Source organism: Hemiscyllium ocellatum (assembly GCF_020745735.1).
Source record: "Hemiscyllium ocellatum isolate sHemOce1 chromosome 27 unlocalized genomic scaffold, sHemOce1.pat.X.cur. SUPER_27_unloc_5, whole genome shotgun sequence".
NCBI classification, from domain to species: Eukaryota; Metazoa; Chordata; class Chondrichthyes; order Orectolobiformes; family Hemiscylliidae; genus Hemiscyllium; species Hemiscyllium ocellatum.
This window is the reverse complement of record NW_026867514.1, coordinates 401,073-473,161: the sequence shown is the minus strand read 5'-3', so window position 1 is coordinate 473,161 and position 72,089 is coordinate 401,073. Positions and strand designations below refer to the sequence as shown.

General features: G+C 45.7%; 9 non-coding genes across 9 annotated transcripts; 2 read left to right on the top strand and 7 right to left on the bottom strand.

Annotated features, from left to right (window-relative positions):
• Nucleotides 1-6,221: 6,221 nt before the first annotated feature.
• On the bottom strand, nt 6,222-6,293 carry trnae-cuc (transfer RNA glutamic acid (anticodon CUC)). The gene has a single exon. It is a non-coding gene; the product is annotated as a tRNA-Glu (tRNA).
• A 14,612-nt stretch (nt 6,294-20,905) lies between these two features.
• Nucleotides 20,906-20,979, top strand: trnan-guu (transfer RNA asparagine (anticodon GUU)). The gene has a single exon. It is a non-coding gene; the product is annotated as a tRNA-Asn (tRNA).
• Nucleotides 20,980-30,445: 9,466 nt separating this feature from the next.
• Nucleotides 30,446-30,519, bottom strand: trnan-auu (transfer RNA asparagine (anticodon AUU)). The gene has a single exon. It is a non-coding gene; the product is annotated as a tRNA-Asn (tRNA).
• Nucleotides 30,520-33,797: 3,278 nt separating this feature from the next.
• Nucleotides 33,798-33,872, bottom strand: trnan-guu (transfer RNA asparagine (anticodon GUU)). Its single transcript has one exon. It is a non-coding gene; the product is annotated as a tRNA-Asn (tRNA).
• A 7,853-nt stretch (nt 33,873-41,725) lies between these two features.
• On the bottom strand, nt 41,726-41,797 carry trnak-cuu (transfer RNA lysine (anticodon CUU)). Its single transcript has one exon. It is a non-coding gene; the product is annotated as a tRNA-Lys (tRNA).
• A 9,040-nt stretch (nt 41,798-50,837) lies between these two features.
• trnae-uuc (transfer RNA glutamic acid (anticodon UUC)) lies at nt 50,838-50,909 on the bottom strand. Its single transcript has one exon. It is a non-coding gene; the product is annotated as a tRNA-Glu (tRNA).
• Nucleotides 50,910-55,924: 5,015 nt separating this feature from the next.
• Nucleotides 55,925-55,999, top strand: trnan-guu (transfer RNA asparagine (anticodon GUU)). The gene has a single exon. It is a non-coding gene; the product is annotated as a tRNA-Asn (tRNA).
• An 11,860-nt stretch (nt 56,000-67,859) lies between these two features.
• On the bottom strand, nt 67,860-67,931 carry trnaw-cca (transfer RNA tryptophan (anticodon CCA)). Its single transcript has one exon. It is a non-coding gene; the product is annotated as a tRNA-Trp (tRNA).
• A 2,384-nt stretch (nt 67,932-70,315) lies between these two features.
• On the bottom strand, nt 70,316-70,387 carry trnae-cuc (transfer RNA glutamic acid (anticodon CUC)). The gene has a single exon. It is a non-coding gene; the product is annotated as a tRNA-Glu (tRNA).
• Nucleotides 70,388-72,089: the final 1,702 nt, after the last annotated feature.

Genomic DNA, 72,089 nt, shown 5'->3' with positions numbered 1-72,089 from the left:
CGTGAGCTTGTGGCGCAACTGTAGCGCGTCTGACTCTAAGTCAGTCGGTTGCGTGCTGAAATCGCGTCCGGCTCACTGAAAGTCTGCTTCTTACATTTCAAATCAAGCAAGGATTACGTTCACTCCCGATATCTGTTGAGCCAAATCTTCGTTGCAGAAACTTTCGATCACACGTGAAGCTTTGCTGTCAGCTTGATTTGTGAACGCTGTGTCAGGGAGGTGGTGTGCTCAGTGTTTGGGTAAATGCTCAGCTACCCCAATATGAGAATGAAAACACAAGCTGTTCATCCAGCGATTTAAACACACAGCCGCTTCGTTCAGTTGGTGACAGCGCGGTGTGAATAACATTATACCGATATTTTTACAACATAATCTAGAGATTACCAGTTGTGTGTTTCAATCTATCAGGAGGTCCCAGCTCATCCTGTCATAGCAGAGTGACAGCGAGTTCAGATAGAAATGTTTACCACCAACAACAAATCCTTTCCTCTCACTGGACACTGTTAAAATTATCTTTATTCAACAGAAGGAGCGGAAACTACAGTCTGACGGCCCCTCTCCACATTAACGGTGAGCCTGCATTGTATAAACAGTGTCAGTAAAATCCAGTGGCGGACACTGATTTGGTTTAATAGGTTTTTTTTGCCAAGTGTAATTCACCGAGAGGATGCTGCTGTGTGAGACAGCGTGGGGAATTACTGCAGGGCCTCCTGCACATGGAACACACCGAAACTGATGTGTTTCACCTTCACCAGTTTATTCCTACTCTCGGAGAAGAGAGGTTTGATGACTCGGATCATAGCAGGCCGACAAAGAACAGGAGAAGAGCCCTCAGACCTTCACAAGCTTGTCACCACAGCTGGGTCATCGTGGCCCGTGTATCAGTATGGGACAGCAATCTGCATCTACTGACTTGAAGCACAGCAAATTGGAGTGCTGGTGGGACTATCACACAGGAGAAAACGGCTTCGACCTATCAACTGGAGTGGTGCCCAATGCGCAACTCCGCTCACCTCAACTGAATAACTGTAAACACATTACTCAGTGATTCAAATGAATACTCGGTTTTGAATCTGCATTGTGTCATGTACCTTCGAGGATGATGTCAAAACACCTTCATTGCTGTGATGGAGTATCCTGTTGGGCAGAATATATCCGTTGTCAAATTTTCCACGTTCTGTTGGTCTAACTCCGATTTCACTCAGAATCACAAAATGTGTGACAGTGCAGACTGAGGCCATGCAGCCCACCTTAGCTCTGCTGGTTCAACACAATATGTAAATACGTGTCTCATTCTGTCGCCTTCTCCCTGTAAATCTGCACATTGTTACATTGAACATGCCCACCGAATTCCCTTTTGTGCCCATTGAATCTGCCTCTTTGTCACTGTCAGACAGCGACTTACTGGCCCCACTCCCTGTGCATAAAGAGTCTTCATAATGTCACTTTTACTTATTTTCCTGATGACTTTAAATCTCTGCCAAATCGTTCTCGATCTTTTCAGGCCTGGGAGCATTTTCACTGTATTATTTCCTCTGTCTAAAACCCTCATGACGTGGAAAACTTCAATCAGACCAGCTTTCAGCCCTCTGTTCTCCAAAGAGAACTGCCCCAAACTTTCCAATCTCCCTTCATTGCTGACATTCCTCAGGACGGCGCCATTCACTTCAACCTGTTCAGTGCTGTCTGCAATCACTTCACTTCCCCGCTTCCTGAAGTATCACCCTCAGAATTGAGCGTAATGCAGGTGGAAGATTCATTCAGACTCGGATTGCGTGGGCGAAAAATCTGGATTACTTGTTTTCACTTTGAGCAAGTGTTTCCCTTCGCCGTGTTCACCGCAATGGCAGCTCCGCACCGTCCCTAATTCAGGCAGTCCGATCTTATTTAACAAAGCGGCTTTTTGAGAAAATTGATCAGGTATTTTTGCTCTGGTCAATTTAAGAAATGATGGTTCGCCTGGGATTGGAATCCGGGAACTCTCACACGTCTGCATTCGCGAGAAGACCCAAAGCTAGAATCATATCCCAGACTAACGAGCCACCAGCCATGTGTGCAGCTACCTCCTGAAGCAGCTGAGACTTGCTCAGTACGAAATACATTGTACATTGCTCCCAGAATTGCAAGCAGGGAAAGTTTCAAGAACACCTGCTTCTCAATCTGTCTCCCTGCTCCCAGGACGCTGCTGTTTGTCCCGTCCCCAGGCGCCGGGCTCTCTCCACTGGTGGATAATTGAACCATTTTATTTCTCCTTGCAAGCTGTCCTGGTGGAAGAAGGAGCCCACACGCTCTTCTGCTCTCTCTCTCTCACTAGTTGTTGAGGCAGGATAAGTCAGTTACAGAAATGCGTAGGAAATTGGCAACTTTGAGCTTGTTCCAAAGGTCCTGTTAACGGAGAGACTGAAAGATGCTGTGTTGTCGGGACCGAGAGAAATGGAAACCCTTCCCTCAGGTAAATTGGTATGAGTGCATTTTTGTGCAGCCTGCTTGGTGTTCAGAATTTGTCTTGACACAGCAATCCTACAGAGAGTCTTTTATTACACGGGCGTCGGTTTCTTTACCGCAGGAAATGGACAAAAACAGCAAGTCATGTATTTCAACTTCACCGGTTCATTGCCATCTGAGAGAAGAGGTTTAACACTTGAGATCAGAACACACCGACAGAAAACTGGACAACACGACTCAGAGCTCCACAAGCGTGCCAGAATAACTGTGTAAATTTGACTTGTGTATCGATGTGACACATTGAGCTCAGATACACGAAGTTTTGGGAAGCAGATGACAAGGTAAAGGAGAGAGCAGAGTGTCGTTATAGGGGAAAGCTGCTGAAGACGACATTGAGTAAAGAAGTGAAAATGGTTTCCCTTCTGGGTTGTGATCCTAACATGCACCCGCTGTGCCATTCTCCTGCATTGCACGGCAGCTTTCCCGAGTACTCAGTGAAAAGTATTCAGCTTTTCAGTTGGCGTGTGTCTTGCACGTTCGAGAATGAAATCAAAAGATCTTCACTGCTGTAGTGTCATGTGCTGTTGTGCAGACATATCACCGATGTGCAAATATAAACTCAAGGAGTAATGTACACTGGAGACTCCGAGCCAGTTGAAACTTGCTCAGTGTGAAGTACTCGGGGCGCTGATGTTTGTCTCATCCCCAGGAACTGGACTCTGTACTGGCGGATAATTAAACCATTTTGTTTCTACTTGCAAGCTGTTCTGGGGTGAGGGAAGAGTCCATTCGCTCTTCTGCTGTCTCTCTCAATCACTTGAGGTGAGAGAAATCACTTACACTAATGCATGGGAAGTGAGTAACTTTGAATATGAATTTCCTGCAAAGGTCTATTATCGGAGAGATAGAAAAATGCTGTGCTGGCGAGACATAGAGAAATGGACACCAAGCACTCTTCCTCAAGTAAATTCATATGCGTACATTGTTGTACAGCCTGCTTGATGTTCAGAATTCGTCTTCATGCAGCAAAATGCAGAAAGTCTATTGCAAAGTGGGCACCGCTTTCTTTGCTGCGATCGCGCAGCAGTTAACATCTGAGCCTCAAGTGTCCCAGATGAAGAGAATCCGAGTGAAACCTTCACTCACCGAGAGTCATCCCCGGCTCTGAGCTGAGGGACTGCAGGCAGTCCAACACGGAAGGGACGGTTAAAAATGAACCAGTTTTGCTCCCTCAGCCTCTCTGTCACAGAGTCAGGCAGTGGGACGGCATAAACACGTTGCACCATTCTCGCGCAGACACAAGCCCTTCAGCCCATCGAGTCCACGGCGACTCTCTGCCACTTGCCTCTCTCTGAGGTGATTCACAATCAGTAATATCTGTCCTCATAGGAAGGAACTGTATCTGAGTGGTGATACGGTTTCTAACATACTGATCGTCTTGTCACTCACGTCCGACCTGGCGTGGCGATTAATGCAGGGAATGGATGGAAGTACAAGGCATGTGTTTCAACTTTATCAGTTCATTGGCATTGAGAAGAAGTGGTTTTGCGAATCAGTTCATAGGAAACCGACGAAGAACAGGAGAAGACCACTCAGACCTCCAAAAAGCATGTTACTTGAACCGTGTGAGTTCCCCGAGAGTATCGGTATGACACAGGGTATTCAGACACTCAGGCAGTAGGTGCAAAGGCAAGGTATAGAATATAGCACAGCCCCAGTTCAAAAGGAAGCCGCTCAAGGAGACATTGCACTACAGCGGAGGATGACTTCAATCCATCGACCTCGGGGCTATGAGCCCAGCACACAACCACTACGCCACTCTGCTCCTACATGCCGAGAGTTTTCCACAGGTCACTTCGAGACTGATGTCAAAGATCTCCACTGCTGTCGTATCATATGCTGTTGCGCAGATGTATGGAAGCTGTGTAAATATAAACTTTTTCCTAACTTCCCACATTCTGTTGGTCGAATTGTGATTCCATTCTGAATCACAGCATGTGTCACAGCACAGACGGAGGCCATGCGGCCCACCTTCGCTCTGCTCGTTCGACACAGTAAGTAAACGTGGGTCTCTACTCGTATCATTCTCTTTCCTTCTCCATGTAATTTTGCACAGTGTTACTTTAAACATGACCACCGAATTCCCGTTTGCGTCTATTCAATCTGTCTCTTTGTCAGTATCAGTTAGGGATTTACTGAACGCAACCACTCCCTGTACGAAAGCGTTCTTCCCAATGTCACTTTTAGTTCTTTTCCTCATGACTTTAAAACTCTGCCGAATTGTTGCCGATCCTTTCAGGCGTGGGAGCATTTTGACTACATCACTTTCTCTGTCTAAACTTTGCATGACTTGGAAAGCTTCAACCAGGCCAGATTTCAAACTTCTCTTCTCCGAGGAGAGCTGTCCCAAATTTCCAATCTTGCTTCAGTGCTGACATTCCTTAAACACGGCACCACTGACGTCAACACAATATTCCATCATTTCACTTCCTTGCCTTCTGCCCAATTTGTACTCCAAGCGGGAAAAATAATGACTGCAGATGTTGGAAACCAGATTCTGGATTAGTGGTGCTGGAAAAGCACAGCAGTTCAGGCAGCATCCGAGGAGCAGTAAAATCGACGTTTCAGTCAAAAGCCCGCACTTTAGCGAAGGTACTTTTTGAGAAAGTTAACCGGGCACTCTTGCACAAATCAGGAAACGTGGGCTCGTCCCGGATTTCGCGCAAGTCTTCGTAGTAGAAGACCCAAAGTGAGAATCATACCCCGAGACCAACGAGCCACACTGAGAGCACACAAGCACCCCCGCTCCACCTCTTTAACCAGCTGACTCTTGCTCAGTGTGAAATACATTTGACATTGCTCTGAGAATTGCAAGCGGGAAAGAGTTTCTGGAACAGCTGCTTCTCATTCTGTCTCCCTACTGTTGTTTGTCCCGGACCCAGAAACCGGGCTCCCTCCACAGGCAGAAAATTAAACCGTTTTGTTTCGCAACTTTTCTCTGACACCGGAGTGAACCTTGATAAGCATTGCCCTCCGCAACATAGGGTACAGAGAACAACAGAAGACCACTCAGACCTCCACCAGTGTGTCATCTCAGTTGTGCACATTGGGCCAGTGTACCAATGTGAAATATTTATGTCAAAGTTTTTTGGGAAAGAAAAGAAAAGGCGAGGTGCTGAACAGTGCGCCGTTCTACGGAAAAGCTGCTAAAGACGACACTGAGTGAATAGGAGAGATGGTTTCCCTTTTGGGTGATGCTCCCATCATGCACCCGCAGACAGATCGCCGTCCTGCAAGTATAAACTCTGTCTAAGTTGCGCCATTCTGTTTTCTTCGAACTGTGATTTCGCGCCAAAGTACAAAAAGTCAACACTCACAATGTTCAAACTTTACAAAGTTCTCAGAGATATATTTAGCGAACACCTGGAAGAAATTGTCCCACAAGTACCTGGGGAATTTCGGTTTGAGGTCTCTTGAACTTTAAGTGGAATGAAGGGAGACAAGAAAAATTAAATTTAAACTGTAAAACACACGTAACCGCGTCTACAAACAGACACTGCCAAGCAGCCCCGACCTGCTCCGCCGAGAGAGTGAAGACTGTTCACTCGTTTGTAGCTGCAGAAGCAATCATCCCAACACATGCAAACAAATACGCATCAGGATGCGATTTCAACGAGCTACATCACACTGCAGCACCCAGGTACGGTGAAGATCAATAAACAACTGTAAAGCGCACTGCAGAAGAATGGACAGCCGGTGGGCCAGCTGAAAACGCCTTCCCTGACCGGGGATCGAACCCGGGCCGCGGCGGTGAGAGCACCAAAGCCCAACCACTAGACCACCAGGGAGACGCAAAACCGCCCGTGTAGCTCTGCTGAAAATTGCCTCGCTGCCCGGGAATCGAACCTGGGCTGCGGCAGAAAGAAGACTTTCACCGGTACATCCATCAATGTAATTTTTTTGGATCCCTTGCTCCCGATGCGATCTCTATAACATTGGGGAGACTGGAGAGTCATGTCACATCTCCGGGACTCACCTGCGTGCCTTTATTGGAAAAAAGCGCGGAGCGGACCCGGAAGCTGGTGTAGCGCATGCTTACCTGGGTAGGTTTTTTTTTCCCAATAAAGGCGAGCAGGAGAGTCCCAGAGATGTGACTTGACTCTCCAGTCTCCCCAATGTTATAGAGATCGCATCGGGAGCAATGGATACAAAAAAAATTTAAATTTAAACTGTTAAACAAACGTAACCGCGTCTACAAACAGACACTGCCAAACAGCCCTGACCTGCTTCGCTGAGAGAGTGAGGATTGCTCACTCGTTTGCAGCTGCAGAAGCAGTCATCCCAACGCATGCAAGCAAATCTGCATCAGGATGCAATTTCAACGAGCTATTTTACACTGCAGCACCCAGGAATGACGAAGATCAATAAACAACTGTGCAGGGCGTTTAAGAAGAGTAGAGAGCCCTCTGACCTGCTGAAAACTGCTTCCCTGACCGGGAATCGAACCCGGGTCGCGGCGGTGAAAGCGCCAAATCCCAACCACTAGACCACCAGGTAGACATGCCCGTTGCCTGGTAGCTCTGCTAAAAATTGCCTCGCTGCCCGGGAATCGAACCTGGGCTGCGGCAGAAAGAAGACTTTCACCGGTACATCCATCAATGTAATTTTTTTGTATCCCTTGCTCCCAATGCGATCTCTATAACATTGGGGAGACTGGAGAGTCATGTCACATCTCCGGGACTCACCTGCGTGCCTTTATTGGAAAAAAGCGCGGAGCGGACCCAGAAGCTGGTGTAGCGCATGCTTACCTGGGTAGGTTTTTTTTCCGATAAAGGCGCGCAGGAGAGGAACCCGAGGCACGACAGGAGTAGTGCCTCCCACCCGCCCTCCTCCTCTAACCTAATTATAAGACCCGTTGTGGTAAGCAGGTCAGTGCTGCATTTTGCTTTTTCTGTTCTTCAGACCTAGTTTTTTTTTAAGTTTACCTTAGGAGGGATTGCAGTGAGGACAGTGTAATGTTCCTCTTGCGACATGGTTGAGGCGAGGGACGCCATGGTCGTCCCTGCTGATTACACTTGCAGGAAGTGCACCCATCTCCAGCTCCTCCAAGACCGTGTTCAGGAACTGGAGCTGGAGTTGGATGGACTTAGAATCATTTGGTAGGCAGAGGGGGCTCATCAATTGGTGCTTTAGGAAAATTGCAACTCCAAAGATTGCAGGCAGACGGGTGACAGTGAGGAGGATTTGGAGAAAGCAGCCAATGCAGAGACCCCCTGCGGTCGTTCCCCTCAAGAACTAGTATACCATTTTGAATACTTGTTGGCGGGACGACTTACCTGGGGTAAGCAGTGGGGTTCAGGCCTCTGGCACAGAGCCTGTTCCTGTTGCTGAGAAGGGAAGGTTGGAGAAGAACAGATCAATAGTTATTGGATACTCGATATTTTGGGGCACAGATAGGCGGTTTTGTGGTGGTGAGAGAGTCTCACGATTGGTATGTTGCCTCCCAGGTGCAAGGGTAAGTGACGTCTCTGATCGTGTTTTCCGCGTCCTTAAGGGGTGGGGGAGCAGCCCGAAGTGGTCCACATTGGCACCAACGACATAGGTAGGAAGAAGGATGAGAATGTTAGGCAGGCTTTCAGGGAGCCAGGTTGGAAGTGCTGAGTTAGAACTAACAGAGTTGTTGTCTCTGGTTTGTTACCCGTGCCACTTGATAGCGAGTCAAGGAATAGTGAGAGAGAACAGTTAAAAGCGTGGCTACAGGGATGGTGCAGGAGGGAGGGATTCCGGTATCTGGATAACTGGGGTTCTTCCTGGGGAAGGTGGGACCTCTATAAACAGGATGGTCTACACCTGAAACTGAGGGGCACCAGTATCCTTGGGGGGACGTTTGCTCGTGCTCGTTTAGGTGGGGTTTAAACTAACTCTGCAGGGACATGGGAACCTAGACTGTAGCTTTAGGGTGTAGGGAGGTTAGGAACATGGCATCAATCTCGTAGGAGGTTGCCTCTAAACAGGAATGTGACATGAAGTGTATATACTTCAATGTGAGAAGTATACGAAATAACGTAGGTGAACTTGCAGCGTTGGTTGGTACCTGGGAGTTCGATGTTGTGGCTATTACGGAGACATGGGTAGAACAGGGAAAGAATTGGTTGTTGCAGGTTCCAGTGTTTAAATGTTTTAGTAGGGTCAGAGGTGGGGGTAAAAGAGGGGGAAGCGTGGCATTGCTTGTCAGGGATAGTATTACAGCGGTGGAAAGGATGACTAGACTAGACTTACAGTGTGGAAACAGGCCCTTCGGCCCAACAAGTCCACACCGAACCGCCGAAGCGAAACCCACCCATACCCCTACATTACCCCTTACCTAACACTATGGGCAATTTCGCATGGCCAATTCACCTGACCCGCACATCTTTGGACTGTGGGAGGAAACCGGAGCACCCGGAGGAAACCCACGCAGACACGGGGAGAACGTGCAAACTCCACACAGTCAGTCGCCTGAGTCGGGAATTGAACCCGGGTCTTCAGGCGCTGTGAGGCAGCAGTGCTAACCACTGTGCCACCGTGCCGCCCACAATGATGGATGAAGACTCGCCATCTGAGGTAGTTTGGGCTGTGGTTAGAAATAGGAAAGGTGAGGTCACCCTGTTAGGAGTTTTCTACAGGCCTAATAGTCCTAGAGACGTAGAAGAAAGGATTGCAAGGGTGATTCAGGAGAAGAGTGAAAGTAATAATGTGGTTGTTCTGGAAGTCTTTGACTTTCCAGATGTTGACTGGGAAAGCTATAGCTCGAGTACGTTAAATGGGGCGGTGTTTGTCCAATGTGTGCAGGAGGGTTTCCTGACACAATATGTTGACATGCCAACAAGAGGTGAGGCCAAACTGGATTTGGTTCTGGGGAATGAACCAGGCCAGGTGTTAGAATTGGAGGTAGGTGAGCACTTTGGGGACAGTGACCACAATTCGGTGACTTTTACTCTGGTGATGAAGAAGGATAATTGTGCACTGCAGGGCAAGAGTTAAAGCTGGGGACAAGGAAATTATGATGCGGTGAGGCATGACTTAGGATGCGTGGCTTGGAAAAGTAGGCTTTAAGGGAAGGGGACAATCGATATGTGGAGCTTGTTCAAGGAGCAACTATTGAGTGTTCTTGATAAGTATGTACCAGTCAGGCAGGGAGTAAATGATCGTGTGAGGGAGTCGTGGTTTAATAATGAATTGGAATCCCTTGTTAAAGCGAAGAGGGCGGCCTATGTAAAGATGAGGCGTGGAGGTTCAATTGGGGCGATTGAGAGTTATAAGTTAGCCAGGGAGGATCTAAAGAGAGAGCTAAGAGCAGCAAGGAGGGGACATGAAAAGTCCTTGGTTGGTAGGTTTAGGGAAAACCCAAAGGCTTTCTATAGGTATGTCAGGAATAAAAGAATGACTCGGGTAAGAATAGGTCCAGTCAAGGATAGTAGTGGGAAGTTGCGCATGGAGGCCGAAGAGATTGGGGAAACACTGAATGAATATTTTTCATCAGTATTCACTCAGGAACAGGACATTGTTGCCAATGTGAATATTGAGTCACAATCAATTAAAATTGATGGCTTTGAGGTATGTAGGGAAGAGGTATTGGAAATCCTGGAAAGGGTGAAAATAGATAAGTCCCCTGGGCCTGATGGCATTAATTCTAGGATTCTTTGGGAATCAAGGGAGTAGATTGCAGAGCCATTGGCCTTGATTTTTATGACCTCGTTTTCTACAGGAATAGTGCCAGAAGACTGGAGGATAGCAAATGTGGTTCCCTTGTTCAAGAAGGGGAGTAGGTATAACCCTAGTAACTATAGGCCGGTGAGTCTCACTTCTGTTGTGGGCAAAGTCTTAGAGAAAATTGTAAGGGATAGGATTTATGAACATCTGGATAGGAATAATGTGATCAAGGATACTCAGCATGGTTTTGTGAACTACGAAGAGCAGAAGATAAAGATGTATATTGTGTATTTAAGGAGAACAGGTACCGAAAAACCCAGTCCGCCGATTTCTTAATGATGCTTCCAAGTTGACATCAAAAATTTGGTTTGTCCTTCTATTTTTTTTCCTATTTTATTTTGTGAGTTTTAAAAACTTTCGCAATCCTCTAACTTGATTATGGGAGTTGGGAAGTTTCGTTGCAGCTGGACAGGACGCTGGAATATTGTGGAATACATTTGGAATATTGTGTGCAATTCTGGTCTCCCTCCTATCAGAAGGCTATTGTGAAATTTGAAAGGGTTCTGAAGCACCAATGAGTCCGCAGAGAAGGGAGGCCATTCTGCTCCCCTGAGTGCGGGAAGGCCTTTAGTGACTCCTCTGCCATGTGGAAGCACTAGATGGTCCACACCCGGGACGGCTGTTCTCATGCCCTGAGTGCGAGATGGCTTTCAGCAGTTCTTCCCACCTGCTGAGACACCAGTGGGTCCACACCGAGGAGAGGCCGTTCTTCTGCCCCGAGTGCATGAAGGGCTTTGCTCTTTCTTCTGACCTGCTGGCCCACTGGTGAGTCCACATGGGGGAGAAGTTGTTCATTTGCTCTAAGTGCAGGAAGTCCTTCATCAAACCTCAGACCTGCATGTCTTTGGACAGGACCACCCAGAGAAAACCCACGCAGACACTGGGAGAATGTGCAAACTCCTCACAGACAGACACCCAAGGCTGAAATAAAACCTGGATCTGTGGCATAGTGAGGCTGCGGTGGTAACCACTGAGCCATTACCTATTGCAACCCGAAGTAGGCAAGCAGGAGGTCGGGAGAATAGAGCAAGCCAGGCAGCACCAAGATGTGGAGTAGTCAGCATTTTGGGTATTCACCCTTCTTCAGGACTGAAACGTTGACTTCTCTATGAGAAACGATTTACGGAATGTTGCTGGGGGTTGGAGGGATTGAGCTACAGGGAGAGTCTGAATAGGCTGGGGCTGTTTTCACTGGAGCATCGGAGGTAGAGGAGTGACCTAATAGAGGTTACAAATTCATGAGAGGGATGGACAGGGTAAAAGACAAGGTATTTTCGCTGGGATGGAGGAGACCAGAAATAGAGGGTATAGGTTCAGGGTGAGAGGCGAAATATATTAAAGGGACAACTTCTTCATGCAGAGGGTGGTACATACATGAAATGAGCTGCCAGAGTATATGGGTCGGGTGCTGTCAAATGGGCTAGATTAATTTAGGATATCAGGTCAGCATGGAAAAGTTGGACTGAAGGGTCTGTTTCCATGTTGTATGTGTCTCTGACTACTGGTCCTGATGTAAGTTTAAAAGAGAGTCTAAGTAACTTTGGATACTTCAATCTTGTTGAACTCACCTCCACAAATGTTTCAAATGACTCCCTCCGAGCGATACTGTTTAAACATGCTGAGTTGGACAAAATATCCTATCAAGTTCAACACAAACCCAGAGTTGAAGATGTTAGAAGATGTTGAAGATGTTACCAAGGGGACCAAAACTGATCACAATATTCCAGGTGCAGCCTCATCAACGTTCTGTATAACTACACTATATCTTGCCAAAATCTATACTCAATTCCCTAACTGATGAAGGTTAGTGTGCCTAAACCTTTCTTCACTGCTTTGTGAAGCGATGTTATCAGAGATAGAGGATCGACTTTAAACTGATCCACAATCCTGCGACTCGGAGCACCGAAGCAGAGTAGTGCAGCATGAGTGTGCTGGGCACATAACCCAGACGTCGATTGGTCAAAACCATGTGATGCTATTGCTCAATGTCTCCATAAGCTGCTTTCCTTGGCAAAGGTGCTCTGTTCTGTATCTTACCTTTGCATCTGCTTCCCAAAGCTTCTTCAGTGGAGGAGTGGCAGTGGCAGCTGGATCCCAGGAGCTCAACAACCCATTGGGGCTGGAGGAAGCTCTGAGCTCCAAAAGGGGGGCCCAACTGGTGGCTGGATTTGCTCAAGGCTTGTATCTATTAACTTATTTAAATGGTACCTACTGTATGGGGCTTTGGTTCACATTAAAACCGGAGGATCATGTCAGAGTGTTTGTTTATATTTAGCAGTTGTAGTTCGTAAAATACACTCCCTGGCGGAGCACCTTCTTTGATGCTGCATTTCATGCCTTCTGCACTTCCCCCATTTATTATCTCCCATCTTGATTGTATATATTTTTGGTCAAATTTGATTTCATATTTATCAGACTTGGTATTCACTGTGTGCTATTAGTTTATTTGTTCAAACATTGTAAGTCAAAATTAATGCTGTAATTTCATTTCTGATGTCAGAGTGTGACATTGAATGTGTAGGTGTGAATACCAGTAAGTTGTGAAAATAAATCAAGAACTTGTGATTTTACAGCAAAAAGAGCAGTTCACCGCTATCAAAGGCATTGTCTCATTTGAAGGGGATGAGTTGAGCCTGACCAACAAACCGTTTCAAACAGTCACCTAATTTTATTAATATTTTCGTTATCTTCATTAAAGATAATAACTCCAGCGTGCTAAAATTTATACAATTTGTTTATAAGATTTATTTATATGTCCATTGCTCTGCCACATTGGGGAGACTGGATGCCATCTTGCAGAACATTTCAGAATACAGCTCCAATTCCCCAAACCTAAACGACCCCACCGCCCTGTGGCTGAATACTTTAACTTCCCCTCCCAATCCGTCAAGGGCATGCAAGCCCTGTGCCGCATCCCCCTCCAAGCTCTAGCTACCTGACGCTTGTAGGAAGAATATTTCATCTTCTGCCTTGGGACCCACCAACTACAGTTTCCGTATTTCCCTTCACCCTCACTCTCACACCACGCGCCTTGTCCCAGATCCAACCTTCCAACTCGGCATTGGCCTCTTGAGCTGTCCTACATTTTCATCTTGCTTCCCACCTATTCGCTCCACCCTCCTGTCTTACCTCTCATGATAAATCAGCACCTCCATCGACCTATTTCATTCACAGCTACCTCCCTTCCATCCCCATCCTCTTCCCAATTATCTCTCAGCCCCGTTGGACCAACCTTCATTCCTGATGAAGAACTTATGCTGTAAACCAAGACTGTGATGAAGGAACATCCTTAATAAGAAAGAGTTCCCAATTCAGATTTATTCCCCATTTGTTCCCCCGTTCTTATAGAAATAAGAAATGTCATTTTCTCCCACTAGAAAGTGATCTTACACTTTGCGGTGTCTGAAGTGTTATACCACGCCACCTTTTTGCCTCCCTTTTAAGAATCCTTTCAATATGTTTTTCGGACAATGGTGGCGGTGACCAAAAGCAATCATTTCACTCCTCTTCAATGCCCCATTTCTCCTCCTATGAACCACTTTGACATGTTGTCTGTGTGTATTTGGTTTTCAAAATGTAATTTGGCCATTGAAGTGAACAGGGTGAGTCATTATTGATCGCTAGCTTTGTTTGCACTAACTGTAATTATCCACTAATTTGCTGTTTTGCTTTGTTCCACCAAAGCTGGAAACAATGATCTGTATTTATTTTGCACTCAGGTGTGAAAAATCACCCCAAGAATCGTCATATTATTATAGCTGATTGAAGCTATAACAGGAGGAATTGTGTGGCAGTTTCAGACTAAAATCTTGGCTGGAAAGAATGTAGATTGATGATGAAAGTCAAAAAGCAGAATCTTTGGCCACAATCTATCATTCTGGCTTGATTAAGTGGTGGCTCTTCAAAAGCACCTTCCAAGCCATCACCTCAACCACCAAGAGCAGGTAAGTGTGAACACAGCGTTCCAACTGTGAAATATATCGCATTGCTTCTTTGTTATTGATCAAAAACCTGGAACTCGCTCCTGAACATTATTGCAGACCAAATTATAAATTGAAGCAATTTAAGAGGCAGCTCAGCGCCACATTTTCAAGGACAGTTTGGGAAGGGTTGTTGGCAGACCCAATGATATTCACATCTCATGAAATAATAAGCAAAGAGGCATGGATAGAGGATTGGCTAACCAATGATACAATTGGGATAAGGGGCATGTTCAGGATAGCAAATTGTAATCAGTAGTTTGCCACAGGGATCAGTGCTGGGGCCAAAATGATTTACAATATGTATTATTTACAATTATTTACTTGGATAAGTGAATTGAATGCACTATTGCCAAGATTGCAGAAAAGATGGTTGATAGGAAGGCAGGTGGTGAGAAGACATGAAATATCTGCAGAGGTATATAGACAGGTTAAGCAAATGGCAAATGGAATAGAATTTGGGGAAAAGAGGTTGTGCACTTTGCCAGGAGGAACAGTGCTGAATGTTAAATGGAGAAAGCTGTTGAATTGAGGGATTTGGAAGCCCATACCCATGCATCTCTTCATCCAAGTTCAGTGAGTAATAGGGAAAACAAATGGGAGGTTGACCTTTAAATAGAGTATAAAAGTCGGGAGGTTATAGTGAACCTCTATCAGGCAACAGTCAGGCCAAAACTGAACACTGGGTGGGTACTTTACCCAAGGAAAGATATACTGACTTTGGTGGCAGTCCAGAGAAGTTTGACCAGGATGAAAAGAATATCATATGAAGAGAAGTGAATTGGTTGGGCCTATACTTATTAGAAGTGAGAAGATTTAGAGGTAACCTTATTTTCACATAAGCAATTCTGAGGAGACTTGACAGGCTTGATGTGGAAAAGTTTACCTTTGTGGGTGAGTCTAGCACCAGAGGGAATAACCTGCAAATGAGAGATTGCATGTTGAAGACAGATAGGAATTTTTACTGGGGACAGTAAATCTGTGGACCATGTTACTACAGGGGGTTGTTGAGCTTGGGTCGTTAAGTACATCCAAGGCTGTCAGTTTTTGTTTAACTTGTGAGGGAATTGAGGATTATGTGGAAATAGCAAGAAAGTGGAGTTGATGTTTACCAGAGCTAACGTGATCTGAATAAATGGCAGAATTGATTCAATGAGCTGAATTGAATAGTTAATAATAAAGGGGCCAGTACATCCTTCCTGAGATATGGGGCCCAAAATTGCGTTCAATACTCCAAATGCGGCTTGACCGGAGCCTTACAGAGCCCTAGAAGTACATCCTTGCCTTTATATTCAAGTCTGATCAAAATAAATGCCATCATTGCATTTGCCTCCCCAACTAGTGATTCAACCTTCAAGTTTACCTTGAGAGAATCCTGGAATAGAACTCCATCGTATCTTTGCACATCTGATTTCTGAATTTTCTCCCCATAATCCTTCTGTTCCAGAGTAGCAGCAGAGATTTTCTGACAAACCGATTTTATTCAGGGATACCAAGGTACCTCTGGAATTTCCAATATCTCAGAAGGAATAGTTATTCCTGGACAATGCAGAGAGGAATATGGTGTGGTCCTGTAAACTCCAGAACTTTCCAAACTACCTGAGTCAGCAATAACTCTTTCTGGACCAAGAAACAAAAGGGCCACTGAGAAACTGCAAAATCATAAGCCCTCAGAAGCAGAAATTAGGCAATTCAGCCCATTGAGTCTGCTCCACCATATAATCCTTCTTAAGTATCAAGGGTTACGGGGAGAATGGGGATGAGAAAGTTATCAGCCAGGATTGAGTGGTGGAGCAGATTCAATGGGCTGAATGGCCTAATTTCTGCTAGTTAACTATACCTGGGAAGAAGGATGTATAACAACAAGCTGTTTCCTGGGACAGATGAGATAAGTTTTTAATAAACTCGTGACAAAAGGACAAGTTAGTCTGTCTGTGGAAGGATGGCCTTGACACCAAGAGGTTAATTGCAGGACAGGCTGTTTCAAACAGACAGCTACACCTCAAGGCTAAGAAGGTATGCTACACACTGGAGGTCTCTAGCAATGTGGGGAGGTGGTGTTCGAATCTAAAGAAACATCACACCACAGATTTCAAAGTGAGGAATCTCCACCAGAATATAAACCCAGAAAGATGCAGCAGCAGTACTTGGAAGAACAACACTGCAGTGAATCCCTGAACACTTCCAGAGATAGATATTGTCGGTGGAAAGTCAGTTAAATTCTGCCATCAATTGGGTGATCCCCAAGTTGGGAGTGAGGTTGAACTTGGTGACTTGGGGGGGTGTTATTTTTGTTTGCTACATACAATAAAGTGCAAATCATTGTTTCAGCAGTTGATTCTCTGCGCAGTTTCTGAGTCAGGAGACAAATTAAGGCAATTCACCCACAGCCACAGTGAGGCTAGGATTAAAATTGACTCCATTGCATTCAGCAGGACATCACAGCAGCATTCAAGATCTCAAACAGAAACACCCAGAGGAACATGTTGCCCTACATTAGGTAAAATTAGCCTGAAAAGTGGTGTAATCTGTTCTAGTGATAAAAATAAATCCCCAACACTTTAAAATCAATTATCAGCAATTTTTATATCCAATCGTTACAGTTAAAAAATAAACACAACTATTAACAAACTGGTTATAGGCCAAGAGCACACAGGTGGCATTAGTTTAGTTGGGGATCATGGACTGGTTGGTCTGAAGGGTATGTTTCTGGCCTACATGACTCCATAGCACTGAATGAATGGAGATCCATCCCAAAGATGATAAAAATTTCGAGCACCACTTTACGCAAATATGTGGACCCCCCTTCTGAGGGCAGTAGGGCACTGAGGTTCAGTAGTTCAGACAGTCAGCCAGCAACTTCTCTCTGGGAGACTTGTCTCAAGAAAGGAAGCGGTTTCCTGTCACATCAGTTAGATTATCCAGTTTGGAGCAGGTCCGATATGTCCAACAAAATAGGTAGACAGGGCAGTGAAGAAGGCTTAAGCCTCACTGGCCTTCATCAGTCAGGGAATTGAGTAGAGAAGTTGACAAGTTATGATGCAGTTAATCAGGATATTGGTGAGGCCACACTTGGAGTATTGTGATTCGTTTTGATCACCTTGCGAAACAAAGATGCTATTAAACTTGAAAAGAGTGCAGAAGACATTTACAAGAAACCAGGACTCAAGGTCTGAGTAACAGGGAGAGGTTGGACAAGCTAAGACGTTTTTATTTCGAGCATAAGAGCCTCGGGGGGTTGGGGCGGGCTTATAGATGTGAAGAGATCCTGAGAGGCATGGAGAGGGTGAATGCACTCAATCTTTTTTCCCAGGATTGGGGAATTTCGAATATCAACATGCATTGAGAATCCCCATGAATACACGTAGCCTGCGTGGGAGGGCTCAAGGGCTCTAATTGCAGAGAGAAATTTAATTCTTTCGCGAAATGTGGACTAGTGTTCTCGCTGTAGACGAGCCTTTCACTGGATTGTTGAATCTGGCGGGTAACAACGACCCCTGCCCCGTGGAAACTCTATGGAAGCAAATTGATTTCCTCAAACTGACTGGAGTGTCACCAGGATTGGGCAGAAGCCAATCGGTTGCCGAGTGCTGGAGAGGGGATTCCTTGCAGCACCAGGGACCTGGGTTTGAACCCACCCTCATGGTGACAGTGTGGATTTTGCCCTTTCCTACCCCTCCCCCACTCGCTGTCTACGTGGGTTTCCTCTGGGCGCTTGGTTTTCCTCCCATGTTCCAAAAATGTACTGGCTAGAATGGATTGGGCGTTCGAAATTCAGGGATAAGCTGTGGGGGTGTATGTTCTTCCGATGGCCAGTATGGACTTGGTGGGCCAAACGGCCTGTATCCACAGTGATTCCCCCAACGTGTCTCCAGCCTGGCTTCCAGCTCCATCTCTCTGAGCCGAAGGTCCTCCAGTGTGTGTTTTCCCTAGTTTCCAGCACCCAGAACGTCCCACCTTCTGCAAATCGAAAGACAAGTCCCACCCTGCCCCCTCCCATGTGTGTTGTGTAACTGTTTAATCACTTTTAGTGGCCCAGCAAAGGCTAATAGTCAATTTGGCAAACCAGGAGGATGGCCTCAACCGCGACCTTGGGTTCATGTCACATGACAGGTAACCCCACTTCACTGTTATGCTCTCTCTCACACTTACACACTCACACGCTCGTGCAGAGCCTTTCCGGTAGACATGCTCTCTGTCAGACACACAATAATACGTCCCTACACTCACACCAATGCATACATCTTCGCACATGATTATACTCCATCACAGACACACTTTACCCAGCATGCACACGCACTTACACACACACACTCTCTCTCATGCACGCACTCATGCATTTGGAGTGAATTTGCATTTGCAGGATTATATATTTGGAAGTAGAACCATTCTGACTCAAGATTGGGATACAGACAGACTCTAACCTCACAGCTTTCATGCATTGTTTGACGTGAGGTGCTACCACCTTTTATAAAACATTAAGTTTCCTGGAAAACGTGACTTAAAAGAAGTTTTGGAATGTACAGATTAATTAGCCGAAATCTGCAATCCATTTTAAAAGATGAATGATTTAACAGAAATCTAGGTTTCTTCAATTCATCACTTATGTTGCATGACACTATAATCTTTTTGCACTATATTCTGTGCCTTGTGATCCTACTCCACAGCTACCTGACGAAGGAGCAGCACTTCGAAACCCAATGCCTCCAAATAAACCTGTTGGACTATACTCTGGTGTTTGTGAGATTTTAAAACTTTATTTCCAGTGAATACAGCCCACACCTCAAACTGTTGCCAGTAAACTTTGCAATGCCAATGAAACAATGAACCTGTAGTCCTGAAAAATATACAATTTCTAACAAGATTAGCTACTCATTCACTGATCCTTCTGAGACATGACATTAGTGCTGGAAGCTGAAAGAAATGAGCAGCTTTAAAACAAAAACCTGTTGGACCTCGCAGAGTCTGAACCTGGCGGTATGTTCAGGTAACCTTTACTACGACCTTATTTTGTTACAGCTTCAGATTTCACCAGCAAAAGAGGCATACAATAAGTGCTTTTAAAAGAAAACACCTCCAGCTCAAAGTGCACCCAGTCCCCCCACCCCACTTTCTTTGTTGGTCAGCTGAGTTGTCCGTTTGTTACTGGATCCCTGGTCCAGCCAGGTAAAGCATGCAGCTGGGATGACTGAATGGACCCTTCCCTGCAACGGCAGTTTCCTTCACTAAAAAGGGCCAGGAGTGAATCAGATGGTGTTTTTCTCCCCCACTGCGGCTCCTGGGAGTGGAAAGGAAACAATCACCAAAACCCAGTCTTAGCTTTGTGAATCTTCAGAAAATAAGCCAACGTTCATCCCTTCAGATTTTCCATCCTGAGCTTTGTCACTCTTTTGTAGGACATTACAAGTGGAAGTTTTGCAGAAAAGCACCACAATGCAATCTGATTAATCAGGACCTGGATGTTTTCGGTCTTTGAATGTAAGTGTTGTGCTCCAGCACATTGGTGTTCACAGTTTATATTACTTATCTTCCCAGTCCCCTGTATCACTTGTCGAAAATGTTTAATTTGCGTTTTGTAATCCTTTCACTGTCTGCTAATGAGGAAAGTGTTTGCGTGTTTTACCTAAGTTATGTTGACCTTGCATACCTCGAGCCTCAAGCTAATTTCACGAGAAACCTTCTCCAGTTCAAAAGCAAACTGTTAGTGATGGCTCTGTTTCTTGTCAAGTATCCAATTTCAGATCGATGTTGTTAATGTCCCTTTTATTCCTTCAGATCCACGTTTCGCTCACAGGGCATGAACAGAACAGTCTCTAAATATATTTACCAATCTACACTCATCCTATCGATTGTCCAGAGACAATCCAGACAACGTCCTCTTGTTGTACAGGCCGGGAGGTTGACTCTGATGTTCTCGGGGTATGAACTGATCTGAGACATTGAAAGAATTGTCGTTCGTGCACATCAGGAATTCAAACCCCTTCTCTCCTCCGAGCCAATGATCATTAATCTGCCCATTCCCACCGCTTCTTCTCCCATCATTACCAACAGCCCCAGGAAATCTCCAGTTAACCTTCTTTGCTCCAAAGCGAACATTCCCAACCTTAGGAATGTCTCCCCACAATGGAAATTCCTTATTCCTGGAAATGAAGCATGGCATACACTTGGGAAGAGATTTTGGCAAAATATTGTCAGTTAGGAAATGGAAAAATGTTCATGAAACAAAACAGAAATCCCAGTCTCCAGCTTTGTGAACCTTTAGAAAGTCTTTGGGAAGCGGATTTAGATGAGAATGAAAGATGAACCGTCCGACTGAGCAGAGACAGTCCAGACACCGTCCCCTTGTTGAAGAGGCCGGGAGATTGACTCTGATGTTCTCGGGACATGAACTGATCTGAGACATTGAAATAATTGTCGTTCGTGCACGTCAGGACTTCAAACCCCTTCTCGCCTCCGAGCCAATGAGGGAACTTGCGAACAGGCAAAACACTGAAAGGCTCGAAGGGCGACGGTCCCGGAGGAAGAAAACTAATTCCTCGTGACATGGATGTGTCTGCAGAAGGTGGGATCAGACTGTCCCCGGTGTCTCCACAATGAATGTCCCAGGCATTATTCAGGAAAAGTAAAAGTGATAGACGACAATTGTAATTCTAGGCGGGGTGGCTGAATTATGTATTTACTAACAGCCACCCCTAAATCATAGTGTAGCGAAAGGGCTTGCAACGCCTGTCTTTGTGGCGCAATTGGTCAGCGCGTTCGGCTGTTAACTGAAAGGTTGGTGTTTCGAACCCACCCAGGGACGCTTTGTTCGCTGTTCTTCCTTGACTTTGAATCTGCGTGCTTTTAAATGGGGTCAGGAAAATGTTCCCCCAACGAAAACCTTTCCACAAAGGGGTTTCTGAATTGAATTAATGCCTGATGTAAGGGACTGCGAATGGGGAGAAGCCGAGACAAAAAGAGAAACTCGGCAGGTTTGACAGCACCTGTCGGAGAAAACGGTTTTCTTAAATGCTGCGTCTGATTCTCTTTCCATAGGTGTTGCCTGACTTTCTCCGTTCCTCCTGCAATTTTCCATATTTGTTTTTAACTAAACGTTCATTTCGTATTTAGGGGTGAAACACCTAGACTCGCCGTGTGCAGATATTTAACCCTTTCGAATCACCGTGAAGCGAATGGATTCAAACAAACTCTGCAATGATTCACTGTTTCTCAGCTCCGCAGGCAGACAGACCTGGGAAGTGAAGCTGTCAGTGTAGTTCTGTATTCGTGGGCTGAGTGGTTAATGCGATGGACTTGAAACCCATTGCGGTTTCCCCACGCAGGTGTGACCCCTGCCGACTACAAAATGAGAAATGTCGTCGAAAAGAAAGGGAGCTTGCTTCTTCTTTAAGATTCACGTCAGTGGAGTGGGAAAACTATTTCACTCACATTGGGACTATGAGCCAAAGATTTTCACACAGCTGAACACAACATTGTCTGAGTATATCTCTGGACATATTTGTAAATGTCAGTGATTCTGCATCTCACTCTAACCGTATTGCGCTCCCATCTCTGTGTTAATGTCTGTTTTTCTGTGTTGATGTGACTATCTCTGCAAGCAATAGGACACAGATTACATCGGAGAGAAGTGTGAGTGTATCTGTCTGTGTATGAATGACAAATTCTGTCTGCAGTGGCACACATTGTCCCGGACGTGTGTGTCGGAAAGTTTCTTTATATCTGTCTGTGAATCTGATTTTGTGCCTGTGCGTGTTGGTGTATGCCCAGTTCTGCCTGCAATGGGACAAACTTTGATTCAGCACGTTTATAATGCATTCTTTCAAAGTCAGAGTTTCCCTCTCTCTCTGAGAAGTACAGTAACACAATGCCGCCTTCTGCTGGCCTACCCATGTGACATCACAAGCGCCACATTTCCCTGTTCCACTGCATCTGTTTCCTGGTCCTCTGCGGCGTTGGAGGGGGTTGGAGCTCCATAAGCATTTTATTGAGAACAGCAGCAACAGCATACAGCTGCCTGAGTCAGGTGTGAACTCAGAAGGTGGGATAACTGAATGAATCCTTTCCAGAAAAGCAGCAGGTAACAGCTTCTTACCAGTGTGTTTTCGTTGGGGTTTCAGAAGGTTTTTTTTTGAATGGACAAACCGTTTCCCACACACAGAGAGGGGAATGGCCTCTCCCCAGTGTGAATGTACTCATGTATCAGCATTTCATGTTTGTGTTTAAAGCTTTTCTCTCAATGTGAGCATTTGAAAGGTCTCTCAGTGTTAATCAGCAGAGAATGCCTTGTTACACTCAAAGCAGGGGAATGGCCTCTCCCCAGTGTGATCTCACTGGTGAGTCAGCAGGTAGGATGTGTCACTGAATCTTTCCCACAATTAAGGCAGATGAATGGCCTCTCCCTACTGAGTGCATTCTTGTTTCTCAAGGACGGGTGATTGATTGAATCCCTTCCCACAAACAGTAGATGAATGACTTATCTCCAGCGTGACTGCATCAATGAATTTTCAGCATGTAGAGACATTTGTATCCCTCCCACAGTTTGCACATTTCCATGGTTTCTGTGGTGTAGATCATGTCTCTCCATATTGGATGATCAGCTGACTCCTCACCCAGACACAGGACAGGTTTCGTAGACTTATAGAATCCCTACAGTCCACAAGTCCACACCAACCCTCTGGGGATAAAGACATCCAAACCTATTCTCCAACCCCATTACTGAACATTTACCCTTGACTAATGCACCTAACCTACACATCCCTGAACACTGTGGGCAATTTTATATGGCCAATTGACCTAACCTGCCCATCTTTGAATTGGGAGAGGAAACCGGAGTACCCAGATGGAGCTGACGCAGACCCCGGGAGAATGTGCAAACTCCACAGAGACAGTCGCCTGAGGCTGGGATTGAGCCACGGTGGTGATACAATCTCTCCCTGCTGTGAATGGTGGGATGCTATTCAATCTGTGGAAATGGTGCAAGACTTGTCCATTTGTCACTGGGTACACTGATGTTTACAAACTTGTACCACAGATAAACATTGACAATCCAATGGTTTTCAAATCCTGATTAATTGATTCACTTTAAGATCCTGATAAGGTATTTGCTTGGAATTCTCGCTGATAAATGTGCCCCTGTGATTCTCTGTAAAACAAACTTAAATCAGGAAAAATTAGAGATTGAGAAATCGTACTGTTTAAGATACTAAAAGGAGTTAAGAATCATAAAAACCTTATAGTGTGGAAGCAGGCCGTTTGAATCCACACCCGTCCTCTGAAGAGCATCCCACATAGATCCGTCCCATATCCCTGCATTCCCCACGGTTTACCTATCCAGCCTGCACATCCCTGCACATTATGGGCAATTTAGCATGGCCAACCCACCTAATCCAGATATCATTGAATTTTGGGAGGAAACAGGAGCACCGAGAGGAAACTACACAGATATATGAAGAAATTACTTACTCCACGCAATCACCCGAATCTGGAATCAAACCCAGGTCCCCAGAGCTGAGAGACAGCAGTGCTACCCATTGGGTCACCATGGAGTTCTTTGAATCCAGCAATTTGTGTGAAAGTCACTCAAATACTAACCGTGAAACATTACTGGATTGTTATGAAAAACTCAACTAGCTGAGAAATGTCCTTCAGGGGAAGGGCGTGTTCTGGCCCTCCACAAGACTCAGCCCTCAATGAGAGTAAAGATAGTGAGAACAATGGGATACTTACAGACAGTTTCCTCCATCTCCATCACAGGAATAACTGACAGATCCTCACTTCAGGAAGATCAAGACCAGAGTGGATGAAGAATCATCACCTATAAACTCCGCTATCAGACACACACTGTCCTCCTGGAGATACATGGTTTTGTTTCTTTAGAGAGAGGGAGAGAAGAGAGAAAGAATTGCCGCTTACTGACCTACAAGAACCAGCCGCTCCGAAGCCTCTCCTTCTCAGTGCAGGAGAGAAAAACGTTCCTCTTGGTTTGAGATTGCTGTGGGGAAATTCTTCAACTCTAACCCCGTGTAAAAGAATTTCCCAGAGTTCAGTACTAACTCGAATACAAACACTTCGCAGCAGGTTGTTCCTAAATCCATCCAATCCCTCCCTCCAGCTCTGTCTCTCACTTTTCAACTCCACCAGCTCAGACACCCGCACTGCGCATGCTCCATAAACAACTTGGCGCTGCCTTTTGTTCACTCTGATTGGCCTGGAGTCCCGCAAATTCCAGAATGTCGTCCTGAGCTGCCCCACTTTCTATTGGGCAGGAAATGCGGTCAGTCACACAAGAGCTGAAGCATAAAAGAGATATGTGTTCATCTCTGAGTCGGCTTGTGTTTATTGTCCATCCCTCGTTGTCTGGAGGACGGTGAGGAGTCAACCACAATGGAGTCACATGTAAGTCTAACCGGAGAAAGGTGAGCCCAATGGTATCTTACAATAACTGACAGTCCAGATTTTTAATAACGTAACGGAACACCTCTATTTGGCCTGGTGAGATTTGAACACCTCCCACAGAACATTAACCAGGGTGAGCTAGGACTAGACCAGTTACATTGAGTCAAAACCACTGTCTCTTGAGACAAGAATTTCCAGCTTTGGTCAACAAGAGGACACAATGTTTCAGGGAAATCTATTCAGGATTTCCAACATGAACTGACAGGAATAACTGCTGTAAAACTCCCTCACAGGATTTTAGGGAGAAGATTTACATATGAAAAGAAGAATCATAACCCATAAGTCCGTGTGTGAGTAAGAATAATATTTTTTGTTACGTCATGGAGATCAAACCCTGTTAATTAAACTAACCGCCCAGAAAAGCTCATCTTGCCTCTTAATCTGTTAAAATGTGAGTGACAGAATTCCTAAATTGCACTATTTAAAGAAAATATTTTTCTAACTAATAGTGAACACTAAACAAAACTTATTCACAAATCCAACACCCCTTTCTTAAACTACTTACTATCTGACCCCAACTCGACACAACTTAATATGCTATTCTAATAACGTATTTATTAATCGTTACTTTAACTTAATCTCAAGTCCACACAGTCTCCTCTTCATTGATGTTTTCACTTTTCTAACTGCTGATCTTCCTGGGTGCTCTTCTTTTTACTGTGTGTTTCACGTGAAAAGGTATCTTTGATGGAGAGTGTTTTCAATTTCTCTGAGAGCAAAGTATTAGATCGGCAATTGCTTCCCACTAACTTTCAAAATGCCGGGTTTATATCCCCCATAGGACACATTAAATTCTTATTTGATTGATTTCCAGGGATCAAAACCATAGAATTCGAATCTCATTGTCTTCTGGTATCCTGGGCTTGGATTAAATTAATTAAATTTGAATTGTTGTCAAAACATCAAACAGAACACAGGTATCCATTTAACAACCAATTGCTACATTTGAAACAGCCCGACCTTTTGCTAGTAGCTGTGGCTGGACTTGAACTTGAGAAAAACACTCTCTATCGAAAACTGACAATACATGCTCTGGACTTCGTAACATTGCACTGATCATTTGCCCTGGATTAACACGAAGACTCCAACACCATGATGAAACCATGTAAACGTGGTGACTATGGGAAGAGATTGTAGTTCCCTTGTCTAGCTGGAAATTGATTGATAGAGTCACACTGGAAATAAGCTTTTGCCTGCTCTACATGTGGAAAGAGATTCACAGTGTATTCCAGCTTCCAGAAAAATGTGCTTATCACACTGAGGAGCTACCGTTTAGCTGAACCTCCTGTGGAAAGTATTTCACAGTCAGTCAACCTCACTGTGCACCAACGAGTCCACACTGGGGACAAGCTGTTTTTGTGCCCTGTATATGGGAAGGAATTTGCACGGACATCAAACTTGTTGCGACATCAGCGAGTTCACACTGGAGATGAATTATTTACTTGCTCAGAGTTTGCAAAGGGATTCGGATAGTCCCACAACCCGCTGATACATCAACACATTCATTCTGGTGAGAGTGTGTGAAAGAATTCACTTCTGCCGACACATCAATGAGTTCACTCTAGGGAGAGATCATTCACTTGCTCCGAGTGTAATACAAACTGCATTCAGCTTTCTCAGCTCTTCAGTGCAGTTACAACATTGGTATCTACCCAACAATCTGGAAATTTGCCAGATTGCCTGTGCACATGTAGCAGTACACATCCAACTCAGGATTAATCGTCCTATCAGTATACTCCCGATTATCGATAATGCTATGTAACATATCAAATAACATCCTCTCAGCTGTGAGCTGCTGAGTGACCAGCTTGGGGACCACCATGCTCACTCAGGTACTGACCACATTCTAGCCTTGGTTAAAACATGGACAAAAAAGCTTAATCCTTGAGGTGAGATGAGATTGGCAGCCCTTGACCTCAAGGCTACATTCGACCCAGTGTGGCATCAAGGTGCTTTGATGAGATTCCAGGATGCAATTTACTACTGCGTACGTTATTCTCTATATAAATCACAACGATCCTCTTGATTAGGTTCCAGTCTGTAATTCATTCCCGAGTATGTTATTCTATATACAAACTATCCCGACCCCCTCAATTACATTATAGCCTGTATTACACACTCAGTTTTCTGTTATACTAGATGTAATCATCCTGATTCCCTCGATCAAATTTCCGTCTGGAGCTCACTTCTGATTGTGTTATTCTGTCAGTTAACAAACCCTAGCTCTTGATTAGATTCCAGTCTATAAAACCTTTCCTTGAATTTGGCTACCTTTCAGAAAATTTCTGTGTTTATTAATTTTGAACTTTTTTTCAGCGACCAATCTATAATCACTCTGTCTGAGGTAAAATCACGGTCTTCCATGGCATATAATTTACCCAACATGGCATGCGATTGTTATCGCACCCCATTCTTAATGCAGGAGTCCCACGAGCACGCGCAATGCGTGCTTACAGGCACATGGGCTGGAGTTGGGAACATGCGCACTGATGGTCCGTAAGCCTGAAGGGAGAATGATGCCAATTTTGGTCCAACACTGACAGTGATGGTTTCGAGAAACTCCTCTCACAGATTAGATTAGATTACCTACAGTGTGGAAACAGGCTATAAGGCCCAACACCAACCCTCCGAAGAGAACCCACACAGACCCATTCCCCTACATTTATCCCTGCCTAATCCACCTAACGCTATGGACAATTTAGCATGGCCAATTCACCTAACCTGCACAGTTTTGGATTGTGGGACGAAACCCACGCAGACACGGGGAGAATGTGCAAACTCCACACAGACAGTTACCTGAGGCGGGAACCACCACCCGAGCCACCGCGCAGCCTTAACGTGCGGGGGGCATTTCCAGGCTTTTCCTCGAGTAATGTTTGAATGTTTGACTGGAGTTATGTGGTGAGTCTTTCTGACCTCTGTGTCATTCACGTGATAATTTTGGTGGTTTGTAGTTTGCTGCGACTGTTAAGCTGCACTCCTCAATCTTACTCATACATGGGACCTGAATGTCTTTCGCATCTATTTGCTATAACTAATTGTGCTGTTCTGAGATCCAGACTTCAGACACCTGGAGTTGGATTCTAGAGTGTGGTGCTGGAAAAGCTCAGCAGGTCAGGCAGCATCCGAGGAGCAGGACAATCGATGTTTCGGGCAAAAGCCCTTCATCAGGAAACCCTGGGGTTCGATGTCAGTTTGAATGAGAATGTTGGGCATTTACTGAGTTCAGAGGTTTAGAGCCGGAGAAGATGATAGAGATAGCGAGGGACAAGACTATGGGCAAAGACTGACATTTTATAATGGATCTGCTGCATCACCAGGAACCTGTGTGCATCAGCAGGCATAGCAATCATAGATTAAACGAACTTAGTGTGAGGAAGGAGAGAAGCAGCCGTGACCTGGAACGAAAGGAGGTCACTGGACCTGAAATGTTGACTGTACTGTCTGCCCATTGATGCTACCAGACCTACTGAGGTTCTCCAGCAATTTTTGTTTTTGTTTCTGTTTCAGATTTCCAGCATCCACAGTTATTTGTTTCTTATTCAGCAATTTGGATGATCCCAGATTTATGGAGAGTAGAATGTTTCAGGCCTTCAGGTGTGTGACAGAAGAATCAAAATCAAGAGGTGACAAAGGCATAGTGTAATTTTCAGAAGCAGATAAAATGAGGTGGGGCAGGGTCAGAAATTATTCCTGAGATTTGAAGAGGTGGTCCCAATGAAAGTGTGGGCATGCAGCTGGTAGCTCATCTGAGAGGTAAAGCATTTACCAAGCTTTCAAGCGGCTACTTCAGCCTCACACATTTGGCATGAGGATAGATGGAAGTGGTGCTGGAGAGTGGTGTTTGCAGCGTGATTTGGACACAATGGATTTGAACTTCTCATTATTTAATTGTGCAAGAGTTTCAAGTATCTAGAATTGGGTGTTGGGCAGGTGAAGGCAGTGCGAACCTCAGAGAGAAACTTGAGGACAATGATTTTCACATTTTCACTTTACTTGTTTTATTTCCAGCCAAGATGACTCTCTCTGTCTGATGGTTGACAGGCTGGGAGATTATGGGTTGGGCCTTGATCGACTGAATGTTTTTTTAGATTAGATTAGATTACTTACAGTGTGGAAACAGGCCCTTCCGCCCAACAAGTCCACACCAATCCGCCGAAGCGCAACCCACCCATTCCCCTACATTTCCCCCTTTACCTAACACTACGGGCAATTTAGCATGGCCAATTCACCTGGCCTGCACATCTTTGTGACTGTGGGAGGAAACCGGAGGAGACCCACGCAGATACGGGGAGAATGTGCAAACTCCACACAGTCAGTCGCCTGAGTTGGGAATTGAACACGGGTCTCTGGCGCTGTGAGGCAGCAGTGCTAACCACTGTGCCACCATACCGCCCACCGTGTTCGGGAAGGTGTAAAAGGCCGGGGCGGGGTGATGGTGGGGGGGGGTGGGGATGCGGTTGGGCGGGGAGTGTCAAAGCTTCAATAGAAATCCAGCAGAACTGAGAACAGACAACACCTAGCTCTGTGGGAACGGGAGACCAACAGAGGACAGATAAATCAGGACCTGGAATCCAAACTGACATCAGACTACCATGTTATCAGTGCTTTGATTTGCATTGCCAACCCTCTACCTTTACCAAAGGTTTGATTTGATTTGAATGTCACGTACCCTCAATATTCAGGATCTAATCCTTGTCATCCTAAAACCACGTCTCTGTACTGACCCTCTGTACACACTTATTTTCTTCAGTCAATTCGTTCACTTTTCTTACAGTGCAGCAAATATTCAGACACAGTCTTTAGTTTCAATTTTTGTGATCTTTTCAATCCAGCTTTGATTGGTAGTACATTTATTCCCCTTGTCCCTTTGTTCTCTGACATTCACTTTTCACATTACTTCATTGCTCACCTGCCTTGATTTGGATTGCCCTTAATGTCCAGGGATGTGCAGGTTAGATAGGTTAGCCATGGGAAATGCAGAGTTATCGGTTCATAGTAATAGAAGCAGGAGTCGGCTATTTGGCGTGTCGAGCCTGCTCCACCATTCATTCAGATGAAGGCTGATCTATCCATCATCTGAGCTCCTCCTACCTGCATTATTCCATCTACCCTTAATTCCCCTCCATGCAATATCCTATCCAACTGTGTCTTGAATATAATTAATGAAGCTGCCTCATCTGCTCCCTTGGGCAGAGAATTCCACAGTGTCACACGAATTACAGCATGGAAAGAGACCCTTCAGTCCAACTCATCCATGTTGACCAGTTATCCTAAACAGTCTAGTCCCATTTGCTCGCACTTGGCCCATATCCCGCTATACCCTTCCTATTCATGAACCCGTCCAGATGCCTTTTAAGTGTCGTAATTATACTAGCCTCCACGACTTCCTCAAGCAGCTAATTCCATGCCCGCAACATGCTCTGCATGAAAGAGTTGTACATTGACTTCAGTGATTCGAAAGGGTAAAATATCTGCACACGGCGAGCCTAGGTGTTTCATCGCAAAAGATGAAATGAACTTTCAGTTAAAAACAAATCAAGAAATTTCAGGAGGAACGGAGAAGGTCAGGCAACATCTATGGAAAGAGAATCAGACACAGCATTTCCGAATTCCGTTTTCTCCGACAGGTGCTGTCAAACCTGCCGAGTTTCTCTTTTTTGGCTCGGGTTCTCAACATCCGCAGTCCTTTACGTTAGACAATAATACAACTCAGCAGCTCTTTTGTGGAGAAGGGTTCCGTTTGGATATCATTTCCCTGACCCCATTAAACCGCACACAGCTGCGAAGCCAAGGTAGAGCAGCGAACTAAACGTCCCTGGGTGGGTTCGAACCACCAACCTTTCGGTTAATAGCTGAACGCGCGGACCAATTGCGCCCCAGAGACAAGCAATGTCGGGGACAGCGCCATCGCTTAGGGGAGGCTATTAGTAAATTCATAATTCAGCCACCCCGCCTAGAATTACAATTGTCGTCTATCACTTTTACTTTTCCTGAATAATGCCTGGGACATTCATTGTGGAGACACCGGGGACAGTCTGATCCCACCCTCTGCAGACACATCCATGTCACGAGGAACTAGCTTTCTTACTCCGGGACCGTCGCCCTTCGAGCCTTTCAGTGTTTTGCCTGTTCCCGAGTTCCCTCATTGGCTCGGAGGCGAGAAGGGGTTTGTATTCCTGATGTGCACGAACGACAATTATTTCAATGTCTCAGATCAGTTCATGTCCCGAGAACATCAGAGTCAATCTCCCGGCCTCTTCAACAAGGGGACGGTGTCTGGACTGTCTCTGCTCAGTCGGACGGTTCATCTTTCATTCTCATCTAAATCCGCTTCCCAAAGACTTTCTAAATGTTCACAAAGCTGGAGACTGGGATTTCTGTTTTGTTTCATGAACATTTTTCCATTTCCTAACTGACAATATTTTGCCAAAATCTCTTCCCAAGTGTACGCCATGCCTAATTTACAGGGATGAAGAATTTCCATTGTGGGGAGACATTCCCAAGGTTGGAAATGTTCGCTTTGGAGCAAAGAAGGTTAACTGGAGATTTCCTGGGGCTGTTGGTAATGATGGGAGAAGAAGCGGTGGGAATGGGCAGATTAATGATCAGAAGAACCAACTGCCACTGACCAGAGTCAGTTACCAGAGGACAGGAATTGAAGTTCTTGAATGAAAAGCAGCACTTGTGTCTAATAAACGCAGAGAATACTGCAGAAAGCCAACAGGTCGTGCATCATCTGTGGAAAGGTAAACAGAGCTGACGTTTTGAGTCTGGTACGTTGTTTGTTCCGAACTCGAGTTTCCTGCATGGCAATCAATGCCCAGACATGAGAAAACGGGACTTTATTGAGGCGGGTTTTGTGAAGTTTGAGCGATAATGCAACCAACAGGAAGTCATTTAAAATCGCCAGAGAAGAAAGCATAGCCAGCAGGTTACCACCCTGGGTGGGGGAGCCCCAAAGGATCTCTACGCCAGCACCTTAAGTATTCGGTCACAACTACACGCCCAAAGTTATGATCTAAAATTTATCATGGAATTGCTCTAACAGGAAAGGTGAGTACTGGACTTGTCCTGTCCACGCCATAGACCCAACGTATCCTGTTCCCCTGGATTTGATCAGGACAGAGGAGGCTGATGGGAGATTCAATTGAATTACACACATTGATGAGGGACAGAGCGGGTGGGAAGGATCCATTTCCGTGCGCAGAGAGATGAATAATCAGGGCCGAAAATAAGGAGCCACTTCAAGAAATTTGGTGTTCATTCAGCAAAGCTAATGTTGAACTGTTCACAGAAAATTGTGATGAAAGTCTCTCGAGTTATTTTGATGAGAAGTGTTCATGATGCTAATACAATCGAAAGGATGAAGGAAGATTGGTAAATGTATTTGGTGACAGTTCTGTTGATGCCCTGTGAGCGAAACCTGGATCTGATGGAATAAAAGGGACATTAACAATACCGATCTGAAATTGGATACGTGACAAGAAGCAGAGCCATTATTGACAGTTGGCTTTTGAACTGGAAAAGGTTTCTCGTGAAATTAGCTTGATGCTTGAGGTACGCAAGGTCAAGATAATTTAGGTAAAATACGGAAACGCTATCCTCATTAGCAGACAGTGAAAGGATTACAAGACGCAAATTAAGCATTTTCGACAAGTGGTACAGGGGACTGGGAAGAAAAGTATTATAAACTGTGAACAACAAAGTTCTGGAGCACAACACTTACATCCAAAGACCGAAAACATCCAGGTCCTGATTAATCAGATTGCATTGTGGTGCTTTTCTGCAAAACATCCACTTGCAATATCCGACAAAAGAGTGACAAAACCCATCCCTGTCAGCCCTGGATAGAAAATCCGAAGGGATGAAGGTTTGCTTATTTTCTGAAGATTCACAAAACTAAGACTGGTTTTGGGGACTGTATCCTTTCCACTCCCAGGGGCCGCAGTGGTTGAGGCGTTGAGTTGGGAAAAGTAAAATGTGCCCGTGAGCAGCGTGTGAGGCTATTTCAGCTTCCGCCGTGACTTGACTCCGATGTTCTGAGGGACATTTATTGACGCGAGACAGTGAAAAGATTCTCATTCCCGCAGATCGGGAATTCAAACAGTATGCCGGCTTCAGGACAATGAGAAAGATTAATTGGGGTGTGTGAAGAAGCTGTGAGCTGCATTTCAAACAGGTAGGTGGAGACATTGCGCCCCTGGCCCTGTGCGTATCTAACGCCACCATGCTGCAGAATTCCTGTCCTCTGGTAACTGACTAACACGGACATGCGCAGCAATGGGAACATTCACAAGGTCAACAACCAAAGATAACCACCGTGACTGCTTCCCTTCCACAGTCCCAACTTTGTGAAGCAATATCTTTCACTGGCAAAGGAAACACCCTTATCCTCAGGTGCCTGCTTCATTTCGATCACGATTTCATGTCCCTCACTGTTCTAGTCTCATTTGCAGACACTTGTGTCAAAAGAAGCTCTGCGGATATCTGCTTGTTCCACCCGAACAGGCAGTGGGTTGCAGATTCCCACCAGTCCCAATGTGAGTGAAATAGTTTTCCCCCTCCACTGACTTGAATCTTAAAGAAGCCGGGGAGCAAGCTCCCTTTCTTTTCGGCGACATTTCTCATTTTGTAGTCGGCAGGGGTCACACCTGCGTGAGGAAACCGCAATGGGTTTCAAGTCCATCGCATAAACCACTCAGCCCACGAATACAGAACTACACTGACAGCTTCACTTCCCAGGTCTGTCTGCCTGTGGAGCAGAGAAAGAGTGAATTATCGCAGAGTTTGTTTGAATCCATTCACTTCAGTGATTCGAAAGGGTTAAATATCTGGAGACTGCGAGTCTAGGTGTTTCATCGCAAAAGATGAAATGAACTTTCAGTTAAAACCAAATCTAGAAATTTCAGGAGGAACGGAGAAGGTCAGGCAACATCTACGGAAAGAGAATCAGACACAGCATTTCAGAATTCCGTTTTCTCCGACAGGTACTGTCAAACCTGCCGAGTTTCTCGTTTTTTGTCTCGGGTTCTCAGCATCCGCAGTCCCTTACGTTAGACAATAATACAACTCAGAAACCCCTTTGTGGAGGAGGTTTCCGTTTGGATACCATTCGCCTTCAGTTCACACAGCCGCGAAGCCAAGGGAAAGCAGCGAACTAAGCGTCCCCGGGTGGGCTCGACCCACCAACCTTTGCGGTTAACAGCCGAACGCGCTGACCAATTGCGCCACAGAGACAGGCGACGTCTGAGGCTGCGCCATCGCTTAGGGGAGGCTATTAGTGAATTCATAATTCAGCCTGCCCCGCCAAGAATTACAATTGTCGTCTATCACTTTTACTTTTCCTTAATAATGCCTGGGACATTTATTGTGGAGACACCGGGGACAGTCTGATCCCACCCTCTGCAGAAAGAGAGGGGGAAGAAACAGAACAGACATGAACTGTTGATCTCCGTTGTAACTCATAACGTAAAATCCTTGTAGTGCGATCACTTCCCTTAAGCATGAAAAGAAGACTTTAGTGTCTCGTCAGCTTGTGGCGCAACTGTAGCGCGTCTGACTCCAGATCAATAGGTTGCGTGTTCAAATCGCGTCAGGCTTACTAAAAGTTTGCTTCTTACATTTCAAATCAAGGAATGATTACGTTCACTCCCGATATCTGTTGAGCCAAATGTTCGTTGCGGAAACTTTCGATCACACGTGAGGCTTTGCTGTCAGTTTGATTTGTGAACACTGTGTCAGGGAGGTGGTGTGCCCAGTGTTTCGGTAAATGCTCAGCTCCCCCCAATGTGAGAATGAAAACACAGCCGCTTCGTTCAGTTGGTGACAGCGCGGTGTGAATAACGTTATACCGATGTTTTTACAACATAATCTAGAGATTACCAGTTGTGTGTTTCAATCTATCAGGAGGTTCCAGCTCATCCTGTCATAGCAGAGTGACAGCGAGTTCAGATAGAAATGTTTACCACCAACAACAAATCCTTTCCTCTCACTGGACACTGTTAAAATTATCTTTATTCAACAGAAGGAGCGGAAACTACAGTCTGACGGCCCCTCTCCACATTAACGGTGAGCCTGAATTTTATAAACGGTGTCAGTAAAATCCAGTGGCGGACACTGATTTGGTTTAATAGTTTTTTTTTGCCAAGCATAATTCACCGAGAGGATGCTGCTGTGTGAAACAGTGTGGGGAATTACTGCAGGGCCTCCTGCGCATGGAACACACCGAAACTGATGTGTTTCACCTTCACCAGTTTATTCCCATCTCAGAGAAGAGAGGTTTGATGATTCGGATCATAGGAGGCCGACAGAGAGCAGGAGAAGAGCACTCAGACCGTCACAAGCTTGTCACCACAGCTGGGTCATCGTGGCCCGTGTATCAGTATGGGACAGTAATCTGCATCTACTGACTGGAAGCACAGCAAATTGGAGTGCTGGTGGGACTATCACACAGGAGGAAACGGCTTCGACAGATCAACTGGAGTGGCTCCCAATGCGCAACTCCGCTCACCTCTACTGAATAACTGTAAACAACTTACTCAGTGATTCAAATGAATACTCGGTTTTGAATCTGCATTGTGGCATGGACCTTCGAGAATGATGTCAAAACACCTTCATTGCTGTGATGGAGTATCCTGTTGGGCAGAATATATCCGTTGTCAAATTTCCTACGTTCTGTTGGCCCCACTCCGGTTTCACTCAGAATCACAAAATGTGTGACAGCGCAGACTGAGGCCTGCAGCCCACCTTAGCTCTGCTGGTTCAACACAATATGTAAATAAGTGTCTCATTCTGTCGCCTTCTCCCTGTAAATCTGCACATTGTTACATTGAACATGCCCACCGAATTCCCTTTTGTGTCCATTGAATCTGCCTCTTTGTCACTGTCAGACAGCAACTTACTGACCCCACTCCCTGTGCGAAAACGGTCTTCCTAATGTCACTTTTACTTATTTTCCTGATGACTTTCAATCTCTGCCAAATCGTTCTCGATCCTTTCAGGCCTGGGAGCATTTTCACTGCATTATTGCCTCTGTCTAAAACCCTCATGACGTGGAAAACTTCAATGAGGCCAGCTGTCAGCCGTCTGTTCTCCAAAGTGAGTTGCCCCAAACTTTCCAATCTCCCTTCATTGCTGACATTCCTCAGAACGATACCATTCACGTTAACATGTTCAGCGCCGTCTGCAAACACTTCACTTCCCCGCTTCCTGAAGTATCACACTCAGAATTGAGCGTAATACAGGTGGAAGATTCATTCAGACTCGGATTGCGCCGGCGAAAAATCTGCAATACTTGTTTTCACTTTGAACATGCGTTTCCCTTCGCTGTGTTCACTGCAATGGCAGCTTTTGCGCCGTCCCTAATTCAGGCAGTCCGATCTCATTTAACGAAGCGTCTTTTTGAGAAAATTGATCGGGTATTTTTGCTCTGGTCAATTTAAGAAAAGATGGTTCGCCTGGGATTGGAACCCGGGAACTCTCACACGTATGCATTCGCGAGAAGACCCAAAGCTAGAATCATACGCCAGACTAACGAGCCACCAGCCATGGGTGCAGCCACCTCCTGAAGCAGCTGAGACTTGCTCAGTACGAAATACATTGTACATTGCTCCCAGAATTGCAAGCAAGGAAGAGTTTCAAGAACATCTGCTTCTCAATCTGTCTCTGCTCCCAGGACGCTGCTGTTTGTCCCGTCCCCAGGGACCGGACTCTCTCCACTGGTGGATAATTGAACCATTTTATTTCTCCTTGCAAGCTGTCCTGGTGGAAGAAGGAGCCCACACGCTCTTCTGCTCTCTCTCACTAGTTGTTGAGGCAGGATAAGTCAGTTACAGAAATGCGTAGGAAATGGGGAACTTTGAGCTTGTTCCAAAGGTCCTGTTAACGAAGAGACCGAAAGATGCTGTGTTGTCGGGACCGAGAGAAATGGAGACCCTTCCCTCAGGTAAATTGATATGAGTGCATTTTTGTGCAGCCTGCTTGGTGTTCAGAATTTGTCTTGACACAGCAATCCTACAGAGAGTCTTTTAGGAAATGGACAAAAACAGCATGTGTTTCAACTTCACCGGTTCATTGACATCTGAGAGAAGAGGTTTAACACTTGAGATCAGAACACACCGACAGAAAACTGGACAACACGACTCAGAGCTCCACAAGCGTGCCAGAATAACTGTGTAAATTTGACTTGTGTATCGATGTGACACATTGAGCTCAGATACACGAAGTTTTGGGAAGCAGATGACAAGGTAAAGGAGAGAGCAGAGCGCCGTTATAGGGGAAAGCTGCTGAAGACGACATTGAGTAAATAAGTGAAAATGGTTTCCTTTCTGGGTAGTGATCCTAACATGCACCCGCTGTGCCATTCTCCTGCATTGCACGGCAGCTTTCCCGAGTACTCAGTGAAAAGTATTCAGCTTTTCATTTGGCGTGTGTCTTGCACGTTCGAGAATGAAATCAAAAGATCTTCACTGCTGTAGTGTCATGTGCTGTTGTGCAGACATATCGCCGATGTGCAAATATAAACTCAGGGGGTAATGTACACTGGAGACTCTGGAGACAAAGAAGAAACCATGATCTCATTCGACGTGATGGCACTGTTCACTTCAATTGACAAAACCCTAGCCAGAGAAACAATAGCCAACCTACTGGACATACATAACAGAACACAGGAGGACGAAACTATCAACAAGGACGGCATACTTAAACTACTGCACCTGTGCCTCACTACACACTTTACATTCAACAATCAGATATACGAACAAATAAACGGAACACCCATGGGATCACCAATCTCTGGACTCATAGCAGAGGCAGTTATGCAAAGGTTAGAACAAACAGCCCTACCACAAATCCAACCCAAACTCTGGATCAGATATGTCGATGACACCTTTGTAATAATCAAAAACACAGAAATAGAAAAAACACACCGAATCATCAACGCCACACTCACAGGAATCCGATTCACGAGAAAAGAGGAAAAGGATAGCCAACTCCCATTCCTAGACGTGTTAGTAGAGAGAACACCTAACGGAGAATTCACCACAAGGGTACAGAGGAAACCAAAACACACAGACCAAGTCCTAAACTATGAAAGTAACCACCCCAACACACACAAACGAAGCTGCATCAGGACACTATTCAAAAGAGCCACAACACACTGCAGTACACCAGAACTGCGAAAAGAGGAAGAGGAACACCTATACAAGGTATTCGCCAAAAACGGATACCCACGCAATTTCATCACCAGATGCCTAAGAAATAGACCACGGAACGAGGACATGCCACAACCAAAAGGACTAGCCACACTACCATATGTCAGGAGCGTCTCAGAACTGACAGCCAGACTACTGCGACCCTTAGGACTCATAACGGCACACAAACCAACAGCCACGCTCAGACAACAACTTACTAGAACAAAGGACCCAATACCCAGCATGAGCCAAACTAACGTAGTTTACAAAATACCATGCAAGGACTGCACAAAACACTATATAGGACAAACAGGAAGATAGTTAACAATCCGCATCCATGAACATCAGCTAGCCACAAAACGACACGACCAGCTATCCCTAGTAGCCATACACTCAGACAACAAGCAACATGAATTCGACTGGGAAAGCACTACTATCATAGGGCAAGCCAGACAGAGAACAGCCAGAGAATTCCTAGAAGCATGGCATTCATCCACAAACTCCATCAACAGACACATCGACCTGGACCCCATATACAAACCACTACAACGGACAGCTGAAACTGACACCCGGAAGCGGCAAGAACAAACCACTATAAATACCGGAAGAAACATCAAAGAAGCGCTTCACAGGAGGCTCCAGAGCACTGATGATGTCTCCTAGCCAGGCGACGAAACGTTTGCAACAAACACTTCCAGCTCGGCGAACAGAACCACAACTCTGAGCCAGTTGAAACTTGCTCAGCGTGAAATACATTGCTCCAAGAATTGCAAGCAGCAAAGCATTTCCAGAACATCTGCTTGTCATTCTGTCCCCGGGGCGCTGATGTTTGTCTCATCCCCAGGAACTGGACTCTCTGTACTGGCAGATAATTAAACCATTTTGTTTCTACTCGCAAGCTGTTCTGGGGTGAGGGAAGAGTCCATTCGCTCTTCTGCTGTCTCTCTCACTTGAGGTGAGAGAAATCACTTGCACTAATGCGTGGGAAGTGAGTAACTTTGAATATGAATTTCCTCCAAAGGTCTATTATCGGAGAGATAGAAAGATGCTGTGCTGGCGAGACAGAGAGAAATGGACACCAAGCACTCTTCCCTCAAGTAAATTCACATTGTTGTACAGCCTGCTTGGTGTTCAGAAATCGTCTTCACGCAGCAATCTTACAGAAAGTCTATTGCAAAGTGGGCATCGCTTTCTTTGCTGCGACTGCGCAGCAGTTAACATCTGAGTCCCAAGTGTCCCAGATGAAGAGACTCCGAGTGAAACCTTCACTCACTGAGAGTCATCCCCATGGCCCTGAGCTGAGGGACTGCAGGCAGTCCAACACGGAAGGGACGGTTAAAAATGAACCAGTTTTGCTCCCTCAGCCTCTCTGTCCCAGAGACAGGCAGTGGGACGGCATAAACACATAGCACCATTCTCGCGCAGACACAAGCCGTTCAGCCCATCGAGTCCACGGCGACTCTCTGCCACTTGCCTCTCTCTGAGGTGATTCACAATCAGTGATATCTGTCCTCATAGGAAGGAACTGTATCTGAGTGGTGATACGGTTTCTGACATACTTATCGTCTTGTCATTCACGTCCGACCCGGCGTGGCGATTAATGCAGGGAATGGATGGAAGTACAAGGCATGCGTTTCAACTTTATTAGCTCATTGGCATTGAGAAGAAGTGGTTTTGCGAATCAGTTCATAGGAAACCGACGAAGAACAGGAGAAGACCACTCAGACCTCCAAAAAGCATGTTACTTGAATCGTGTGAGTTTCCCGAGAGTATCGGTATGATACAGGGTATTCAGACACTCAGGCAGTAGGTGCAAAGGCAAGATATAGAATATAACACAGCCCCAGTTCAAAAGGGAGCCGCTCAAGGAGACATTGCACTACAGCGGAGGATGACTTCAATCCATCGACCTCGGGGCTATGAGCCCAGCACACAACCACTAAGCCACTCTGCTCCTACATGCCGAGAGTTTTCCACAGGTCCCTTCGAGACTGATGTCAAAGATCTCCACTGCTGTCCTATCATATGCTGCTGCATAGACGGATGGAAGCTGTGTAAATATAAACTTTTTCCTAACTTCCCACATTCTGTTGGTCGAATTGTGATTCCATTCTGAATCACAGCATGTGTCACAGCACAGACGGAGGCCATGCGGCCCACCTTCGCTCTGCTGGTTCGACACAGTAAGTAAACGTGGGTCTCTATTCGTATCATTCTCTTTCCTTCTCCATGTAATTCTGCACAGTGTTACTTTAAACATGACCACCGAATTCCCGTTTGCGTCTATTCAATCTGTCTCTTTGTCAGTGTCAGTTAGGGATTTACTGAACGCAACCACTCCCTGTAGGAAAGCGTTCTTCCCAATGTCACTTTTAGTTCTTTTCCTCATGACTTTAAAACTCTGCCGAATTGTTGCCGATCCTTTCAGGCGTGGGAGCATTTTGACTACATCACTTTCTCTGTCTAAACTTTGCATGACTTGGAAAGCTTCAACCAGGCCAGATTTCAAACTTCTCTTCTCCGAGGAGAGCTGTCCCAAATTTCCAATCTTGCTTCAGTGCTGACATTCCTTAAACACGGCACCACTGACGTCAACACAATATTCCATCATTTCACTTCCTTGCCTTCTGCCCAATTTGTACTCCAAGCGGGAAAAATAATGACTGCAGATGTTGGAAACCAGATTCTGGATTAGTGGTGCTGGAAAAGCACAGCAGTTCAGGCAGCATCCGAGGAGCAGTAAAATCGACGTTTCGGGCAAAAGCCCGCACTTTAGCGAAGGTACTTTGTGAGAAAGTTAACCAGGCACTCTTGCACAAGTCAGGAAACGCAGGCTCGTCCGGGATTTCGCACAAGTCTACGTAGTAGAAGACCCAAAGCGAGAATCATACCCCGAGACTAACGAGCCACACCGAGAGCACACAAGCACCCCCGCTCCACCTCTTTAACCAGCTGAGTCTTGCTCAGTGTGAAATACATTTGACATTGCTCTGAGAATTGCAAGCGGGAAAGAGTTTCTGGAACAGCTGCTTCTCATTCTGTCTCCCTACTGTTGTTTGTCCCGGACCCAGAAACCGGGCTCCCTCCACAGGCAGAAAGTTAAACCGTTTTGTTTCGCAACTTTTCTCTGACACCGGAGTGAACCTTGATAAGCACTGCCCTCCTCAACATAGGGTACAGAGAACAACAGAAGACCACTCAGACCTCCACCAGTGTGTCATCTCAATTGTGCACATTGGGCCAGTGTATCAATGTAAAATATTTATGCCAAAGTTTTTTGGGAAAGAAAAGAAAAGGCGAGGTGCTGAACAGTGTGCCGTTATACGGAAAAGCTGCTAAAGACGACATTGAGTGAATAGGAGAGATGGTTTCCCTTCTGGGTGATGCTCCCATCATGCACCCGCAGACATATCGCCGTCCTGCAAGTATAAACTCTGTCTAAGTTGCGCCATTCTGTTTTTTTCGAACTGTGATTTCGCGCAAAAGTACAAAATGTCAACACTCACAATGTTCAAACTTTACAAAGTTCTCAGAGATATATTTAGCGAACACCTGGAAGAAATTGTCCCACAAGTACCTGGGGAATTTCGGTTTGAGGGCTCTTGAACTTTAAGTAGAATGAAGGGCCACAAGAAAAATTAAATTTAAACTGTAAAACACACGGAACCGCGTCTACAAACAGACACTGCCAAGCAGCCCCGACCTGCTCCGCAGAGAGAGTGAAGACTGTTCACTCGTATTGCAGAAGCAATCATCCCAACACATGCAAATAAATCTGCATCAGGATGCGATTTTAACGAGCTACATCACACTGCAGCACCCAGGTCCGATGAAGATCAATAAGTAACTGTAAAGCGAATTTCAGAAGAATGGACAGCTTGTAGGCCAGCTGAAAACTGCTTCCCTGACCGGGAATCGAACCCGGGCCGCGGCGGTAAGAGCGCCAAATCCTAACCACTAGACCACCAGGGAGACATCGAAACGGCCTTGTAGCTCGGCTGAAAATGGCCTTGCTGCCCGGGAATCGAACCCGGGCTGCGGCAGTAAGGAGACTTTCACCGGTACATCCATCAATGTAATTTTTTGTGTCCATTGCTCCCGATGCGAGCTCTATAACATTGGGGAGACTTAGAGTCAAGTCACATCTCCGGGACTCTCCTGCGCGCCTTTATTGGAAAAAAGCACGGAGTGGACCCGGAAGCTGGTGTAGCGCAAGCTAACCTGGATAGGTGTTTCTTCCTATAAATGGGCGCAGGAGAGTAACCCGAGGCACTACAGGGGTAGTCCCTCCCACCCGCCCTCCTCCTCTAAACTTATAATAAGATCCGTTATGGTAAGCAGGTAAGTGCTGCATTTTGCTTGTTCTATTCTTCAGACCGAGTTTTCTTTAAAGGTTACTTTTAGAGGGATGGCAGTGAAGACAGTGCAATGTTCCTCTTGCAACATGTTTGAGGTGAGGGATGCCATGGTCGTCCCTGCTGATTACACTTGCCAGAAGTGCACCCATCTCCAGCTCCTCCCAGACCGCCTTTGGGAACGGGAGCTGGAGTTGGATGAAATTAGAATCATTCGGGAGGCAGAGGGGGTCATAGATCGGAGCTTGAGGGAAGTAGCAACTCCAAAGATTGCAGACAGATGGGTGATAGTGAGGGGTACTTGGAGATAGCAGCCCGTGCAGCGACCCCTTGCAGTCGTTCCCATGAAGAACAAGTGTATCATTTTGGATACTTGTAGGGGGGGACGACTTACCAGGGGTAAGCAGTGGGGTTCAGGCCTCTAGCACGGAGTCTGTTCCCGATGCTCAGAAGGGAAGGTTGGAAAAGAGCAGAGCAATAGTTATTGGGGACTCAATAGTTTGGGGCACAGATATGTGATTTTGTGGGGGCGAGAGAGACTCACGATTGGTATGTTGCCTCCAGGTGCAAGGGTACGTGATGTCTCTGATCGTGTTTTCCGGGTCCTTAAGGAGGTCGGAGAGCAGCCCGAAGTCATGGTCCACATTGGCACCAATGACATAGGTAGGAAGAGGGATGAGGATGTTATGCATACTTTCAGGGAGTTAGGTTGGAAGCGCAGAGTTAGAACAAACAGAGCTGTTGTCTCTGGTTTGTTACCCGTGCCACTTGATCGCGAGTTGAGGAATAGTGAGAGAGAACAGATAAATGCGTGGCTACAGGGATGGTGCAGGAGGGAGGGATTCCGGTATCTGGATAACTGGGGTTCTTTCTGGGGAAGGTGGGACCTCTATAAACAGGATGGTCTACACCTGAACCTGAGGGGCACCAGTATCCTTGGTGGGACGTTTGCTAGTGCTGTTTGCGGGGGGGGTTTCAACTAATTCTGCAGGGGCATGGGAACCTAGACTGTAGCTTTAGGGTGCAGGACCTTGAGTGTAGGGAGGTTAGGAACATGGCGTCAATCTCGAAGGAGGGTGCCTCTAAACAGGAATGTGACTTGAAGTGTATGTACTTCAATGTGAGAAGTATATGAAATAAGATAGGTGAACGTGCAGCGTGGTTGGTACCTGGGATTTGAATGTTGTGGCTATTACGGAGACATGGGTAGAACAGCGACAGGATTGGTTGTTGCAGGTTCCAGTATTTAAATGTTTTAGTAGGGTCAGAGGTGGGGGTCAAAGAAGGGGAGGTGTGGCTTTGCTTGTCCTCCCTACTGATTACACTTGCCGGAAGTGCACCCATCTCCAGCTCCTCCAAGACCGTGTTCGGGAACTGGAGCTGGAGTTCGATGAACTTAGAATCATTCGGGAGGCAGAGTGGTCATAGATCGGAGCTTTAGGGAAGTAGTAACTCCAAAGATTGCAGACAGATGGGTGACAATGAGGGGGACTTGGCGAAAGCAGCCAGTGCAGTGACCCCCTGCGGTCGTTCCCCTCAAGAACAAGTATACCATTTTGGATACTTGTTGGGGGGACCACTTACCAGGGGTAAGCAATGGGGTTCAGGCCTCTGGCACGGAGCCTGATTCCGTTGCTCAGAAGGGAAGGTTGGAGAAGAGCAGAGCAAGAGTTATTGGGGACTCGATAGTTTGGGGCACAGATATGTGGTTTTGTGTGGGCGAGAGAGACTCACGATTGGTATGTTGCCTCCCAGGTGCAAGGGTAAGTGACGTCTCTGATCGTGTTTTCCGGGTCCTTAAGGGGAGGGGGAGCAGCCCGAATTCGTGGTCCACATTGGCATTATTTTAGTGAATATCTGTTTCCTGTTTGCCAAGACCGAGAGAAACTCTCACTTCCAGATCATTTAATTAGTTGAACATAAATTCTACCAGAAGCCATGATACGATTTCAGTTTGTGTTCTCAGAAGACCTTGATCTCTGGGTTGCTCAATCATTATCACTGGATCCCAGTCTTCCCCTCAATGAAAGTGTTCTCCTGAATATTTTCCTTTATTTATTTTCCTTTATTTATTCATGGGATGTCGCACTTTGTCTCCCACTATTATTCTGGGAAACATCAACTTCACTTTCCTGCTGTTTCCCCATAATCTCAATTCCCTTTCTGATTAAAAAAAATGTTAGTTTTGAATGCACTTAACAATCCAGGCTCAACAACTGTCCTAAATATGCAATCCCTTATTTGCAAGTTATTCCCTCAGGTTCTAAACTCACCCACAAGGGTCAACGTTCCCACACCTATTCTGTCACGTCTCCTCAGAATCTTGTTTGTGACAATAAGGTTATCTCGAAATCTTCTAACTTCTAATAACCACAAGCCCAACCTATTCATTTCTCCTTATAAGACATTATTTCCATTCCTGATATCGTCCTGGTCAACCTTCTCTAGTCTGCCTCCAATGTCAGTATATCTTCCCTTAGCTAAAAGGCCCAAACTTTTTGCTTAACCGGTCGATATCCCTCTCCATGTCATCCTCACCACCTGCATTCCCATCAACTGTCTCTTCTGCAGTCTTGGCAATAGGACATTCACTTCACTTATCCAAGTAATTCATATACATATTGTAAATAATTTTGGCCCCAGCACTGATCCCTGTGCCACATTGCTAGTTACAAGTTGCGATCCTGAACATGCCTCTTATCCCTGCTGCATCATTGGTTAGCCAATCATGTATCCATACGGTGAGACTGTCTCCAATATCATGTGAATATCATTGGCTCTGCCAGCACGTCTTCCCAAACTGTCCTTGAAAAAGTGGTGATGAGCTGCCTCTTAAATTGCTTCACAAATATGATGTGGTCTCTAATGAAGGTTCAGGATCGAGTTCCAGGATTTTGATCAATAACATCGAAGCAATGCGTATATGTCACAGTTGGAATGTTGTGTTCACACTTATCTCCTCTTGCTGGTTGAAGTGATGGAGTGGAAATTGCTCTTGAAGAGCCGCCACTCATATAACCAAGACAGACAGATCGATTGTGGCCGGAGACTCTGCCATTTTGACTTCTCATCAATCTACATTCTTTCCATGCAAGTTTTAGTCACATCAAACTGCCGCGCTATGCTGTTATGGCCTCAGTAAACTATAATAACTTGAAGATCGCTGGAATGATTTTTCTACATCCGACTGCAATATAAATACAGATCATTGTTTCCAGTTTTGGTGGAACAAAAGACATTGTATTGGTGGATAATTACAGTTAGTGCAAACACAGCTAGCCATCGATAAATATTAATCCTGTTCACTTCAATGGCCAATTTCAATTCAGAAACCAAGTGCACTCGACTGCATGTAACATAGACAACATGACAAAATGGCTGATAGGAGGAGAAACGGGGCATTGAGAGGGAGTGAAATGTTTGCTTTTGGTCACCTCCACAATTGTTAGAAAAACAGGTTGAAAGGATTCTTAAAAGGTGGCTGAAGTAGTGGTGTGTCTTAACACTTCAGACAGCGCAAAGTGGAAGACAACTTTCTAGTGGAAGAAAAAGACATTTCTTATTTCTGAAAGAATTGGGAAACAGAAGAGGGGATGAAATCTGACATGGGAGCTATTTCCTATTTGTTGAGGATGTTGTTTCATCACAGTCTTGGTTTAGAGCCTAAGCTCTTGATCAGGAATAAAGGGTGGCCCAAAGGGGCTGACAGATAAATGGGAAGGACGTAGGGCTGGGGGAAAGGAAGCTGGGAGTGTAATAGGTAGATGGAGGTAGGGATTGATGGTGATAGGTCAGAGATGAGGGTGAAGCAAATAGGTGAGAAGCAAAGTGGACAGGTATGACAGGTCAAGAGGTTGATGTCGAATTGGAAGGTTGGATCTGAGACAAGGTACGGGAGAGGAAATGAGGAAAGTGATGAAATGTACATTGATCCCATGTAATTGGAGGGTCCCAAGGCAGAAGATGATGTTTTTCCGACAAGCGTCGGGTAGCAAGAGTTTGGCAGTGGAGGAGGCCCAGGACTTGCATGTCCTTGGTGGAAGGGGAGGGGGAGATAAAGTGTTCAGCCACAGGCGTTTAGTTTCTGTGACCCAGAGCTGTTCCCTCAAACATTCCGCTAGTTGCCGTCCAGTTTCCTAAATGTGGATGAGACCATATTGCGAGCAATGGACATAATCTTATAAATAGATTGCATAAATCTTAGCCTGCTGGAGTTATTTTCTTTTACTAAGTTAAAGAAAACTTTAATTAAATTGGGTGACTGCATGAAACGGTTTGATGGTCAGATTTGAATCATCACACCCAAATGAGACAATGCCATGAATATTAGTGAACTGCTCTTTTTGTTAAAAACCACAAGTTCTTGATTTATTTTCACAACTTACTGGTATTCACACCTGCACATTCAATGTCAAACTCTGACATCAGAAATGAAATTACAGCATTAATTTTGACTTACAATATTCGAACAAACAAATTAATAGCACACAGTGAATACCAAGTCTGATTCTTATGAAATTAAATTTGACCAAAAAAATATAAAATCAAGCTGGGAGATAAGAAATGGAGGAAGGGCAGAAGGCAAGAAATGCAGCATCATAGAAGGTGCTCCTCCAGAGAGTGTATTTTACCAACTACAGCTGCTAAATATAAACAAGCACTCTGACATGATCCTCCGGTTTTAATGTGAACCATAGCCCTATACAGTAGGTGCCATTTAAATGAGTTAATAGATGCAAGTCTTGAGCAAATCCAGCCTCCAGCCTTACCCCCCGCTTCTTGGATCTCGGGCCTTCCTGCAGCTCCGGGGGATTGCTGCCACTGTCACTTCTCTACTGAAGAATCCTTGGGAAGCAGGTGTAAAGCAGCTTATGGAGACATTGAGCAACAGCATCACAGGGTTTTGACCCATCGACCTCTGGCTTATGTGCCCAGCACGCTCCCACTGCACTACTCTGCTTCTGGACACCCAACAGCTGGATTGTGGATCAGATTAAAGTAGGTCCTAAACTCTGACAACATCGGTACACAAGGCAGTGAAGAAAGGTTTCAGCACACCGGCCTTCATCAGTTAGGGAATTGAGTATAGATGTTGACAAGTTAAGTTGTAGTCATACAGGACGTGGATGAGGCTGCACCTGGAATATTGTGATCAGTTTTGGTCCCCTTGATGTTCTGACTTCTGACTTCTTCAACTCTGGGTTCGTGTTGAACTTGATGGGATACTTTGCCCAACTCAGCATTTTTAAACAGTATCGTTCGGAGGGATTCATTTAAAACTTTTCAGGAGGTGAGCTCAACAAGACTGAAAAATTCAATGTTACTTGGACTCTACTTTAAACTTACATCAGGACCAGTAGTCAGAGACATGTACAGCATTGAAACAAACCCTCCGGTCCAACTTGTCCATGCTGACCTGATATCCTAAAATAATCTAGTCCCATTTGACAGCAACTGACCCATATACTCTGGCAGCTCATTTCATATGTGTACCACCCTCTGCATGAAGAAGTTGTCACTTTAATTTCGCCTTTCAACCTAAATGTCTACTCTCTAGTTCTGGACTCCCCCATCCCAGGGAAAGGACCTTCTTTATTACACTGTCCATGCCCCTCATAATTTTGTAACCTCTATTAGGTCACTCCTCTGCCTCCGATGCTCCACTGAAAACAGCCCCAGCCTATTCAGCCTCTCCCTGTAGCTCAAACCCTCCAACCCCCAGCAACATTCCCGTAAGTCGTTTCTCATCGAGAAGTCAACGTTTCAGTCCTGAAGAAGGGTTAATACCCAAAACGCTGACTACTCCACATCCTGGTGTTGCCTAGCTTGCTGTATTCTCCCAACCTCCTGCTTGCCTACATCGGGTTGCAATATGTACTGGCTCAGTGGTTACCACTGCAGCCTCACAGCACTGGGGACCCAGGCTTGATTCCAGCCTTGGGTGGCCGTCTGTGAGGAGTTCGCACATTCTCCCAGTGTCTGCGTTGGTTTTCTTTGGGTGGACCTCTTTTCTTTCATAAACCAAAGATGTGCAGGTCATGTGGATGGGCCATGCTTAATTGCCCATAGAGTTAGGTACATTAGTCAGAGGGAAATGGGTCTGGATGGGTTACTCTTCGGAGGGTTGGTGTGGACTTGTTGGGACGAATGGCCTGTTTCCAGACTGTAGTTAATCTCATCTGCACTACTTTTGTCACTAACGAATGGCAGAGTAAACTCGACGGGCCGAATGGCCTAACGTATGCTCCGATGGTCTTGCAGTCTTATTTTCTCTGGATCATTTCATTGGCAATGCACAGTCCCTGGCTCAATGAGCAGCAGTGTCCACTGAAAGCAAAGCTCAGAGGTTCGAAGAACTCCTACAATGTGGAAACAGGTCCTTCAGCCCAACACAACTGCACTGATCTTCCAAAGACTAACCCACTCAGATCCATTTTCCTACCCTCCATAAATTGCACACAGACCCCAAAGGGTGGAATTATTCCTGGGTTCCTGGTGCCATGAGGCAGCAGTGCACACCCTGAGCCACCATGGGGTTGTGGTTGTGGGGGGTGGGGGAGGCAATTGCAGTCCATCAGAAACAAAAACAGCCCGCCTACTCTCCCACTGCACCCACTGTCAGAGCTGGCAGGAGATTCAGTCCTGGGGCGTTCCCAAGGCAGCGTCACCAGTAGGATCTGATTGCTGGGAGCGCTGGTGCCCCCGCTGGTGCTTCTGCAAGTTGCAGGAAAACATGAACCTCTTCCCATACTCGGGCCAACTGAAGGGCATCTCCCCGGTGTGGACACATTGGTGCTTCAGTAGGGCGGAGGAATTGCTGAAGGCCTTCCCGCACTTAGGGCAGCAGAATGGCCTCCCCAAACACCCCCCCCCCCGCCTCCCTTCCCCCATGTGTGGACTAGCTGGTGCTTCAGCAGCGTGGAGGAGCGGGTAAAGACCTTCCCACATTCGGGGCAGGAGAACAGCTTCTCCCTAGTGTGGACGGACTGGTGCCTCAGCAGGGCCATGGAATTGCTGAAGGCCTTCCTGCACTTATGGCAACTGAACGACATCTGACCAATGGGTCAATAGGTCGGAGGAAAGAGCAAAGCCCTTCCTGCACTCGGGGCAGAAGAGCGGCCTCTCCTCAGTGTGGACCCACTGGTGTCTCAGCAGGTGGGAAGAACAGCTGAAGGCCACCTTGCACTTGTGGCCGGAGAACAGCCTTCCCCGGTGTGGACCAACTGGTTCGTCAGCAGGGCGGAGGAATCACTGAAGGCCTTCCCACACTCAGGGCAGCAGAAGGGCTTCTTCCCCTCTGTGGACCCATTGATTCTTTAGAACCCTTTCAATTTCCACAATATCCTTCTGATAGGAGGAAGACCAGAATTGCACACAATATTCCCAAAGTGGTCTAACCAATGTCCTGTACAGCCACAACATAACTTTCCAACTCCAATACACAGTCAGAGGATTGGGAAACCTCTCAAAACCCACAAAAAACAAACAGGAAAGAATGGAAGGACAAACCGAAGTTTTGAGAGTCAGCTTGGAAGCATCACTGAGAAATCAACGGACTGGGTTTATTGGGTAACCGTTCTCCTTAAATACTCTATATACTTATTTCTCTTGTACACTTCGTAGTTTCTCTGTGCTGCAGTGTGTAGTGGCTTGTTGAAATAATGTCCTGATGCAGCTTCGTTTGTGGGTGTTGGGATGATTGTTTCTGTAGTTAAGTATTTGGTTTGTGTGTGTTGTTTTTCTCTAGACGCTAGTTTGAAGTTCCCCATTGACTGTTCGCTCTACTGTGACAACTAAGAATGGCATTTTGTTGTTGTTCTGCTCCTCTTCAAACCAGGAGCCCCCCTCAGGCCATAGTCTCACTACTTGGAACACCAATACACAGACTATTCAAAGGCATCTACTGAAGACTAAAACACCAAGTCGAAGATTCACGGCACTCCATTTACTCCATCCAAGAATTCTTGAACACAAAAGACACTAAGATAGAAGAGGATGGAATAATGCTGTCCTTTGACATAGAGCCCTGTTCACATCCATTAACATCAACGTGGCCAAAGAAAACTGAAGACACTACTCGAAGAACCAAAGACACAAACACAGCAACAACTTCATCAGCAAAGATAACACTGTCAACCTCGTGGAGCTGTGCCTTACCACCTACTTCCTATTCAGTAACAAGCCCTACAAACAAATAAAGGAAATAACCAATAAACCACCAGTATCAGGATTCCGAGCAGAAGCAATAATGCAGACACTCGAACAAACAGCTCTTCCAACGACCCAACCCAAACTTTGTGTCCGCCACAGTGATGACACTTTTGTCATGAAAAAATGAAACAAATTAGAGGAAACGTACAACACCATCAACAATATACTCACTGGCATAAAATTCACAAAAGAGGAGAACAACACCAAAGTGCGATTTCTAGACGTCACAGTCGAGCGAGCAGTCAATGGTAAATTCAAAACAGCCTCAACAGGAAAACAGCGCACGCGAACTAAGTACTTAGCTACAGAAGCAATCACCCCTACACATACAAACAAACTGAATCAGGACACTATTTCAACGAGCCATTACACACTGCAGCACCCAGTAACTACCAAGACCAAGATGGAACTGAGAGTGGGTAGCCAAAATATCCGCTGAAAATTGCTTCCCTGACCGGGAATCGAACCCGGGCCGCAGCGGTGAAAGCGCCGAATCCTAACCACTAGACCACCAGGGATATATCCATGCACGTCGGCAGCTCTATTAAAGATTGCTTTCCTGCCCGGAAATCGAACCCACGCCACGGTTTTGAGAAAGCTTCCACCAATGTCATTTCTTGTATCCATTGCTCCCGATGCGGTCTCCTCTACATTGGGGGGACTGGAGACTCCTCGCAGAGTCAAGTCACAGCGCTTGGGGGAGCATCTCCAGGACACCCGCACCAATCAACCCCATCGTCCTATGGCCCAAAATTTCAACCTCCCCCGCCCCGTCCCACTCTGCTGAGGATATGCAGGTCCTGGGACTCCTCCATCGCCGCTCCCTCCCCACCCGATGCCTGGAGGAAGAACGCCCCATCTTCCGTCAGGGATGAATTCAACCCCAGGGCATCTGTTTCCTTATTTTCCCTCCCTCACCTTACCTCAATTCCAACCTTCCAGCTCAGCGCTGTCCTCATGAACTGTCCTACCTGCCAATCTCCCTTCCCACCTATCCGCTCCACCCTCCTCTCTGATCTGTCACCTCCATCCCACCACCATTCACCTATTGTGCTCTTTGCTAATTTCGGCCCAGCACCCCCCAATTTATCTCGCCACCCCTGGAAGCGTCCTGCCTCTATTCCTGATGAAGGGCTTTAGCCCGAAACGTCGATTTTCCTGTTCCTCGGAAGCTGTCTGACCTGCTGCGCTTTTCCAGCACCACTCTGATCTAAACTCTGGTTTCCAGCATCTGCAGTCCTCACTTTTGCCTACCCAATAAACCCAGTGTGCCAATTTCACATCAACAAACTGACACAAGCAGACACAACATCTGCAGAAACGCTAGCCACATTACTTTGCATTAAAGACATCTGTGAAATGATGTCCAGACAACTCAACCCTCTCAGCATTAAACAGCGGCTAATGAACCAGAAATACCCAGTACAAACAACCAGCAAACGTATGTTATTTACAAAATACCTTAAGACCATAAGACATAGGAGTGGAAGTAAGGCCATTCGGCCCATCGAGTCCACTCCGCCATTCAATCATGGCTGATGTATTATCTTGTACGTCTCTATTAAGTCTCCACTTAATCTTCTAAACTCCAATGAATACAATCCCAGGATCCTCAGCCGTTCCTCATATGTTAGACCTACCATTCCAGAGATCATCCGTGTGAATCTCCGCTGGACGCGTTCCAGTGCCAGTATGTCCTTCCTGAGGTGTGGGGACCAAACCTTGACACAGTACTCCAAATGGGGCCGAACCAGAGCTTTATAAAGTCTCAGTAGCACATCTCTGCTTTTATATTTCAACCCTCTTGAGATAAGTGACAACATTGCATTCGCTTTCTTAATCACGGATTCAACCTGCATTTTTACCTTTAGAGAATCCTCGACAAGCACTCCCAGATCCCTTTGTACTTTGGCTTTACTAATTTTCTCACCATTTAGAAAGTAGTCTATCCTTTTATTGTTTTTGCCAAAGTGCATGACGTCGCATTTGCTTACGTTGAATTCCATCAACCATTTCCTGGACCACTCTCCCAAACTGTCTAGATCCTTCTGTAGCCTCCCCTCTTCCGTACTACCTGCCTGTCCACCTAACTTCGTATCATCTGCAAACTTCGCTAGAATGCCCCCAGTCCCTTCATCCAAATCATTAATATATAATGGGAACAGCTGTGGCCCCAACACCGATCCCGGCGCGACACCACTCGTCACCAGCTGCCATTCCGAAAAAGAACCTTTTATCCCAACTCTCTGCCTTCTGTCAGACAGCCAATCCTCAATCCATCCCAGCAGCTCACCTCGAACACCATGGGCCCTCACCTTGCTCAGCAGCCTCCCGTGTGGCATCTTATCAAAGGTCTTTTGAAAGTCTAGACAGACCAGATCCACTGGGTTTCCCTGGTCTAACCTACTTGTCACCTCTTCAAAGAATTCCAACAGGTTTGTCAGGCATGACCTTCCCTTACTAAATCCATGTTGACTTGTTCTAATCAGTCTCTGCTCTTCTAAGAATTTAGAAACCTCATCCTTAATGATGGATTCTAGAATTTTACCAACAACCAAGGTTAAGCTAATTAGCCTATAATTTTCCATCTTTTGTCTTGATCCTTTCTTGAATAAGGGGATTACAACAGCCATCTTCCAATCATCCGGGACCTTTCCTGACTCCAGTGACTCTTGAAAGATCTCAACCAATGCCTCCGCTATTTCCTCAGCCACCTCTCTCATAACTCTAGGATGTATCCCATCGGGACCAGGAGATTTATCAATTTTAAGACCTTTTAACTTTTCTAACACTATCTCTTTTGTAATGGCAACCATACTCAACTCAGCCCCCTGACTCCCTTTAATTGTTGGGATATTTCCTTGTATTATACCATACAAGAAAATATGTACATGAACTCTGCCACACAGTTCCCTGTGGCAAGAAATGCTGAGATGAGATAAGGAACATTTTTTCAGCCAAAACGAATCGGCACTGACTGGACAGCCATTTAAAATCAACGCTGTCATGTCACGATAGAAGATCCAAAGGGATGTACGGTTTTCTTATTTTCTGAAGGTTTACAAAGCTGAGACTGGGTTTTGGTGTTTGTTCCCTTTCCACTCCCAGGAACCACAGTGGTTGGGGCGGTGAGTTAAGGAGAGTGAAATGTGCTCGTGAGCAGCGTGTGGGGCTATTTCAGCTTCCTCTCCTCTGACAGCGCTGTGACTTGACTCCGATGTTCTCAGGGACACTTACTGAAGCGAGACAGTGAAGAGTCTCGTTCCTGCAGATCAGGAATTCAAACCGAATGCCGGCTCCAAACCGAATGCTTTCCGTAGTCCCAACTTTGTGAAGCAGTATCTTTCACTGGGAAATAAAACACCCTTGTCCTCAGGTGCCTGCTTCATTTCGATCACGATTTCCAGCCCCTCACTGTTCTAGTCTCATTTCCAAACACTTGACTCATTGCCTCAAAAGCAGCTCTGTGGGTATCTGCTTGTTCCACCCTGACAGGCGGTGGGTTGCAGATTCCCGACCAGTCCCAATGTGATTGAAATATTTCAACTCCTCCACTGATTTGCATCTTAAGAAAAACCGTGGAGCAATCTCCCTTTCTTTTTGACGACGTTTCTCAACTGTAGTCGGCAGGGTTCACACCTGCGTGGGGAAACCGCAATGGGTTTCATGTCCATCGCATTAACCACTCGGCCCACCAATACAGAACCACACTGACAGCTTCACTTCCCAAGTCTGTCTGCCTGTGGAGCTGAGAAAGAGTGAATCATTGCAGAGTTTGTTTGAATCCAGTCACTTCACAGGTTTCGAAAGTATTAAATATCTGCAAATGGCGAGTCTGTGTGTTTCATCCCGAAAGATGAAATGGACATTCAGTTAAAAACAACAGAAATTGCAGGAGCAACTCAGCAGGTCAGGTAGCATCCGTGGAAAGAGAATCAGAGACAACATTTCAGAACTTTTTTTTATCCTTCTCCAGGTACAGCCAAACCCGCTGAGTTTCTCCAGCAGTTTCTCTTTCTGTCTTGGATTCTCAGCATCCGTAGTCCTTTACGTCAGAAATTCAATCAATTCAGAAACTCCTTTGTACTTCCTCAGTGGAGAAGATTTCCGTTTGGGAAACATTTTCCTGACACCATTAAAAACGCGAAATTCGCAGGGGTCGGAGCGAGAAACACACAACACCCTGTCCCTCGCTGGTCTGGAACCACCAGCCTTTCGATTGATAGCCGAACGCACTGATTTATTGAGCCACAGAGACAGGAGTGGCCACCCCACCCCACCCCGCCCCACCCCGCAGTCTCTTTGAGGAAGCTACTGTTCAATTCATAATTCAGCCTGCCCCGCCCAGAATTACCATTGTCTTCTATCAGTTTTACTTTTCTATAATAAAGCCTTGGACATTCACTGTGGAGACACCGGGGATAGTCTGATCCCACCACCTGCAGGCACATCCATGTCACAAGGAACTAGCCCTCCTACACCAGGGCCATCACCCTCCGAGCGTTTCAGTGTTTTGCCTCTTAACGAATTTTCTCATTGATCCCCAGCCGTGAAGGGGTTTGAATTCCTGATATGCAGAGAATTCTTTCAATATCTCAGATCAGTTCATGTCCTGAGACTATCAGAGTCAATCTCCCGGCCTCTTAAACAAGGGGACGGTGTCTGGACTGTCTCTGCTCAGTCGGACAGTTCATCCTTCATTCTCCTCTAATTCCACTTCCCAAAGAGTTTCTAAAGCTTCACAAAGCTGGAGACTGGGATTTCTCTTTTACTTCCTGAAAATTATTCCACCTGCTAACTGACAATATTTTGCCAAAATCTCCTCCCTATTGTAACACTTGCATCATGTCCAGGGATGAGGAATTTCCATTTTGTTGAGACATTCCCAATTTGGGAATGTTGTCTTTGGAACAAAGAAGGTTAACTGGAGATTTCTAGGGGCTGTTGGTAATGATGGGAGAAGAAGTGGTGGGACTGGGCAGGTTAATGATCAGAAGAACCTATTACCACTGACCAGGGTCAGTTACCAGAGGACAGGGTTTGAAGTTCTTTAATGGAAAGCAGCATTTGTGTAGAACAAGCACAGCGAATACTGTAGAAAGCCAACGGGTCGAGCAGCATCTGTGGAAAGGTAAACAAACCCGATGTTTTGAGTGTGCTACGGTTTTTGTTCAGAACTCAGTGATTTGCCTCTTCCCGAAGTTGGTCCAGGTCTGTGCCTCAATTGGCAAACACATGGCAAGTGCAGTGCCGCAATGTGGCTCGGGGCCAATGAGAAAATTCGGTAAGAGGCAAAACACTGAAAGGCTCGGAGGGCAATGGCCCCGATGTAGGAGAGCTAATTCTTTGTGACATGGATGTGCCTGCAGATGGTGGGATCAGACTGTCCACATGTCTCCACAATGAATGTCCAAGGCTTTATTATGGAAAAGAAAAACTGATAGAAGACAATGGTAATTCTGAGCGGGGCAAGTTGAGTTATGAATTGAATAGTAGCTTCCTCAAAGAGACTGCGGGGATACCACTAGTACCTGTCTCTGTGGCGCAATTGGTCAGCGCGTTCAGCTGTTAACCGTAAAGGTTGGTGGTTCGAGACCACCCAGGGACGGAGTGTTTGGATTTTCTTAAAACAAAATCAGTGAATTGTTTAAATGGTGATATTTTGGTATGTGGAGAAAGTGAGGACAAGAGGTGAAAGTCGAAAAATGTGGCACTGGAAAAGCGCAATAGATCAGGCAGCATCTGAGGAGCAGGACAGTGAGTTTTGGGCACAAGCCCTTCACCAGGAATGATGTAAGGATGTACAAAGGGGTCTCAAAGACCCTCCAGTCAATGCCAGTTGTCGGGCAGATGCAGCAGGCAATGAGCAAGGCAAGTGATACATTACGAAGAGGAATTGAGTTCAGAAGTGGGGTCATTGAACATATTCAAGGCTAAGTTCATCTGAGTTTTGAACAACAAAGAAGTGGATGGTTTTGGGGGGAGGTAAGAAAATGGTTCTAAGGCTAGTACAGGTCAGTCACAGAGTCAGACAGCACTGAACAGACCCTTCATCCATGCTGAGTATATCCTCAAACTAAACTCCATGCTGGGTATATCCTCAAACTAAACTCGTCCCACCTACCAGTGTTTGGCCCATAAACCTTCCAACTTTTCATATTCATGTACTTATCCAAATGTCTTTTAAACGTTGTAACTGTGCATGTATAAAATCATGAAGGGCATGGATATGATAAATAGACAAAGTCTTTTCCCTGGGGTTGGGGAATCCAGAACGAGAGAGCATGGGTTTAGCGTTAGAGGGGAAAGATGCAAAAGAGATCTAAGGGGCATCTTTTTCACGCAGAGGATGGTGCCTTTTTTGAATGAACTGCCAAGGGAAGTGGTGAAGTCTCGTACGATTGCAACATTTAAAAGGCATTTGGTTAGGTACATGAAAAGAAAATATTTGGAGGGATATGGGGCCGTGTGCTGTCAGGTGGGACAAGATTGGGTTGGGATAGTTGGTCGGCATGGACAAGTGGGACCAAACAGTTTGTTTCTGTGCTGTACATCTTTATGACTCTATGACTTTCTCTGGACATTCATTCTGCAGTCAGACCACTCTCTTAAACAAAAACCCTTGTCCTGTCTTTATAAAATCTTTCTCTACTCACCTCAAAATATTTGCTTCCCTGATCCTGAAACCCCCAGCTCAGGGAAAGGACACCTGTTGTTCACCTCATCCGTATCCCTCATGATTTTATAATCCTCGACAAGGTCACCTCTCAATCTCCTATGTTCCAGTGAGAAAAGTTCCAGCCTATCCACCTTATATGGAGGTATATTCATATCCAGTTATGACGTGTTCAATGCTGGTGCAGGCTGGAAAGATCATGTGGTTTACTCCTGCTCCCAATTAATCCTGGCTGTAGCGTTTCTCAGCCCCATTCTCCCAATTTCTCCCCGCAACTCTCAACCTCTGATACTCCATCCCAGTGTTAAACATACTCATTGACCTGGCCTCCACAGTTTTCTGTGACAATGAATTCCATAGATTCACCACTCTCTGGCTAAAGAAATTTCTCCTAATCCCCATTCTCCCTTTATGCTGAGGCTATGCCCATGGGTCTTAGTCTCTCCTCCCAATGAAAACATCTTCCCAATGTCCACTCTGTCCAGGATGTTCAATATTCTGTACGTTTCAGTTAGATCCCCCCCTGAGTGTGGGCCTGTTAATCAGCATGAACCAGACCCTTCAGGATGAGGACAGCAGGGATTAGGTTCAACAAAGTGAGAATGGAGGGAGAGTGTGTAGGATGGAGATTTTCAGCTTTGAGGGAATAAGAGAGGAAAGAAAGTTTGACATAAATTGTAATTGATCAGATGAGCCGATGGGCCAAGGATTGGCGGATGGAGTTCAATTTAGACAAATATGAGCTGTTACATTTTGATGAAGCAAATCAGGGCAGGACTTATGTGGTTAATGGTAAATTCCTGGGGAGTGTTGATGAACAAACAAACCTTGCAAAGCAGGTTCATAGTTCCTTGAAAGTGGAGTTGCAAGTAGATAGGATAGCAAGGAAGGCGTTGGTACGCTTTCCTTTCTTGGTCAGAACACTGAGTTCTAGGAGTTTGGAGGTAACGTTGTGGCTGCACAGGACACTGGAAAGGCCACTTTTGTTCTGGTTTCCCTGCTGTCGGAAAGGTGTTATGCTGTCGGAAAGGTGTTATGAAAAGTGAAAGGGTTCGGAAAAGATTTAGGAAGTTGTTGCCAGAGTTAGAGGGTTTGAGCTACAGGGAGAGGCTGAATCGGCTGGGGCTGTATTCCCTGGAGCGTCTGTGGCCATTCGAAGTTAATAAGGGGCATGTATAGGGTGAATAACGGAGATCTTTTCCCCAGGATATGGGAGTGCTAAAGTAGAGAGTATAAGTTTGAGGTGAGGGGAGGTGGGGGGGTGGAAGATTTTAAAGGGACCTGAGGTGTAGCATTTTCATGCAGAGGATGGTGTGTGCATGGAACAAGCTGCCAGAGGAAATGGTGGAGGCTGGTACAATTACAATATTTAAAGGCATCTGGATGAGTATATGAATAAGAAGGGTTTAGAGGGTTATGGGCCAAATGCTGGCAAATGGGACGAGATTAATTTTGGATATCTGGTTGGCACAGACGAGTTGGACGAAGGGTCTGTTTTCGTACTGCATGACTCTAATGATCTTTGCTGAAAGCAAAAATGTCGCTGTGAAGAGTGGACTTTCAGAAGCAGCTTTCAAAGATGTTTTGCCCTTACGAGGAGCATAAATATTCATTTTTTTTGTAAGATAGCAGCTGAGTGAGTAACATCCAGGACTTTGTTAGAAAGTGGGAATTCATTGCACTGTGGGGATGTAGTGTTTTAAGGTTTACCGGCAGTAAGTACAGTGTGCTGAGCGAGAAGCCTAGTGAAGGGTTAGGTCGGTTTTTGTTTAAACTGCTCATTTCTGTAAGGCTCCAACATTGTATTTCCAATGCTGTCAATCAGAAGGTGCAGTGAATCAGTAACTGGTATCGTTAGAAGCCTTACTATTTTCAGTATTGCAGGTATTGCATTATTTCATCAGCATTGTAAAGGTCGCTGGCAGCAGTGGGAGGTGTGGGCTGTATTCACTAGAAATGATTAAGCATTTAGATAGTACACATACAAGACGGCAGGGTGGGAATTGTTTTTCGCTTTGTGGAAGATGGGGCATTCTGGGTGCTGTGATCTGGGGCAAACATAGCTGCAGTATACCATTGAATCCCTACAGTGTGGAAGCAGGCCATTCCGGCCATCGAGTCCACACGGAGCCCTCCAAAAATACACCAACCAGACACACCTCCCAACCATTCCACCATCACCATCCCATCAGGTCTTTTCTGCTGGCTGTTGAGACTAGGCTGCAAGATTAGGGGGGAGTAGAATTCGGACAGAAATGAGGAGGAGCTGGTTTTCCAAGAGGTCGGTGCATCTATGGAATTCTGCGCCCAAGGAAGCAGTAAAAGCAGTTTCATTAAGACACTGTTGCATGGGTTTTTGCGTGGTAGGGGAATTAAGTGTAGTTAGGATAATGCAAGTAGGAGGAGCTGAGGTGATTGATAGATCAGCCATGATTTTAATGAATGGCGGAGCAGGGTCGATGGGCCAAATGGCCTACTGCTTCTATTACTTTGAAACGATAACCCTGCGTTTCCCATGTCTAACCCAACTAACCTGCACAACCCTGGACACTGGGCAATTTAACATGGCCAATCCAAATCAAGGCCGGTGAGAAATGGAGTGATGTGGAAAATAAACATCAGAGAATGAGAGAAAGGGATAAGGAGAATAAATGTCCTCGCAATCAAAACTGGATTCTAACCATCACAAAAATTAAAACTAAAAGCTCAGTATGTGAATGTGTGCTGCATTTTAACAAAAGCGAATTAATTGACTGCACATGTTGAAGAGAATAATTCTGATCTGAGACTCCTTACAGAGATATAGCTTCAGAATGATAAGGATTGGATCCGGAATATCGAGGGGATACGTGGCATTCAAGACGAGTGGGAAGCTCAGTAACGGTAGAGGATGGGCACTGCTAATCAAAGCACTGATAACACGGTAGTCTGATGTCAGCTCGGATTTCAGGTCCTGATTTCTCTGTCAGCTGATCTCCCTGTTCCCACAGAGCTGGATGTTGTCTGTTCTCAGCTCTGCTTGATTTCTGCTGAAGCTTTGACCCCCTTTTACACCTTCTGGGGCAATAAAATATTCTGAGCCTCCTGAAAATGACACCTTATCTATACCTCTCCTGATTTTAAAAACCTCTATAAAGTTATCTGTCAACTTGCTAGGCTCGGTTGGAAAAATATCCCAGCTTCTTCTTAACTCAAACCCTCCATTCCCAGCAACATCCTGGTAAAGTAGGGAATAAGGAATTGTATCAAATCACATAAATGTACTGTCTGAAACAATCTGGCTGTGTTCTTGCCTGAGATATTGAGAGTCCCTGGTGTAAGTAATTACGAATGCAATTATTTTGGTCACAGAATTGGGCAATCATTTTGCAACAAAGTGATCTACTCTGATAAGGAGGTAGTGGTCATTTCTAGGGTAAGTGAACAGTTTGTAGATCAGGGAGATGAAGTTCCAAACACTTGGGAAGGGCAAGAAATGACTGTGATAAATAAGACAAAGAACTGTGGATGATGGAAATCTGAAACAAAAACTGAGAACACTGGAAAAACTCAGCAGGACTGGAAGCATCTGTAGAGAGAAAGCAGAGTTAAAGTTTCGAGTCCAACAACTCCTCTTCAGGATTCTGAAATAGTTTGTGAGAACCCCTTAAGTCATCTGCCCAGCTTTAAGACCATAATATACAGGAGCAGGATGAGGCCATTTGGCCCATCGAGTCTGCTCCATCAGTCGATCACGGCTGATATGTTTCTCCATCCCATTCTGCTGCCGTCTCCTCATAACCCTTGACCCCTTCCTAATCAAGAACCTACCTCTGTATTAAATGCCCTCAATGACTTGGCATCCCTTCTCCGAGTGGAAACATCATCTCCACATCCACACTATCCAGTCATAGAGTAGCACAGCGCTGCCTGACCAACTGTGATCTCCAGCATTGGTTGTTTTCAAGAAGCATTCCAGCATCTACAACAACGCGCTTCTAAATTTTGTACCCAGTTGGTTAGCTCTCCCGAGATCCCGTGAGATTTATCCTTACTCAACAATCCACTGTGTGGTACAATTAACAGAGGCCCCTGTCCCAATCTCGTTCTGCCCACAGTAGTAGCACGATAGCTCAGTGATTAGCACTGCCTCATAGTACCAAGAACCCGTGTTCGATTCCAGGTTTGGGGCGACTGTCTGTTTGGAGTCTGCACATTCTCCCCGCCGTGTCTGCGTGGGTTTCCTCCGGGTGCTCTAGTTTACTCCCAAAATCTAAAAATGTTCTGGTGAATTGGCCGAACTAAACGGGCCCTCAGTGTGCATTAGTCAGGAGTAAATGTGGAATAATGGGATAGAGGAATGTGTCTGGATGGGTTACACTTTGGACAGGCAGTGTGGACTTGTTGGGCTGAATGGCGTATTTCCACATTGTAGGAATTCTACGTGGCATTCCCCCAACTCCAAAATCTCAGAGCTCTTGGCTTTTCCCATGGATAGTGTGGGGGGAGGGAAACAGTGTTTTACACGGGAGGAAGGTTCGGTGAGTGTGAAGCTACAACTAAACGTAGTGCATTACTTGAGCTGTTTCCCCGGTATACCAGAGGCTGGGGTTGACCATACAGATGTTTATCGAATCATGAGAGGCAAGCATAGGGTAAATAGACAAGGTCATTTCCCGGGGATGGGAGAAGTCCAGAACAGGAGGCTAATATGTTTGGTGTGAGGGAGGCAAGTGTAAGGAATGATCTGCCGGAGGAAGTGATGGGTGTAGTTCCAATTATAACATTTAAAAGGCAGTTGGATGGGTATATGAATAGGAAGAGTTCAGAGGGATATGGGCCAAGTACTGGTAAATGAGACGAGATTAATTTAGGCTATCTGGTCGGCACAGATGAGTTAGACCGAAGGACGTGTTTTTGTGCTGTGTATCTCTATGACTCTGGCTTGCTCGTAATGTTTGCCATGCCTATATGTTCAGTTTCTGTCTGGTGTCGGTGCCAATGCCTTGATATCTCATTTCCTCCAGCTCCCCACGTCCACCTCCCCAGATGTTAACCATTTCATGTCTGGGGGTTTCTCAAGAAGCTGCATTGAATGTTCATCCTGAATTGACTTTTTTTTTGCTTCCCAAAAGCAGACTTACTCACTCCTAGATGTCGTGAAAGATGCTAGCTTTCAGGTAGATGGAGCCAAAATTCAGAGGTGTCTATCTTGATGTTTTCACTTTTCGGTCTCTGTAAGTTCCTGAATCAGTACCGTCAGGAGAATTAGTTTGGGCGGAGTGAGAATAGAGGGTTGAGAGAGGGTGGGATGGTGCTTTAAATTTTTTGGAAAAAGAAAAGAATCTTTTGCGGAAAGTAGAATTGCTTGTTTGGAATTTCTAACCTGGACTGACAGTGATGATTTTTGTAATCTCTTTTTACAGATTATTTGAAGATCTGAAGACGGAAGATTTCTCCCCAGGGGGAGGAGGGACAATCAAGAGTCAACCATACTGCTGTGGGTCTGAAGTCACATGTAGGCCAGACTGGGTAAAGAATGCAGCTAGGACAACTGAGTGAATCCTTTCCCACAACGGCAATTTCCTTCCCTAAAAAGGATATGAGTGAATCAGATGTCTTTTACCTCCACCAATTCAAAATATCACATTTAGTTTTGGTTCCTTCATATGTAAATCCCACAACTTTTTAAAAGTTACATTCTCAAGATAGCTTTAGCAATAGGTGCCATCTCAGCTCAGATAATGCATTGAAAGTATGAGGTTAAAGTCTGTGTTCCAATATTTCTATCCTACCCATGCCCCTTATTTTATAATCCCCTATAAGGTCACCCCACAGCCTCCTACGCTCCAGGGAAAACAGCCGCAGACATTTCAGCCTTTCACTATAGCTCAAATCCTCCAAACTTGGCAACATTCTTGTAAACCTTTTCTGCACCCTTTCAAGTTTTATAACATTCTTCCAATAGGAAGGAGACCAGAATTGCATGCAATATTCCAAAAGTGGCCTAACCAACGTCCTTAACAGCCGCAACACGACCTCCCGACACCGACACTGAATGCTCTGACCAAAAAAGGAAGGCATACCAAACGTGTTCTTCACTATCTTATCTACCTGTTTCAAAGGGAGACTCCCCCTCTCTGGGCAAGATCTGGGAACAAAGCAATGTCTCCCTCTTTCCATTCCTTATCTGGGGGCGGGGGGGTGGGGTGGGTTTGGACTTGCCCACACTGGGGAAACAACATCAGTATTCACCCTATCCATACCATTCATGATTTATTAACCTCTATAAGGTCACTCCTCAACTTTTGATGCTTCAGAGAAAACCAGTCCCAGCCTATTCATCCTCTCTCTTTACCTCAAACCCTTCAACCCTGGCAACAGCCTTGTAAACTTTTTCTGAATCGTTTAAGTGTTAAATCCTTCCCAAAGCAGAGAGACTGGAGCTGAACATAGTGTTCCAGAAATGGCCTCATCAATTTGGGACATCTGGTCAGCATGGACGTGTTGGTCTGAAAGGTCTGTTTCTGTGCAGTGGAGTTTTATGGCTCTATGGTAGGGACATAACCCATGTCTACATTCCCCCCTCCATCCTGCCACTTGTTGTGTGGTTCAAACCATGGATCGCAGTTGGTCACCAGACTCTGACAATGTCCAAATATCTTGAGGCATTTCTCACATAAGCTACCAGGATTGTAGCCGCAGTAAGAAACTTTATTTTTCCTAATTTTAATTGTCCAAACTTCAGTACTGGAAGAGCTCTCTCTTTTACCCATGTAATCATCCTGACAGCCTCACTGGGAAGGGAGAAAGTGGAGCCAATCTTTATACGGGGCAGATTTTGTCACAGACTCAGAGGAGGCGAGGACTGCAGATACTAGAAAGTCAGTGTCAAAAAGTATGGCACTGGAATGTGATGAAGGGCTTATGCTCGAAACATCAACTCTCCTGCCCCTCGGATGCTGCGTGACCTGCTGTACTTCTTATAGTGCCACACTTTCCAACTCAGATTTCTTCAAAGAGTCAAACATTTCAGGTATATACCTCCTGATGTCACTGCATGTTCCAAATCGTTAAGAGTCTCTTAATAGATGCTCAACTGACCAGTGAATGTGTGCTATCTTGAATACTAATACACGTCACATCTACATAAAGAGTTTAAAATCTCTCTACTCGGTGTGGCTGAAGAGGTGTCTCATCAGATGGGACGGCCGACTGAAGGCCTTCCCACACACTGAGCAGGTAAATGGTTTTTCCCCGGTGTGAACACACTGGTGTATCTGCGGGGCAGAGGAATCTGTGCTCCCTGAAGGTGGAGCAGGAGAACCGCTTCTCGCTGATGTGAATGTACTGGTGAGTTAGCAGAGAAGTTGAATGGGTGAAGTCCTTCTCACACACTGAGCAAACTAATGTCTTCTCCCCGGTGTGAACCCACCGATGAGTCACTAGGTGGATAGGTGAACGAATGCCTTCCCAATACACTCAGCAGGTGAATGGCTTCTCCCCGGTGTGACCACGATGATGGGAATCAAGCAGACACAGGAATTTGAATTCTTTCCTGCAGTCCTCACATTTCCATGGTTTCTCCATCATGTGGAAGTCCTGGTCTCTCTCCAGGTTTGACAATCAGTTGAAAGACCACTCACACACGGAATGTGTTCTGTCTCTTGTCACTGCAAATGGGATGTTGCTATTTCAGGCTGTGTATCCGCTTAGAGTTCTTCCCACAGTCAGTTCACTGCGACACTCTCACTCAGGTCTGTGTGCCTCAGTCTCACTGATGTTTGAAACCTTTTGAAGCAGACAGGGCAGCAGAGAAATAATAAATCCTGAGAGATTCAAAGGCTGATGATGATTGTCTCTATCAGATCTTGTTTTGATATTTCTGGCTGCAACTCCTTCCCTTTCTCATATCCTGTAAAAGGAGATTACAGGAAGCATCACCATCTGCACAGGATAGAAATTCAAAATAGACAATTCAGCCCATTGAATCTGCTCCACCATTTATTACCATAATGTCTAATATTATAATCCAAAAATCCACATTCATGCCTTATTATTGATTCACTTATTGACTAAAATTCTGCCCACCATCTGCCTTGACTATACTTAGTGATAGAGATTCAATAGCCCTGTCATTCATTGCCCTCTGAGAGAAGATATCCACTTCATATCCATCATAAGTATGCGGACACTTAAGGTTAGAGGCTATTCCTTCTGGTCTGAGACTCTCCCACAAATGAACACTACCTTTTTGGCAACTAACCTTTCAGGCCCACTAAGATTCCGATATTTATTCATTAAGATCGCCTCTCATTCTTCCAAACTCGAACGAATGCTCAACTAAGCTTCTCAACATTGCATCATTTGCAAACACGTCAATTCCCAGGATTAATTTTGAGAACGCTCTCTCAGCAGCTTCCAATGTTTCTGTCATCTCCTCTACTTCGAGGGACCAGAAGTGCAAAATACACAAGTTACAGCATAATAAAAGAATGATAAAGAATAGACATTTTTCTAGCAGCAATTCGAAGTTGTGCAAAAAATTTCAGATCGAAAAGGAGTCCAATCATACAGTGTTAAGGAGTCAGATGGCTTGGGGGAAGAAACTGTTGCACAATCTGGTCGTGAGGGACTGAATTGGGAGGTGGGTTGGTGGGGGGGAGGGAGTTGGAGTTCCTCGCTGCCACATAATTTTGTGCCTCAAACTATGCATAAAAAGTTGTTCAACTCATCCAGCAGTGGGGAGGCACCACCAGCACAACCAGACAATGCTGGTCGGTGGGTCGTGATGGCCTGGATGCCCTTCCACACGCTCAGTTTATCACTGCTGTCCTGAAAGTGGCTGTGCATCTTTTGTGTGTATGCACATTTTGACTCTTTGATACCCAGGTCAGGTTGGCCCTCACTGTTGTTAGGCCCGCCTTGTCATCTGCATTGAAGGTAGAATCACAGGTCCTCAGCACTGCACACACCTTTGCAATCATTCATGGCTTCTAATTGGGCAAGAAGTGGTGGTCTTGGACACAATGACACCGTCAATACACTTGCTAACGTAGGAAATAGCCGACACCATGTACTCCTCTAAATTGATGGAATCGCTATCATTTGTCATCTCCCTGAACACCCACCAGTCAGTGCGCTCAAAACAGTCTTGAAGAGCAGAAATGGCTCCACCTGGCCTGGTTTTACCTGCTTCAGAACCGGTCTGACACGCCTGTATACTGGGATTAGCATAACAGAGATGTGGTCTGAGGATCTGAGGTAGGGCAGGGATATCAGTTTAATCCCAGAATGAGAAAAGAAATTGAAAGGATGCGAAGGGTGTAGAAAGAAAGTGCCATACTCACAGATGTTGGACAGAGGAAGGAAGTTGCAGTCTGGGGTGAAGCTCTATCTTCATTCAGAGAAGTAATAGCAGCTTCCCGAGCTCATTTAGACAATAGGTGAGCTCTGATTGGCAGGAGGACCAGACTCCTTTCGGGTTCTCCAGGGTTTGCAATTGGTCAGTCGCCAAGTATGGTTCATGTCATTGTGCGACGTACGGGCCGTTGGCCAAAAGGACTTGGAACACAGCGACATCACCAGTCGGCGCTGCGATTCCTATTGGCTCCTTCAGGACGCCCCGCCCTCCATCGTGAACGTCACAACGCGGGTCGAGGCCAGTTTCAGAGGGAAACTCCCTCCCTCTGGGAAACATCTGCGAACAAATCAATGTCTCCCCTTTCTATTCGTCATCCTGGCTTGGAGACGGGGAAGGAGAGGGGGAGGTGTAAAAGTATTCAATATAGCAGCTGGAAAAAGAGGAAGTGAATCAAATAGAAGGGGTTTCAGATTCTCTCAGTCTCTCAAGGCTTTCAGATCCGCAAGGCATTTATCAGGACTGGAACTTGAGAAGGGACAGAGATCTATCTAGTGTTATCAAATGGCGATATATTCAATGTGCTAGCCTCTGAGATTCAAATACAATTATCTGTTGTATTTTTGTCCTTTAGCTATGTCATATACTCCCAGTTATAGAATTATTGAAGGGAGCAGTAGGTGACAATTGGACAGAGACCTCCCAATTCATATACTCAATGCTCTGACCAATATAGGGCTACTTTCTCTGGAGTGTCAGAGGGTGAGGGGTGACATTATACAGGCTTATAAAATCATGAGGGGCATGGATAGGGGAAATAGACAAGTTTTTTTTCCCTGGATGGGCAAGTCCAGAACTAGCAGGCATAAGTTTACGGTGAGTAAAGGGACCTAAGGGGCAACTTTTTCACGCAGAGGGTGGCACATGTATGGAATGCGCGATTAAAGGAAGTGGTGGAGGCTGCTACAATGACAACATTCAAAATGGCATCTGCATTTAACTGTTCTCCACGCATTTAACTGTTCTCTCTGACTATTCCTCGACTCGCTATCACGTGGCACGGGTAACAAACCAGAGACAACAACTCTGTTTGTTCTAACTCTGAGCTTCCAACCTCGCTCCCTGAAAGCCTGCCTAACATCCTCATCCCTCTTCCTACCTATCTCGTTGGTGCCAATGTGGACCACGACTTCGGTCTGCTCCCTCTCCCCCTTCAGGACCCGGAAAACACGATCAGAGACGTCACTTACCCTTGCACCTGGGAGGCAACATACCAATCGTGAGTCTCTCTCGGCCCCACAAAACCGCCTATCGGTGCCCCATAACTATTGCTCTGCTATTCTCCAACCTTCACTTCTGAGCAACAGGAGCAGGCTCCGTGCCAGAGGCCTGAAACCCATTGCTTCCCTCTGCTAAGTCGTCTTCCCCACAAGTATCCAAAATTGATTCCATTGAGCCTGACGTGACTTGAACACGCAACCCTCTGATCTGGAGTCAGACGCGCTACCGTTACGCCACAAGCGCACGGGGAGCTGGGGGCCTCTATTCATGCTTAAGGGAAGTGATTGCACTACAATGATTTTACGTCTGCGAAACAACTGAGATCAACAGTTCATGTCTGTTCTGTCTCTCCCCCTCTCCTTCTGTTTCTCGAAACAATTTCGAACTCTACCTCAATAAAAAGCTGAAAGAACTGTGGATGCTGTATATCAGAAACAAAACACGAACAGTAGTTGCCGGTGACCCTTCCATAGAACTGATGGTGATTGGGAAAACGTTGGTTTATATGCAGGAGATATTGTGGGAGGAAGGCGGATGCAGTAAATGATAGATCAGGACAGAGACCAAAGCGAGGGAAGAACTGTTGGACAGGAAAGGGAGTTGATAACGTTCTGTGTGGGAGGGTGAATGGAGACGGTTCGTGGCAGTCATAGGTAGTGTGTAATGACGGACTATGGGATAACAAGGCTTGGTGTGTGTGGTAGGGACGAGGATACGATGGATTTCAAGCCCTAGATTTATTGAATTCGATATTGGGACCGGAGGGATGTATGGTCCACAAGTGTAATATCCGGTGCGCTTCGTTCTGCTGGTGCTGGGCTTCGCTGGGACAATACAGCAAACCTGAGACAGAGATGTTGGTCAGGGACAGGTGGGGTGTGGAATTGGCAGGCAACTGGAAGCTCAGGGTCTTTTTTTTGCGGGCAGAACATAGATGTTCTGTGCAGCAGTCACCCAGTTAATGCCTCGGTTTCCCCAATGTAAATGAGCCCATATTGTGAGCAGCAAATGCAGTAGACTGGGTTGTGGGAAGTGCAGGTAAAGTGCCGCTTCACCTGGAAGGTAAGTTTGGGCCCTTCGATAGTCAGGAGGGAGCAGGTAAATGGGCTGGTGTCACACATTCGGCAGTTGCAGGGGAAAGTGCCGTTGGACTGTTGGGGTGGGAGTGGAGTTAGGGTTGGTGGGAATGAAGGAAGAGTGAACCCAAGGTATAACTCCTGCCCATTTACTTAACCGCCAAATAGAGGAATTTGTTACGTGTGGACATGGAAGTTTTCTAATTCACAATGTGGATGTACATAAACAAAAAACTAGGTCTAAAGAATAAAACAAGCAAAATGCAGCACTGACCTGCTTCCCACAACGGCTCTTGTTATTAGGTTAGAGGAGGAGGGCGGGTGGGAGGCACTACCCCTGTAGTGCCTCGGGTTTCTCTCCTGCGCGCCTTTATTGGGGAAAAAAAACTACCCAGGTAATTTGCGCTACACCAGCTTCCGGGTCCGCTCCGCGCTTTTTTCGAAAAAGATATTTAAATTTAAACCGTGAAACAAACGTAACCGTGTCTACAAACAGACACCGCCAAACAGCCCTTACCTGCTCCGCCGGTAGAATGAGGATTGTTCACTCGTTTGTGGGTGTTGGGATGGTTGCTTCTGCGGTTAAGTATTTGGTTTGCATGTGTTGTTTTTCTGTCGACGCTAGTTTGAAGTTTCTCATTGACTGTTCGCTCTACTGTGACATCTAGGAATGGCACTTTGTTGCTGTTCTCCTCCTCTTCAAACCAGGAGCCCCCCTCAGGCCACAGTCTCACCACTTGGAACACCAATATACAGACTAGTCAAAGACCTCCACTGAGACTAAAACACCAAGTCGAAGACTCACGCCACTCCAGTTACTCCATCCAAGAATTCTTGAACACCAAAGACAACAAGATAGAAGACGATGGAATAATACTGTCCTTTGGCATACAGCCCTGTTCACATCCATTAACATCAACGTGACCAAAGAAAACTGAAGACACTACTTGAAGAACCAAAGACATAAACACCAAACAGCACCAACTTCATCAACAAAGATAACACTGTCAAGCTCGTGGAGCTGTGCCTTAGCTCCCACTTCCTATTCAGTAACAAGACTAACAAACAAATCAACGGAACACCCATGAAACCACCAATATCAGGATTCCTAACAAAAGCAATAATGCAGAGTTTTGAAAAAACAGCCCTTCCAAAGATCCAACCCAAACTTTGGGTCGGCTACAGTGATGACACTTTTGTCATTACAACGTGAAACAACTTAGAGGAAACCTACAACACCATCAACAATCTCCTTACTGGCATAAAATTCACAAAAGACGAGAACAACAAAAAGTGCTGGTGTTCTAGATGTCACAGTAGAGCGAACAGTCAATGGTCAATTCAAAACAGCGTCTACAGGAAACAACACACGCGAACCAAGTACTTAAGCTGCAGAAGCAATCATCCCCACACATGCAAACAAATCTGCATCAGGATGTCATTTCAACGAGCTACATCACACTGCAGCACCCAGGTACGGTGAAGATCAAGAAACAACTGTAAAGCGCATTTCAGAAGAATGGACAGCCCGTAGGCCAGCTAAAAACAAGCGTCCTTGACCGGGAATCGAACCCGGGCCGCGGCAGTGAGAGCGCCAAATCCTAACCACTAGACCACCAGGGAGACATAAAGCCGCCCTTGTAGCTCTGCTGAAAATGGCCTCGCTGCCCGGGAATCCAACCCGGGCTGCAGCAGTAAGAAGACTTTCACCGGTGCATCCATCAATGTAACTTTTTTGTTACATTGCGATCTCTATAACATTGGGGAGACTTAGAGTCAAGTCACATCTCCGGGACTCTCCTGCGCGCCTTTATTGGAAAAAAGCGCGGAGTGGACCCGGAAGCTGGTGTAGCGCAAGCTAACCTGGGTAGGTTTCTCTTCCTATAAATGCGCGCAGGAGAGTTTAGTTTGGCCAATTCACCAGAACATTTTTAGATTTTGGAAGTAAACGAGAGCACCCGGAGAAAACCCACGCAGACACGGCGGGGAGAATGTGCAGACTCCAAACAAACAGTCGCCCCAAACCTGGAACCGAACACGGGTCCTTGGTACTATGAGGCAGTGCTAATCACTGAGCTATCGTGCTACTACTGTGGGCAGAACGAGATTGGGACAGGGGTCTCTGTTAATTGTACCACACAGTGGATTGTTGAGTAAGGATAAATCTCACGGGATCTCGGGAGAGCTAACCAACTGGGTACAAAATTTAGAAGCGCGTTGTTGTAGATGCTGGAATGCTTCTTGAAAACAACCAATGCTGGAAATCACAGTTGGTCAGGCAGCGCTGTGCTACTCTATGACTGGATATTGTGGATGTGGAGATGATGTTTCCACTCGGAGAAGGGATGCCAAGTCATTGAGGGCATTTAATACAGAGATAGGTTCTTGATTAGGAAGGGGTCAAGGGTTATGAGGAGACGGCAGCAGAATGGGATGGAGAAACATATCAGCCGTGATCGACTGATGGAGCAGACTCGATGGGCCAAATGGCCTCATCCTGCTCCTGTATATTATGGTCTTAAAGCTGGGCAGATGACTTAAGGGGTTCTCACAAACTATTTCAGAATCCTGAAGAGGAGTTGTTGGACTCGAAACTTTAACTCTGCTTTCTCTCCACAGATGCTTCCAGTCCTGCTGAGTTTTTCCAGTGTTCTCAGTTTTTGTTTCAGATTTCCATCATCCACAGTTCTTTGTCTTATTTATCACAGTCATTTCTTGCCCTTCCCAAGTGTTTGGAACTTCATCTCCCTGATCTACAAACTGTTCACTTACCGTAGAAATGACCACTACCTCCTTATCAGAGTAGATCACTTTGTTGCAAAATGATTGCCCAATTCTGTGACCAAAATAATTGCATTCGTAATTACTTACACCAGGGACTCTCAATGTCTCAGGCAAGAACACAGCCAGATTGTTTCAGACAGTACATTTATGTGATTTGATACAATTCCTTATTCCCTACTTTACCAGGATGTTGCTGGGAATGGAGGGTTTGAGTTAAGAAGAAGCTGGGACATTTTTCCAACGGAGCCTAGCAAGTTGACAGATAACTTTATAGAGGTTTTTAAAATCAGGAGAGGTATAGATAAGGTGTCATTTTCAGGAGGCTCAGAATATTTTATTGCCCCAGAAGGTGTAAAAGGGGGTCAAAGCTTCAGCAGAAATCAAGCAGAGCTGAGAACAGACAACATCCAGCTCTGTGGGAACAGGGAGATCAGCTGACAGAGAAATCAGGACCTGAAATCCGAGCTGACATCAGACTACCGTGTTATCAGTGTTTTGATTAGCAGTGCCCATCCTCTACCGTTACTGAGCTTCCCACTCG